The sequence below is a fragment of the Lepisosteus platostomus genome, chromosome 6 (genome assembly GCF_059453375.1).
Source record: "Lepisosteus platostomus isolate fLepPlt1 chromosome 6, fLepPlt1.hap1, whole genome shotgun sequence".
Classification (NCBI taxonomy): Eukaryota; Metazoa; Chordata; class Actinopteri; order Semionotiformes; family Lepisosteidae; genus Lepisosteus; species Lepisosteus platostomus.
Genome location: NC_142616.1, coordinates 9,584,288 through 9,636,331, shown reverse-complemented (window position 1 = coordinate 9,636,331; position 52,044 = coordinate 9,584,288). Strand labels below are relative to the sequence as shown.

At 45.5% G+C, this 52,044-nt stretch overlaps 3 protein-coding genes across 3 annotated transcripts; all 3 read left to right on the top strand.

Annotated features, from left to right (window-relative positions):
• The first annotated feature begins 5,718 nt into the window (after positions 1-5,718).
• Positions 5,719-20,903, top strand: LOC148660086 (uncharacterized). The gene is made up of 12 exons (XM_088634106.1): positions 5,719-5,882; positions 7,788-7,871; positions 8,801-9,001; positions 11,920-12,015; positions 12,371-12,509; positions 13,875-13,934; positions 14,447-14,616; positions 15,265-15,453; positions 16,063-16,155; positions 16,510-16,651; positions 17,221-17,316; positions 19,951-20,903. The coding sequence occupies exons 2-12, from the start codon at positions 7,788-7,790 to the stop codon at positions 19,992-19,994; spliced, it is 1,314 nt and encodes a 437-aa protein (XP_088490232.1). The 5' UTR covers positions 5,719-5,882; the 3' UTR covers positions 19,995-20,903.
• Positions 20,904-21,906: 1,003 nt separating this feature from the next.
• Positions 21,907-32,943, top strand: LOC148660085 (ferric reductase 1-like). The gene is made up of 15 exons (XM_088634105.1): positions 21,907-22,041; positions 22,874-23,095; positions 24,115-24,251; positions 24,694-24,791; positions 25,758-25,863; positions 26,489-26,693; positions 27,517-27,605; positions 28,073-28,196; positions 28,598-28,669; positions 28,916-29,013; positions 29,545-29,742; positions 30,265-30,357; positions 31,019-31,160; positions 32,054-32,155; positions 32,656-32,943. Exons 2-15 carry the CDS (start codon positions 22,876-22,878, stop codon positions 32,700-32,702), a joined length of 1,731 nt encoding a protein of 576 aa, XP_088490231.1. The 5' UTR covers positions 21,907-22,041; positions 22,874-22,875; the 3' UTR covers positions 32,703-32,943.
• A 6,580-nt stretch (positions 32,944-39,523) lies between these two features.
• On the top strand, positions 39,524-50,042 carry LOC148660084 (ferric reductase 1-like). Its single transcript, XM_088634107.1, has 7 exons — positions 39,524-39,682; positions 41,408-41,491; positions 41,775-41,978; positions 43,039-43,137; positions 44,087-44,225; positions 45,715-45,810; positions 49,285-50,042. Exons 2-7 carry the CDS (start codon positions 41,408-41,410, stop codon positions 49,326-49,328), a joined length of 666 nt encoding a protein of 221 aa, XP_088490233.1. The 5' UTR covers positions 39,524-39,682; the 3' UTR covers positions 49,329-50,042.
• Positions 50,043-52,044: the final 2,002 nt, after the last annotated feature.

Below are 52,044 nucleotides of genomic sequence, written 5' to 3'. Positions count from 1 at the left end.
CAGATAGGCGCCAATGGATGACCATTGATCATGATAGCCAGGCTTAGCTAAGTGCATCCCCCTTTGGGAGCTGTCCTTATCAAAAGAAAACATCTTGCATGAATGGTTTCTCTGTGGCTGCACCACAGAGATGAACAGAGAAATGGGGCCTCATTTGGGAAGCTCAGAAACACTTAATTCTGCATTATTATTAAGCCTCACCGCTACAACACACACACTCGTCCACAGAGCACGTCTCCCTCACACACACACACACTCGTCCACAGAGCACATCGTCACCCTCACACACACACACTCGTCCACAGAGCAACATTCCCTCTTTCAGTTTTAATGGCCTGTGTGTGCATAAAAATTCAAGTCGTGCACATTTTTTCCCCAGTCACAAAAACTTGTGTGCACTAAATTGATAATGCCGATGTTACTCTCAACAACAACAAAAAAACTTTCCAAGGCCTGGCGGATGAAGGCAGAGCACAGCAGGTGGAGGGGAGGGAAAACTGGCCAGGCGGCTGTGTCCGCTGTACCGCGCGGGAGGAAAACGGGCCTGCGTCACACCGCAGGTCCCCACGCACGACCTCGGAGTCTCACCAAACCAGGCGGAGTGTCTGTTTGGTGGCAGAAAGTTCACGCCCTGATGTAGAAATTAATCTGAGGTCCTGCTGCGATGAAGGTTTAGTGCTTTTTAACGAACGGATGCCAAAAACAGCAACAATGGCTACAGAATGGAGTGCGAGGTGAGACTCCAGATTATCTGTGATCACTGGGGCTGGCGCGCCTGATATTGAAAAAGAGAGCAGGCGAGCCAGAGATCTGCTATCTTCATCCCAGATACGATAGGATACAGTACAACCTTACAGTCCGATTTCTCCTAAATTTGTTTTGAATCCAAGCAGCTGTGTTTTACAGGCGCATACAGGACATATGATACATCTATGATTATTCACACGGGTATACATGGCCTCTATGTATATGCATGTGCTCTACGTACACATGTATACACACAGTATAGACATCAATATGCACATGCGAATGCACATACTGTAAATGGAAATCCATCCACCCATCCAACCACTTTATCCAGTACAGGGTCAGAGGGGAGCCAGAGCCTATCCCAGCAAGCCACAGGCTCAAGGCAGGGTGCACCGTGGACAGGACACCAGGCCATCGCAGGGCAAACTGACTCGGGGACGACTTTCCCTGTAACCAATCAACCCACACAATGATCTTTTGACTGCAGGAGGAGCCTGGAGAACCCATGATGAATATGCAATCTCCACACAGCTAGCTCCCCAGGTCTGGAATTGAACCCAGGACCCCAACACTGTGAGGCAACAATCCTAACCACTATTTCACTCAGTACGTCTACATGTACTGTACATGGGAGCAAGTTGGTACATGGTTTATTCTATGCTGAAAAGAGAAGATAGAAAACGCAGCATTGTGTTTCTCCACAGCAGAAATGCTGTTTCTTTTCTTCTCTTTTCAGTGCAGAATAAATGCATTACTTGTTCCTATACATAATCGTATACATATACATAAGTAGCTCAGGTGGGTGGATGCGTCAGCATGCGCAGGCTGCAAAGGAAGAAGTAATAGGTTTATTCCATACTGAAAAGAGAAGAAAGAAAACCATGTTTTCACAACAGGCTCCACGGCCGAAACGTTGTGTTTTCTTTCATCTCTTTTCAGCATGGAATAAGCCTATTACTTGTTCCTTTACACATACATATACATGTCACGGGTGTCTATAAATTCGTGGGGGAAAAAATGCCGTTCAAAAAATGAAAGCAGCGAAAGCAATTAGTGAGGGAAGATAGTACAGGGCAGGTGGCCATTCCACATTCACGACACTCTCGTTTACCCTGGGGTTGTGAATTAGTTAAATCTGAATTCCTCAATCACACCCTCTGATCGTTAGGGTTAATTGTCATTTTCCTGCGCACAGTCACAGCGATACCTGCGCTATTACGAGACGTCACTTTCATTTCGGGCCGTACAGCGAGTAACCAGCTGATGTGGTCGGACATTCACAGCGGGTGTCGCTCAGGACTCACCCTGCTTTGACATGTCCAGTATTTCTGATTTCTCAGATGTTACTCCGGTTTTCCAAGTGCTCTGAGAACTGGACTCGGAATAGGACAAGCGTTTGCTGTAAAGCAAGAGAGAACTTGTCAGTGAGTGCGTCTTATCTTTGATACTAACAGTACTAACACTAATACTAATAATTAGCTTTGATTTTCTGTATCGGCGCACCGAGCGAGTTTCAGAACAGCGCGTCAAAACTAAATTAAAAAACAATATATATAGATCAGGAAAGCTGAACCAAGACAAATCTCCACCCTTGGGAAAAACCAAGAGTTGTTTTTTTTTTTTAAGTGAATGCTTTCCATCTCCAACGTCTTTGCTCAGAAAGACTCGGGCTCCAGAGGGGCTGTTCTGAATGTTCTTTTAAACTGGGGGGACACGAATCAAATCGGGGGGCGGGGTATCTGGTTCAAAAGACGTTTCTTTCCTCCTCGTCAGTTGTCGCTGATTTTTTTTTTTGCTTATTTTTTTTGCCAGATTGGTTCGCCTGCGTAGAATTCCTCGACCCCCCCGCCATTTAATACAACGGTAGCGTTGCCACCTTGTAGCCTCATCGTGCCAACAAACACACACACACACACACCAGGGCCAGGTTTCCCAGAAGCCAATTAACCTACTCTAGTCTTTGGATAGTGGGACGAAACCAAGCAATCAATCAATCATCAATCAATCAAAGTGAACTCGGAGGGGGGCGGGAAACATACAAACTCCACACAGACAGTACCCCAGATCAGCGATGAGCCCTGCCTGCCCACTCTGGGGGGAGGCAGCAACGTCAACACCAGAGAGAACTTGTGCAGGGTGAAGCTCAGAACAGGAACTGAGTGTGTGATTGTTTCCTGTTGGGGCATCAGAAAGCAGGAAGACAGCTCGCTTTTACAGGAAGTAGCAGAGATTACTGCCTCTGCCACTACCCCTTCTAACCATAGGAAGAAGAGGTTCAAGAGCACAGGTGAGGACAGCACGGTTGACCATTCCGACTGATATGGACCGAGTTGATGAGGGCGGGCTGCGCAGTGACGCTGGGGGTGCCCAGACGTCAGAGCCCAGGTCCAGGGGGTCACTGTGGTCCGGGGAAGACCCTCCTAACAAAGCTGGGTACGCCATTACTCCATTACCCAATGTCCTGGCTTACACCACAAGCACCTCAGATCAGTTAATGGACAGAAACAAGTGGCGAAGTCTGTGAAATGGAATGGGTAACACACTGAGTAAGGAATCAGAATGAGTGTTTTGAAGATAGACGGGAGAAAATTAGAAGGGGTAGCATTTTGTGATGTGCTGTTTTATGTGATGTAATGAAAGGTAGAGGTAATTATTGTTCTGTGTAATTGTTATTTTCTGAAGGTGAACGAAGTTTAATCATTCGAAAATAAAGGGTATTCATACTCCAAGAAATACAGCTATGAAATAATCCACAAATGTATAACTATATTTTTCAGGTGTATTTATTATGTATTATTATACACAAGAATAGGGGTGAAGGGGGAGCTGTCGTTTGTGGGTATATGTTTCCTGTTCTATAACACTATTATTTATTATATAAATCAGAATTATGGAAAAAAATTGGATGGCAATAAAAAACAAGAGAGATCAATAATTCAATCATACAGTAATTCACTTTATCATTACTCAGTAGCGGGCAGCACGGTAGCACAGTGGTGGAAGAGGGATGTGTGAGGCGAAGTCAGCCTCAGAATTAACAGCATAACGCTAGTGGGGGTGCGGGACCCCAGCTTCTTCCAGGAAACAGCTGGATGAGATCCTCCGGTCAGGACAGGAGGCTCTTCTTTACACAGAGGGTGGTGGGGGTGGGGAACAAGCTGCCCAGCCATGTTGGTAAAGCCGATACCCCAGCTTCTCTCCAGACACAGCTGGATGAGATCCTCCGGTCAGGACAGGAGGCTCTTCTTTACACAGAGGGTGGTGGGAGTGTGGAACAAGCAGCCTTTTTTTCAAGAAATAGCCAGGTGAGCGCAGTATATAAAAACAAGAGTTTTGAGTGTGGTGTAAGATGCAAACCAATTAAGTAAAACCCGTTCTCAAGAAGAAGGTTTTGAGCCTGGATTTGAAAGTGCGTAGGGAAGGTGACTCTCTGATATCCTTGGGGATAGAATTTCTTTGGATCTGGGGAACAACAAGAGAATGCCCGCGAACCCAAAGTACGTTTAGACTGCCATTCCAACAGTATTTGAAAAAGCAGTTTTATTGTCTTTAGCATTTGCACTCCTTACCGAACAAGATGGACCACAGCTCTCCTGATCCTTTGTTTACTTTGACTTTTCCTCTTAGCGCTAAACGGAAAAACGCCCGCTTCGGTCTCCCGTACGTCATGGACAAAAGCAGCGAAAAAATGTGTCTGTCTCGGGTCCAACTGAAAGTCTCTGACACAGAGACGACACCACAGGTGCTTCTCTGACTGGGACTCACTGCTGCACTGTGGCGATGGATGAATCCAGTAATATACCAGCACTTGACAAGACGTACAATATTCCTTCACACTTTGGACAGATTCTTTGTTTAGATCCTTCTCACTGCCTCTTCCAGTTCAGGATCGTGGTGGAGCCAGAGCCTGTTTCAGTAACAGCCGCAAGGTAGGGTACATCCTGGACAGGATGCAAGTCCATCACAGGACACACACAGACATACACTCACACCAGGGCCAATTTTCCCAGAAGCCAATTAAACCACAGAAACAGGTGGAGAACATGCAGACTCCACACAGACAGCACCCCGGGTCCGGAATTGAACCCAGGGCCCCAGCGCTGCAAGGCATCATTGCTAACCGTGCCGTCCTTCTTGGGTTGGATCACTAAATAATTTTGTTTTTTTCATTGTAGGACATCAGGGGAAAAAAAACAGGGGCATTAATTGTGATTTTCCAAAAAGAATGAAAACCGTTTCTTATTTTTCCCGCACAGCGCAGCTCCTGATCCTACAGTTTGTTTTGCCTTAGTTTGTTTGCTTTCCATCTTATTATACAGACGTCATAGAGTCAATAAAACAACCTTTGACCGATCTCGGGACAGAGACTAAATTTCCCTACGGTACGATAATGGGCAGTATTTCTCTGCATAAACTCAGAACGTCTCACGTTCAAGATCAGAGTGTTTGTGCCATGTGTCACAAGTACAGCCTTGTTCTCACAGTGTGCAGACAGGTGAAGACCGGTGTATGGATCAATAAACTGTCCAGTATATACCGTAAAAACAAAGTCCAATTTCCAATATACAACAGTAAATGACAGCCTGCTGTTTGCAGTACAAAAACCACAACATTCAGTCATCAGTGGTGATGACGAGTGGTTCATTGGTCAATTTGCATTTGGCTCTTGGTTTTCCATGACACTTATGATAGTTGTGATATCCAATACCTATCATGATAGCTATGGAAATAAAAACTGCTTCTGAACGTTTACTGTTTTCAGGTGTTATGTGCGGGCTGGCTTCATCACATCCCCCACACAGACTGCGCTCTGGAGAGAACTCCCCCACAGGAGAGAAAGTATATATAATGGTAAAGAACATTTTCCATTTGTAGTCAGGGAACAACTAAAGACTTTAAATTGACTGCGTAGGAACATAAACCGGCTATATGCACAAACACATAAAGGTCACATGAGTAAGCCTCAAAATGTATGAGCATCCTGGCTGGAAACCTCCCTCTTTTGTGTCACATGAAACACCTGGTACAAAAAGCCACAGCCTTTTCAGGAACCTGTCATTCTGCATCTGAACGGGAGAGAAGACACTGCGGCTCACTGGAGAGAAGCCCCACAGCTGACCTGCAGGAACAAGGCAAGACTCTGTCCGCTCTCTTGAGCTCGGGCTGACCCTGACTCCTCTTGCTTCTCTACCATCGCCTTCGCTTACAGCTGCGCTTCTGCACACTCAGCTTTTACAGCAGATATGTGCGTTTACTCGTAATCTATCTGACTTTGTATAGTTCAGGTGGGGAGCTGCGTCAGTATGCATAGGGCTGCAAAGGAACAAGTCATGGGTTTATTCCATGCTGAAAAAAAGAAGAAAGAAAACACAACGTTTCGGCTGTGGAGCCTTCTTCTGGTGTGAGGTCACACCTCACACGCTCACTCTTTCTTCTCTTTTCAGCGGGAATTTATATATACATGCAAAATATATATGCAGGTATATATTTACTTGTAAGGTGTATAATGTGTGAATGCTGTGAGAATGCTGACCAAGCTCACAGCCATCATGAACAACGCCTCTCATCCGCTTCATGGGACTGTTACTGGGCAGCGGAGCACTTTTGGCAACAGGCTGCTCCAGCTCCGGTGTTCAAGGGAACGTTTCCGCAGGTCTTTCCTCCCGGCGGCTGTCAGGGTGTATAACGCTGCCCTAGGCTAGGACTGTTAGCCCTTCATCTGCTAGTCTATGGACAGCATGTTTGCTCCATTGTACTTTTTGGACAATCAGTCTGTATAAACCTATGCACATTTTGTACATATTTTATTGTTATTGCACATATTGTGTGTTTTATAACTATTCTGATGTCTGTTTTTGCTTGTCTTGGGCTGGACTGCTGTAACACATCAATTTCCCTACGGGATTAATAACGTCTTATCTATCTATCTAATACATATTTATATGAATAGATTTACACTGTATTATATGTTTGTGGCAGTACAGTGGGATACCTTTAGTTCACAGGGAGGCCTGGTCTTCTAGCCATTTGTAGTCACCCCTCAGAGTTCTTGGGTCTTGGGTTCGATTCCAGTCTAGGGCACCGGTTGTGTGGTGTTTGCATGTTCTGTCCACGGTTGAGTTGGTCTCCTTCGGGTGCGGCTGTTTTCCTCCCACACTCGAACGGTCTCAGTGGATCGCAGCTCTTGATTGTCCCCTGTGGGTGTGGGTGTCCGCGTGTGCGTTTGTCCTGGGTGTGGCCCACCTCCAGCATATTGACTGAAGGTTAGATCGCGGCTCGCCGCCACCCTGTCCAGGGTTAGACGGTTATGTGTCGGAAAATAAACATAATGGATGTGTCGGGCTGTGGTTCTGTAATTGCTGATGTAGACAGAGGTTTTTCAGCATTAGAAGAAAGCTGGAATCTGACACACCTTCCCACCTCAAACAATAGCAAAATGGTAACCTACATAATAATCTTTTTCAACCAAAGGCTTCTACTCTATATTTATTCTGTATACTTATGAAACGTCATGAAACTGAATGAGTTTCCACTTATATTCTATGGGGAAAGCCTTAAAGCTTTCAAAAGCCACTCTGATCCAAAGGATTTTCAATGCCCGCGCCTTACCCTTTGGAGCGGTGTTTTGTAGTGCTGTAATGCTCCAGGCTTTGTGTAATTATACATCACTTCTTTGCAACAGTGCACTATAGGATACCATATGGTCCAGATCTATAGGGTATAACACTGTACTAGGTCCAGGTGGGGCTGCACATTGGTGGTGGAGGGGATCCCCATTACCTGTAAAGCGCTTTGAGTGGAGTGTCCAGAAAAGCGCTATATAAGTGTAAGCAATTATTATGATGATGATTATTATTATTACTATACTATAGGGTTGGGCCCTTTCATTCAGGATTATCCTTTAAATGGCCAGTGGAATTTAGCCAACGAGTCAATCTTGATACGTTCCTGGTGGATTTCTTTGGGATTCTGCTGTAGATGAACTACCGTGACTACGTCTGTGCACGTGGAACAATCCTATCCCTCTCCTCCTCCAGATGGATCAAAGACTCAGCGTTGCCCTCCTGCTCCTGGGCCTGACGGTTCTTGTGGATGGACAGACTGTGGCAGCTCCGTTCACGGTGAGAGGCCTCCACGCGCTTGCTGTCTCGCGGCCGTCGACAGGCAGAGCAGTCGTGAGACACAGTCTATTTCAGCAATAATAATTATAATAATAATTACTATAGCCGGCAGCTCTATCACCCTGCAGTTCACAGCTGGCAGCCCCACTGAAGCTCAGCAGGTGTGAGTCTGGTCAGTACCTGGATAGGAGACTCCTGGGAAAGCTAATGACCCGGTATAGTGGCAGGGCCACTATACAACAGGGGGCGCTGTCTTTCAGATGAGATGTTAAACCAATGTCCTGACTCTCTGTGGTCATTAAAGATCCCCGGGTATTTCTTGAGAAGAGCAGGGAGTTATCCCGGGGTCCGGACCAAATTTCCCTCCTTGGCCTTTACTGCGGCCTCCAGATTGTCCCCATGTATGACTGGCTTGCACTTGCCCTGCGATGGACTGGCACCCGTCCAGGGTGTGTCCTGCCTTGCGCTTGTTGTTGCTTGCTGGGCAGGCTCCGGATTCCTTCAACACCGTATGGTATAAAGCGATTTGGCAGATGACATGACAATCATAAGTATTATTATGCACAAGTACTCTCACCACACACCAGCTCTCAGTGGGAAGGGGAGCAGAGTGATGAAGCCAGTTCAGAGAGGGGGGTTATTAGGAGGCCATGACTGGTAAAGACCAGGGGGAATTTTGGCCAGGACACCAGGGTTACACCCCTACTCTTTTCGAGAGACACCCTGGGATTTTCAATGACCAGGGAGAGTCAGGACAGGGTGAGCGCCCCCTACTGGCCTCACTAACACCTCTTCCAACAGCAACCTTCCCAGAAGTCTCCCATCCAGGTACTGACCAGGCTCACACCTGCTGAGCTTCAGTGGGGCTCCCAGCTGTGAGTTGTGGCCGCTGATATAATTATTCTTTATTCCTGTCTCACTCTCCACAGGGAAACATCACCTGGAATGGCTGTGGAACTACTAAATTCTGCATTGGCGCTCCCACAGGCTGCGACCCGGCCTCCAGTGGAGACTGTCTCTTTGCGTCCACCGCCAGAGACCCAGTGGACAGCAGCGGTGTCTCTTTTGAGCTCCAGGGCACGTCCAGCGGCTACGTCGCCATCATCTTGGCTACAGGAGGTGTGAGCTCGGTACGTGTGTCCAGAGCTGACCCGTCAGCCATCTTGGCCAAGCGAGAGAACGTGGGCCTTTGGCCCTGTGTGGTTTTTGCGATGACACGGCTGTAACGGGGCTCACCAGGATGGTCTTAACGTTGGAGCGAGGACTGAGACGGATTCTTTGCCTCATAAGAACACTTTACCAGCCATATACAATTTCTTGCATTAGGAATTTGTCTTTTCTCAGACCCCAGCTTGCTCTCCATGAGACACACAGACAGGGAGAGAAGCTTAGGGTCAGAGCACAGGGGCAGCCATTTATACAGCACTCCTGGAGCAGCTTGGGGTGAAGCCATCATGGGATTTGAACCAGCAACCTTCTAGTCACAGACACAGCTCCTTAACCACAGAGCCACCACACCAAACCACCCGGGTATGGTCCTATCAAGTGATGATCAGCTCGGAAAAAAAGTCAGCTGTGCCACAGTCACGCTCATTTGCCCAGAACGTCATTCATTCCTATCCCGTCTCTCATCATCGCCCAACCCCAGGGCCCACAGATATTCTCTGTGCATTTCGGGATTTTAACATTACCCACCAATAATTGACTGCTACAAAACAAAGCAGAACTGTAGCATTAATGCATACTTCCTCTCATACTTCCCCACTGAACAATACATTTATTTTACTGGCAACTGAACCTGCCTATACTATCTCCCACGTACAGTAGATTAACATCCCTGTAAAGCAGGTGATCCATGTTTGCTAAGAATCTTCTGACAGCATCTGATAGCATCTGATAGTTACTTGGTCGTACAGTAACTAATAATAATTGCTTACACTTATACAGCACTTTTCTGGACACTCCACTCAAAGTGCTTTCCAGGTAATGGGGAATCCCACTACCACCACCAAATCTGCAGCCCCACTTGGATGATACAACAGCAGCCAAAGTGCGCCAGTCTGCTCACCACACATCAGCTAGCAGTGAGGAGGAGAATGGAGTGATGAAGCCATGCTCATAGATGGGGATTATTAGGAGACGCTAAACACTGTTCCACACCATCTTGAGCAGCTCCACCCTTCTGGATTCTGTGTTTAACGTGTCTGATATATATGTATCATCCCTATTGAGAAACACCAACTAACTGGAACAATGCAAGTTCAATGCAGGACTACCCAGCGTGCAGCCACTCCAATCCACTCTATCACAGAATTTTGCTGTGAGCAGATCCTCCATTATTTAATTAATAATGTAAACAGGATCAATCTTGGAACTTAGGCAATGTGTGTCTCAAAGTACTACAACGAAAAGAGAAGGATCTGGCCTCTTCCAGAACGCATCTAGCATGGAAAGGTACAGTAACATTGAAGATTTTAGTCCGAGATATAGGCTTGCCTGTCAAGATGTCATAAAAACTGGTTAAACACTACCAAAGTCATATTTTTAAGTTATGGTTTAAAATCCACATTTGTTTTACACGTTTAGCTCCTTGATGCGGTCACTGAAACAATCACTGATTGCTTCACTCAGTGACGAAGACGCTCACAATACAGACACTTCATACAAAACGCCCGGTGAGCCCGGGGAATTTATTCTGCAGCTGTCTGAACAGGAGGTCCGGAGAGCTTTCGGAAAGGTGGAGCCACGCAAGGCTGCCGGCCCCAAAGGCATCCCCCCCTGTGTTTAAAATGCACGTGGAGCACAGCTGGCCCCTGTCTTCACTGTAATATCTAACACGTCACTATCCCTGTCTACTGTCCCACTGTGCTTCAAGAGGAGTACTGTCGTGTCCCTGCCTAAAGCAGCCAAGGTGTCATGTCAGAATGCCTACCGCCCGGTGGCACTCACCTCAGTAGTCATGAAGTGCATGGAGAAACTGGTGATGGGACACATCAACAGTATTGTCCCAGACTCCCTGGACCCCCTGCAGTTTGCTTATAGGAATAATAGGTCAGTGGCCGATGCTGTCTCACTGGCCCACAGTCATCAGTCTTATCAGCAATAGTGATGAAACCAGCTACAGGAGTGAGGTACTGTAGCAGAGCCGGTGGAGTGGTGTCACAACAACAACCTCACACTTCACATCGGCAAAAAACAAAAGAGATTATTGTGGACTTCAGGAAGGCATCACAGACCCATCATCATTCACTGGGCTCTAGTCGAAACTGTCAGCACCTTCAGGTTCCTTCGCCTCCAGATCTCTGAGATGCTGAGCTGGCCAGAGAGCACTGCTGCCATCCTCACTAAAGCCCATCAGCGCCTTCACTTCCTGAGACAGTTAAGGAAGTGGGGGATGAGCAAGATAACACTCACCAATCTTTACCATAATCCGATTGAGAGTGTCCTACCCGGCGGTATTACGGTGTGGTATGGTGGAGCCACAGGACAGGACAGAAAAGCCATACAGAGGGTTGTGAGGTCTGCCCAGAAAATCACTGGGACCGAGCTACCCTCCATCGACCAGATAGATCTCAACCACTGTCACAACCAGGCTCGAACTATACTCCGGGACCCAATTCACCCGGGCCATGATCTGTTTTCACCCCTGGGTTCTGGTAGGGGGTATCGTAGTATTAGAACACTGACCAGTAGATTCAGAAACAGTGTCTTCCCCCAAGCAGTCCGCATCTTAAACAGCTCAAATAAGCACCTGCACTTTAAGGTACTGCACTGTCTGCACTATGTCCTGGCTTGGCTGTATTATAACATCTATTGTCTAAATGTATTGTTCATGTCTGTTTGTCATTTGTGCCTATTGTTTTCCCTACTGTAACTGAGTACAGCTGAACGAGTTAGTATTCCAATCCACTTGTTGTAAATGGCAAATCAAAAAATCTTGAACCTTGAATCTTGGAAGACTTAGTTCAGCTGGGCATTGCTGGGTTATCAGGAAGACCGTAGACAGGCTTGCTCAGTCCATCACCCGGAAATTGCCTTGTGTCCACAGGGAGACGCCTTTGAATGCACTCAGGGTGAAAATGGAACAGTTTTGTTCCTTCGTGCATACTACAATGGATCCAGCCTGAATCCAGAAAATGTCAGTGTAAGTATCTTTATCTGGTGGGTCTGTACCCACAAAGTGTTTGCGGTGTTGGGGGTTCAGGGGAGCTGGTTTGCGTCAGGTAGAAATGTTGAGACAGGAGGTTGGACTGGAATTATCAGGGAAGCTGTCTGTTCCACTGTCTTCATTATTTTTCTGTCATTGCGTGTCCCGGAAAATTCTCCTTTCAACAAAAATACACTATAAAAAGACACATTTGAAAGAAACTAAGTGAACTTTTTCATCTTAAGTAATTTTAAAGGCATGTTCATTTAAATGTACAGTCAGGATACCTGCAAAAGCCCTGCATTTTGACAAGCAGGTTAAAGCACTCTGTTAAAACTCCCTCTCATTCCAGAACACTGTTTACAACATCACTGGCTCTGCAAAAGACAACGTCATTAAGTGCACCTTCATTGTGAAAAATCTCACCACAACAAATGGCACAGCTACAATACTCTATAACATCTCTCTGGCTGTTGGGAATGTCACAAATGGTAATGTTTCTGTGATCGTGTGTCCCTCATGTTACGTGCTTGCTCTGTTTGTAAAGAACATCAATTTCAACGAACAGCAGACAACTCAGCCACTAGACATCATGACATGAATATCCAACTTCCGATCATTCCCAGACAGAAACAGTCAGAGAGAAACACCTAGCCTTTCTGTCCAATCCCCAGCATTAATGTGGTTGGGTAAATGAGTTGAGATAGGTTGTTGTTTAGTTGGAGTGAGATGAGTTGAGATAGGTTGAGCTGATATAGTTTGATTTTGGGTGAAGTTTGGATAGATAGGCTAGTGTTGGATCAGGATATGGTGTTGTGTTGGTGTGGTGCTAGCTTGGGTAAGGTTGAGTTTGGGAAGTCTGAGTTGAGTTGAGATAGGCTGGAGGGGTAAGTTGAGTTGGGGTAGGTTGGGTTGAGTTGAGATAGGCTGGAGGGGTAAGTTGAGTTGGGGTAGGTTGGATTGAGTTGAGATAGGCTGGAGGGGTAAGTTGAGTTGGGGTAGGTTGGATTGAGTTGAGATAGGCTGGAGGGGTAAGTTGAGTTGGGGTAGGTTGGGTTGAGTTGAGATAGGCTGGAGGGGTAAGTTGAGTTGGGGTAGGTTGGATTGAGTTGAGATAGGCTGGAGGGGTAAGTTGAGTTGGGGTAGGTTGGGTTGAGTTGAGATAGGCTGGAGGGGTAAGTTGAGTTGGGGTAGGTTGGGTTGAGTTGAGATAGGCTGGAGGGGTAAGTTGAGTTGGGGTAGGTTGGATTGAGTTGAGATAGGCTGGAGGGGTAAGTTGAGTTGGGGTAGGTTGGGTTGAGTTGAGATAGGCTGGTGGGGAGTTGGGGAAAGCTGAGTTGGGGTAGGCTGGGTTGAGCTGAGAAAGGTTGTCGTTGGGTCATGGTGAGCTAGGATGGCTTGCAAAATATATTATTGAGGCCACTGGACATCTGACAAGTCTGCCTTATGAACATTCCCAGACAAGAACAGTCTGTTGTCTCTGTTTGAGCTCTCTTGCCCAAACAGATGAAGAGCACATCCAACAGCATTTCCAAGAACAAATAACAAACGTCTATCCTGAACATGTTACTTGATGAGGCTAAACACTGATATCCTGTTGTAACAATCACTTTAACCATTAGTGTCTTATTAATCACATTCATCTAATGTCTTTGGAATTTCCAAACTGCCATGACAGATGTCTGTATGGCATTGATAAAACATGTAAACCACCATGAAGCAAAGTAACATGTCATATAGTTACTTAATGACCACAAAATGCGCGTAAAATCTTGCTTTGTGTCACCTCAATGTGTACAATGCTTGGTAGCAACAGTTAATAAAGACAAACTCATGCGTGTTTTGAAAAATTTCAGGACCATCTGTTAAATTCCAAAGCAGCAGTGCAGTGAATCTACTGTCAGTCACACCAAATGGTAAGAAACCACTTTGCACATCATCCCAGCTTTTAGGGGAAAAATAATGGCCCCTATTCCATAGCAGTTTAAGCCATTTCAGGTCTTGCTCATCATCAGCAGCAATGGAAAGAAGGAATAGAAAACAGACAGTCAATGGTACACATTCGTCTACAAAGATAAATTATTCAAAAGTTTCCTAAATGGCCATACAACATTACCAGTTAATACATTATCTATAATAGGACTTGGAAGGTGCACATGAAAGTCTCATCTCTTCAACTATAGAGAGCTTTAAATAAATCATACAAGCCTGCCACACCTTCTCAAAAAAAACTTGACTTTATTGCGAGTGAGTAACTCCAGTGCCAGGAGTTTCAGGATTATGGGGAGCTTTTAGAACATTTCAGGTTTAGCATTATGGAGAAGTCCAAATGTAGGCCCTAGATAGAGTACATCTAGCTCATTCCTTTATTTTGTATTTATTATTTGTACTTGGACAACAACACGCTAACAAACCAACAATTCTCTAGCTTCGACTCCAGCTTCGCCCACCTCTACAACGTCATCGAGCACAAGATCATCTTCCAACTCTACAATGTCATTTAGCACAACATCAACCAACTCTACAACACCATTGAACCCAACAGTGTCATCCAGCTCTAATTCAGCGGTTCCTTCTGCTACGATTGGAGCTCTCACAGTGAGTAAACTGTGATGCTATTTGCAGTAATTAAATCCATGCATTTTGTTACTCCAAACACACAGATAATTTACTAGTCAGATGAATTCAGTAAAGCACTCAGCTATCTAAATGAATACACAAACAGACTGCACTGATATTTTGGCACTGTCCCTCTCTAAAATACTGATAGAAAATGATAGTAAAAGACTCCATTTGGAATTGACTCAAACTGTGCACCATATATGAAGCACATGGTTACTCTTTATCATGTAGCACACATGTTGACACCTTAGAATAATGTAGAGAGCTCTTCAGCTCTAATTTAGATGGTTTAGAGTTGGCACACATAATGTGAAGATGTTCTATATATGTTCAAGGTCCAAGATTCATTTGCAATTTGATAAATCATTGTCTCTGGCCTCTTTCTTTCTTTACGTTATGGAATCTTTATTCACATCTGAACTATGACCTTTCTGACACGCTCAGACGGTGAGAAGGCTGTGGCAATCTGAATCACGAATCTGTTGGCTGCCTTTCAAATGAGGGATGTTATTAGAAATACCTGGGTGTGATTTAATACTTCAGGCATGTCTGTATGAAATGAGTCAAACCAAAGGAAAACAGAGAACATTCCGATAAAACAATGTCTGCTTTTGTCATCTGCAGGGATCTATCACCAGCGATCAGTGCGGAAAGACTAAAATCTGCAAGGCGGTTCCTAAAAACTGTAACCCGGCTGACACTGGAGACTGTCTTTTCATGTCTGGCAAGAGCACACTAGGCGGGGTCTTTCTTGAGCTCAGTGGACTCTCCAGCGGCTACATTGCTACCATTTTGTCCTCCGACAACATAACGGTGAGAGATCCGTGTGTCGTCAAGTGCCTTCTTCTGCCCTGCTTTAAATTGCCAGCTCCTTCCTTGCAATTCAAGTTAAATCCCATAATGCATTTTCAAAACCGCTCTGGGGCGCAGAATCGCTCGAGGCTTAAATCTGGAGCAGTCAATAGCAACACGTCATTCTGTCCACTAATCCACAAGCAACTTCCGTATCTCCCATCCATTGACCCACCCATCCATTTTCTACTCCGCTTTATCCAGTACAGTGTCACGGGGAGCCGGAGCCTATCCCAGCAAGCAACGGGCGCAAGTTGGGGTACACCCTGGACGGGATGCCAGTCCCTCATAGGGGAGACACAGGCAGAAACACAGACACGCACACACACTCCCACCAGGTCCAATTTCCCCAGAAGCCCATTAACCCACCAGCCTGTCTTTGGACTGTGGGAGGAACCCGGAGCACCCGGGGGAAACCCACACAAACACGGGGAGCATATACAACCTCCACACTGATAGGGCCGCAGGAATTGAGCCCAGGGCCCCAGCACTGCGAAGCAGCAATGCCACCCACTGTGTCTCCGTGCCTGTACCGGTGTGCCTTGCTCAGCGTCCGCCTTCTCTCCGCAGGGAGACGCCTACGTGTGCGCTCAGGCCCAGAACAAGACCTTGAGGTTCCTCCGCGCAGACTACAACAGATCCGCGCTGGTGGAAAAGAGCGCGGTAACTGTCTCCGTAGCAACACTGGGATGTTGTGAAAGGGCTCTGACCTCGGGCTGGAGTACTGGGGCGGAGGGGGACCCCAGCTCCTTGTGATTATCCAGCCGGACCCCTGGACTGGCCAGTGCCCCTGTAGGAGCAGGAACTCTGTCCTCAACCCTCTCTGGATGCAGCCGGCTCAGTATGAGACAGCAGCACTCGCCATGTTCAGTGAGGGGTTGAATTGAAAGAATAAATCTTAGTGACTAAATGGATCAATTTGCATAGTCTTGGTGCTAAAATCCATAGTGTCGGATAGTGACTCTTTATTCAGGTATGTTCTCCGTGTGTCATCTTACCTGATCTTCCTTATTCCAGAACGACATTGACACCATTAAAGGCTCTTTGAACGGCAGCATCCTCCAGTGCTCCTTCACTGCAAAAAACATCCTTAACAGCAGGAGCAAGGCGGCAGCGACACCATACTATGTTATCCTGGCTGTTGGGAATTTTACGAATGGTGAGTTATCAAACCGGTGGGAGGAAATTCAGTCTCGTTGTTATCAGGTCCAGGCAGATGAAAATCCAGCTTCAACCCAGCTCAGACCACTAAAGCGCGACTCTATCGTTTCTCCCAACAAACTCACAGATGAAAACGATGGGGTCGGACGTTTGAGCATTCTCATTTTTTGTTTCATTTTCCTTTCTCATGTCATCTTGAAAAGACTGCTCGCAGCCGAAATGGCAGGTCCTACAGTTATGGTCCAGTAGAGACCAGTAAAAACTTAACTGGGGGCATTGCGTTTCACAAACGGTTATGGGAATGTGGAACAAGCTACCTAGTTATGTTCGTGAAACTCTGGCTTCTTTTAAGAAATGGTTGAATGAGATTCTCCAGTCAGGAAAGAGTCTTTATACTGGTCTTTATGGTGGGGATGTGGAACACGTTACTCAATCATGATCCCATCAGGATGATATTCTCTGATCAGTCAGCTGATCATCGTCAAACCGATTAGATGGGCCAAATGCTCATTCTTAGCAGTGATATTTACTATATCAAGTGGTATTTACTGATCGTACAATTCACAGACACGCTGAGCGCGCCTGATGTCCGGCTCCGAACCGATAGCAAAGTGGACTTGGGGCTGTCCAGTGCCAGCGCTCCTGCCCTCACCGCAGTGAACGGTAAGACATCTCCCTGCTTTGTCAGGCTCATCAGGAGTCAATTTCTGGAATTCCATTCCCAGAAACCCGTTTCTGAGCGGCATGAGCCCCTTCAAAGGCTGTGATGCCCAGGACCATCAATTATCCAGTTCAGCATCACAGGGGTGCCAAAGCATGGCCCATCAAACAACGGGAGAAGGGCAGGGTACACCCTGGATGGGACACCAGTCCATCACAGGCAGACAGACACAAACAAAGGCACGCACACACTCACACCAGGGTCATTTTTCACAGCAGACAACAAACTTACCAGTATATCTTTTGTGAGATTGTGGGAGGAAACTGGAGCACCCAAAGGAAACCCGTGCAAACACGCAGAGCACCCCAAGAATTGAACCCAGGACCCCAGCACTATGAGGCAGCAATGCTACCCTCTGAGCCAACATGCTATCCTGCAAAGGACCAAGCACTATTAAAAAGCGTGAGCAGGGAGCTCCACCAGTGAGCGTTGGCTGCAAGAGAACAGGCAGTGGTTACTTCCCCACTGAACAACAGAAAGAGGAAACACACTGTTCCAGCTACTGAGGCTTCTTCAGGCTAGAAGGGGAGAGAAGGGTGAGAAAAGGGCACACAGGTGATAGAGAGTGCCCACAGGAATGGGCACACAGGTGAGAGAGAGAGTGCCCACAGTAAGAGGCAGGGAGTGAGAGAGAGTGTTCACGGGAATGGGCACACAGGTGTGAGAGAGTGTCTACAGGAATGGGTACACAGGTGTGAGAGAGAGTCCAAGGTAAGAGGCAGGGAGTGAGAGAGAGTGTCCACAGGCAGGGAGTGAGAGAGAGTGTCCAGAGGAAGGGAGTGAGAGGATCAGAAGGAGATGCAGCGAAAGCCAAAACAACCCTTAGAAAGTGTTGGGCTCACTTGAAACCTTGCTGGACCCTGAAGGAGATTGTCTGGCTGAGCACAGCTCACTGTTGGTGCTGTGTGAAGTTCGGGAGTGGAACAATGTTAAAGCTTAATGATTCGCCAAAAACGAATATCGCACCCTCATACCGTATGGTATGTCTTGCTCACGAACCTGGCACACAAACGTCCTTGACATGGATGTCGGAAGGGACGAACCGTGGAATGGCAGGAGAGTGAAAAGACCCTATGCGTAGCGACGAGACGGGGGTTAGCCCGGGCTCAGCTGTTCAGGAATGCCGTATAGAAACCTATGCCCCCAGGTGGCGGACGTGGGACAACCTAGTGCTAGGCGGGTTTCAGAACATCCGAACATCAATGTTGAGCGTGGGCAAATGAAAGACCCAGAAATATATAGCCCCAGAGAGAGAGAAACACCGGAAGGACAGCAAAGCACAGGAAACTAGGGACAGGACAGAGAAGGAGCGCCCTCTGCAGCCAGAGGGTATGACAGTCCTCTTCAGGTGTCAGTCTTCTGTGGAAACTGTGTTTCCAAAGACATTGAATTCAAAGCAGATGAGTTTTTTTTGGGATGATCGAAGGATCTTAATTTCTGGCACAACATTGACCTCCATGTTGCACCGTATAGGGCTGAGGGACAAGTTTCTTCGCACTGCATATTGTGGACTCACATCTGTTCTAAAATTAAACACTTTGAATTTCAAGTGTATTCCCCCACTGTAGGTAACATTTATCATCCAGAATGTGGGCTTCTGATATAACACAAGATATTCAAATGATCTGCAGCTGGTATAAGCTGCAAATCAGCTGATTGCAACCATGTGAGCTCGAGGAGCTGAAAGACAATGATTTTATTATCTTATACCTGAGTTTCTGAGTGCTTTGGGTTTCACTTGCAAATGAGCTTGAAAGTGAAAATGTTCTCGTCACTGAATAAAAATGCACAATATTCGTTCCTGATACCTTTCTTGGCATCTTTACAGTTTGTAGTTTCTGTTTACCTCTGGGTTTTTTTTAGTTTTGATACCTGTTTTGTGTTTTAATGGCTTATTTATTGTAGAAATATTGTTCCAGAGTTCTAACAGGACGCCCCTGGACACGAGATGATGCATATGGAGGGGTTTTTATCCCGTCAAGGAACATAATATTGAGCCAAGTGTCACGCCCTCTGCGGCCAGAGGGCGCTCCTTCTCTGTCCTGTCTCTTGTTTCTGGTGCTTTGCTGTCCTTCCAGTGTTTCTCTCTCTCTGGGGCTATATATTTCTGGATTGCATTTGCCTTCACTCAGCATTGACTTCTGGATATCCTGAGACCCGCCTAGCACCAGGTCGCCCCACATCCACTACCCGAGGACATAGGTCTCTTTATGGCATTTCCTGAACAGCTGAACGGCTAACTCCCCTCTCGCCGCTACGCATAGGGTCTTTTACGCTCTCCTGCCATTCCACGGTTCGTCCTTTCCGACATCCGTGACACCAAAATGGGCTGGAGTTGAACATTTTAACTGTACAGTGAATCCACCCCATGTGTTGCTGTGTATTAACACCCAGAATATGAGCTTTAGGCCAACACGGGTCTGTACAGACAAGATCAAATGCAGGTGAACTCACATGTTTATTCACCTGTAGATTGTGTTTTTTTTTGCTGGAACTGGTTAGTCTTGTCCTGAAATAACTACAGCTGCTCTCACACTCAGAAGGTAACGTCTCTCTGTTGCTTCTGCTCTCTGCAGGGATGCTGATCCTGGTGTCTGGGCTGATCTTTGGGATGTACTAGCGAGGACCAGATCAGACCTTCGAGCCTGGAATCTGGGAGTCTCTGGAGAGCCTGCCTAACAATTCGTGTTGAAAAGAATCTGCTTTAATGGGTGTTTTCTGCAATTCTGGTCGGCGTTCAAGATTTGCTGGGACCACCTTTGCAAACAATAAAGCTAAAATGACTGGTTTCACTACTGCATTAATAAATAGAATCTCTGTGGGGAGAAAAACAAAGAGGAGGATGAAGGAGCAAAGGAATTGAAATTCTGTCACTTTAAACGTAGTGCCTTTGCTACAGACTCCACTCTCCACAGACAATCCTTCCCTTCACTCCTGCCTGACTATCAGGCGTGACGCTCGCTCCTGAGACAGTCGTGACCCAGCGAGCTGTGAGCCCCTGATGCCGGAATTTGTGGCCGAACACATTTCTGCCGCTATGAAATGAGGTCTTGATGAATGTGGTCTGACCTAGCTTTCTTCCCTCGAACCCGGGACCTTTAGGCCGGATCTACCGCGGTCGTGGCTCTGGGGCTCTGGGGCTCGTACAAGTGCACAAGCGTACACGGTTCGAGACCTGATGAAGCCTCTTCACTCCAACTGGTGCTGTAGAATCCATAGTGAGAGGGGCTCTGGTTTAAGAAAGGTGGCCTGACGAATGATCTTGATCCCTGAAATGACCCCAAGCCATGACAAAACTTCAGATGTTTGTGTGGAGTGTGGGAAACAGATGAATTTCTATTTCCTGTAAATTGTAACTGTTGTAATATATGTATGTCCTTTTTTTAAAAAGGAAATACACCTAGGCCCAATGTGCGGTTCTGTTCTGTTCCTTTTATCAGCCAACCCACTTTAACGTCTTGCCAACACCTGCCCATCCTCAATAATCAGCTGTAAAAATGAACAATTAAAAAACATTTAATGGTAAAAATGGTCTTGTGCGTTCTGTGTTACCGTGGTATTGAATTCTGCTAGAAGAAAACACTTGATTTTATGTGCTTCTCAAAAAGGGACCTGTCATTGTGTCTGTTACTTCGTCACACATCCGATCTAACGTGTGGGTTTTAGCACCACTGGAACACAGCAGACACCCAACCATGACTGTGAAGACACTGGGCTTTCATTGATTGATTGATTGATTGATTGTTGGTTGGTTGGTTGAGTGAGGAAGTGACAGGCACTGGGCTTTGATTGATTGATTGACTGATTGATCGATCAATCGTTGGTTGGTTGGTTGAGTGAGGTAGTGACAGTGAAACGTGTACTGGCACTGGGCTTTGATTGATTGATTGATTGATTGATCGATCAATCGTTGGTTGGTTGGTTGAGTGAGGTAGTGACAGTGCAACGTGTACTGGCACTGGGCTTTGATTGATTGATTGATTGATCGATCCATCGTTGGTTGGTTGGTTGAGTGAGGTAGTGACAGTGCAACGTGGGCTAAGTGTGGCCACAGGGAAAACTTTGTGGTCAAGGGGACAGCATGCAAACTCCACACAGCAAGTGCTCCAAACCAAAATCAAGCTCAAGTGAGGCAACCACACTGTCAGGCTGTTGTACCAACTGCAGAAAATCAGCCCTATTTTAAATCATGAAACGTGCTCAAAAGAGACCAGACAAGTCCATTTACATGGATATCACATAACATCAGTTTAAATACCATTTTGGATCATTTGTCTTCTGATCTTACTTTTCCATCAGGGATTCATAAACATAAACCTAATTGGGGTTGATGGGGTTGATTGGGTTTGCTTGACAGGCATATTTAATCAAACAGAGACAATGGACAATATCCCTATTATTTTTCTTGCTCTCTGTGATGTAAAGTGCAGAGTGTGCTTTTTCCAAAGATCCATGCCTTTTGGCCATGACAGGCTTCTGTACCTGGCAGCCATCTTGGCTCAAGGCTCCTACTGAAATTAAAATAGAGCCAATATGGTTGCTAATTGACAATCAAATCATCAACAGGTGAAATTTGTTCAACTCAAACCACTAACGCTATAAAGCTCAGAAGCATAGCCACCATTTTTTATAGGAGGAAAACAGGTGTGAGACGAATGTCTTTGAAGGTAAATTTGTGACTGGTTTTCATGTCTTTGTTTGTGTAGTCCTCTCTGATGGCTGATGGGAAGGGATTTGTTTAGTTTTTGTGTTTGTTTTGTTATTGATGGGTAATTTGTGTAGTTTTTCAAAGAAAATGATGTTTATTAAATGAGGCCTGTCTGATTTACAAGATGAATTGAATGTGTTTTCTGGATTGGTCTTAAAATAGGCACAATTACCTGGTGCCTGTTTTTTTTTCCTTCAAAATGTCTGTCAAGACCTACTTAAACTGTAATGAGCTAGACGTTTTGGGTGTATGTGTCACATGGCATAGTTCTATAGTTATTTAAAATCATGAGTAGTATTTTGCTTAAAAGTGGTTTTTAGGATATGGTAGTATGGGGTGCCCTGATTGCACTGCACAAGGTGCAACTGGATGGTGTGTACCTGAGGGGCTTGGACTTGGGCTGGCAGTGTGGGTGTGCCTCAGTGGTCCTCGTCTCTGGAGCTGTGATGGCTGATACCCTTGGCTTTGATCAGGTTGGCACAGGAGTCCTGTGTCTATTTGCTGTGGTTCCTCAAAGAATGAGGATGAGCTAATGTGGAGAAGTGGTGTCTGGAACAAGTTATGTGATTGAAATGGATTCATTGGCTTCTTGCAAGGTGCTGGCTGAATGAGATTCAATAAACTAACAAACAGATCACAAGGCTTCTCCTTGCCTGTAACCCTTATGTGATGTCCTTTGTGTGAGCTCTGAGCTTCTGGTGTTCTACCTGCCTAGGGAAGTTTGCCCTTCCCTTTTGAGTTTAATCCTTCTGCCAGGAAGTGAACATAGAGAACACTTCCTTCCTTGACAGTGATGCCGAGCTTCATTGAGATGGATGCAGCAGTCTGTCTCGCACTCCTCCTGCTTGGGAGTTCTGTCCATTTGGGTGTGATGGGATTCAGCACTGGGTCGCCCCCATCTCTGTGTGATCCCATGAGGCTTTGGCACAACTCAACCTCCGCCCAGACCACAGCTGCGCCTTACACCGTGACGGCCTATCCAGCTACTTACAAGCCAGGAGATCAGATCACAGGTGAGGACAGGATGCATGTGGTGTCCTAGAGAACACCCTTCAAATGATCTATCCTGGCCATGCAGGATCTGTGGGGAATGCATTGAAGGAGTTGGGGAGCTAGCTTTACTGCTGATCTGTTTTGTCAGAGGGGTGGAGAGTTGGTAAGTGCAGTCTAATTGTTTTTCACTGCCTAAATAAGAGCTTCTGGATACTCCACTCAAAGCACTTTACAGGTAATGGGGAATCCCACCACCACCAGTGTGCAGCCCCACCTGGATGATGCTCTAGTGCTCTCAGTTGGGAGGAGAGCAGAGTGATGAAGCCAGTCCAGAGAGGGGAGGTTATTAGGAGGCCATGATTGGTAAAGACCAGGGGGAAACTTGGCCAGGAAGTAACACCCCTACTCTTTTCAAGAAACACCCTGGGATTTTTAATGACTACAGAGAGTCAGGACCTCGGTTTTAAGTCTCATCCAAGGAACACTATTGTTTATATAGTATAGTGTCCCCGTCACTGTACTGGGGCATTAACACTCTTACAGACTGCAGGGTGAGCGCCCCCTACTGCCCCCACTAACACCTCTTCCAGCAGCACCCTTAGCTTTCCCAGAAGTCTCCCATCCAGGTACTGACCAGACTCAACTGCACACCCTGCAGTTGTTCCAGGGTGATATTCCTGCTGGCTAGGTCCAAAATTCACTTAACTTTTCAATTGATCATTAAGTCATTTCAGACCTTTAGAAATGTAATGGCAAACTACAGTACAAAACCTGCTGGACTGTCACAGCTCATTCGTGTCTTTCCATCTGAGAAAAGCAATATCCCAACTGACAAAACAGTTTGGATTACATTGGCTAGTCCGATCAGTTTTATTATTGGTACTTCGAGGACTTACTTCAGTGGGTGGGATGGCCTGTCGAAAGGAGATGACAAACTGGGGGGGAGCACTTCTGAAGAATGTGTATGATGAGTTAATGGGGTGGGGGGGGGAATTTGTAATTGTTTTTGTGCTATGACCCTTTCTCTCCCTCTTGACAGTGAGTCTGCGTGGGAGTCCAGACAGTTTCCAGGGATTCCTCCTTCAGGCTCAGGAGGTCGGGGGAAACGATTCTGTTGGGTCCTTCACTGTGACCGATTCTGCAACCAGTCGGCTGATTGCTTGCGGTGGCATGATGGTAGGTTGTGTTCCAGACCAATCTCGGGACTCGAAAGCAGTTTGTCGTGTTTGTGGTTGTGGGGAAGCTGTTCTGGTTCCTTTGTGTTGATCTGCTGGCTGTTTGATGGGACTTTAAGTTCTTATCCATAGCTGTGCAAGGGATGGCATCCCATCCAAGGAAAGTAGCCAGAATTGGGTTTTCAGTCCCAGCTTTTCCCCATGACTCTTCTGGTAAAGGCTCTGATTTGCCATTATCCTTTCCAGGAAGAGTGGTTTTGTGTGGTTTCCAAGCTCGTGGCCCCACAGCTCGTGTCCCATCCTTCTCCCTCCTCCCACAGTAGGGTTGTAATATTTGGCGTCCTCTGCTCTCCAGCTGTCCTCCCAGTCCCACAGGGACATCTCTCTAGGGACTGCTGTGAAACGGTTACTCCTTTTTTAAGCACTTTTTTTCCCCCTCCCAGAATTCTACTGTGACTCAGGCAAACGACAGCATGAAAACCCTGGTTGTCGTCACCTGGACAGCACCCACCTCTGGCTCTCTTGGGGACATTGAATTCAGGTGAAGACTACTGCCCTCGTGTTGACTTCACAGGCGTTTCAGAGAGCTTCTTCCCTACTCGCCTTTAAAACAAGGGTTTCTTTGAGCTGTAGACGGGGGGGGAAGTACCTTTTGTTGTGAGGAAACACTTCACTGGAGGGGCAAGAGATGACTGAGCTTTTATAGAACTCGTAGCATCCAAAAGGATCAAACGGACTGCTAAAGATTTGTTATACAAGACTATATTGTATGTAAACTGACAGTATGGTTAATTTAGTTATCGGGTGGCTTACCTCTGGTTTAAGGTTGATCATTCTTTAACTTGAACTTGATTGGGAGCAGTTCAATTTCTATTGGGTTTTATCAAGTCTGTTATGCTTTAACAGGGTCTGAATTATGCGTGTTGGGTTACACACCTGTAATGCAAATGTTCCATATACATTAAATACTAAAAACTATAACCTTGAACATGGAGTGGGACACGAGTACATTCTCCTGCAAAACCTTCCACAGAATATAAACTGCTTAATCTCTTAAAAAAGCTTCCTCAGTTTCCATTTCTGAAATACCAGGTAAGAAGAATTGGCAATCTATAACTGAGTCTTATTGTTCATCTGTGTCACATGACCCAGTGCCAGACCTATCAAGTCTCCTTTCCATAGCCTCAATTGACCATTATTGTACTCTATATGCTTTCAGTATGAAAGAAGTCCTGTAAAAGCACTGATCCCTGTTCCATCACAGCTACAGTCTTGTCAATGCATATGTGCAGAGGACTGAGACTGAAATGTGTTCAGTCCCCAATGTACAGAAGTGTGCAGGCAGGCTTCAGGGATGCACTGTAAAAGGAAGAATGTTTCTGCTACTTGCCCTGTTAATGCTGTATGAAAATGGATCGGGTTCATTCTTCAGCAGTCTTTCCTGGAAATCCTAAACCTCCAGGGTTTTTCCTCCATCTTTTTTTTTTTTTTCTTCAACCTCTTCCAGGGCAACATTTGTGAAGGTGTTGGGCGTGTTTTGGGAAGATGTGAAAAGCTCGCCAGTTCGGGAAGAAGCGACTCTTGCTCCTTCAACCATATTTGGAACCCTAACTGTATGTAAAGGGAAGAGGGGGTGATTGTGGGGGATAGGTAATCGAGATCGGGTTTGCAGGTAGTTGACCTCGGGGGGGGGGGGGGGGAAATGGAGTCAGGCATGTATGTGCGTCTCCTCCCAAAGCCCTGCACATTTAAGTGTTCTCCAAAACATCAATTTCCTGCAGTAGAATAACACCAGATCCAGAGCACAGTCCAGCCACCTGGAAGCTGAACACAAGGCTACAATCTTGCAGAGAGCTTCCTGCAGACTAATAAAGTGGGCTGTGGTGATGCTTAAATTGAAGGCAGAAAAGACCACTCTCGGTTCAAGTGCATGTCTGGTGTCCTGGCTTCACGGCAGTTTTGGCTGTGGTAGTCTCATTAACCTAATGGTTTCAATAAGTTGGTTGAGTTGTTGGTCTAATAAATATAGACCCTTGTCTCCCTAAGTAAGGACAGGAAGTCTTAAATTTCCTGTTCACTATTCATGATTTTCTTGGAATATTGGAGTCTTTGGTGTGACAGTGTCTCCATGTTGAGGACTGAATATGGAGATGGGCATTGTCCGCTAGAATACCCTGTAGCTGCATAACCAGAACCGAGACGTGTTCATGCTCAAATGTCTTGTCCCTTGTTTTAAAGGCACCCATTACCAGGGACAGCTGTGGACGGACTAAATCCTGCTTTGAGCTTCCTTCAGGCTGTGACCCGGCCTCCGATGGAGACTGCCTCTTTGCGTCCGCCACAATGGACCCAGCAGGACGCGGCGGCGTCTTTATCGAGCTCCAAGGCAACTCCAGCGGTTACATCGCCATCATTGGGCTACCTGGCAACCTCAGCATGGCATGTGTTTCTACCCTGTTCAGCACTCACTTCCTGACTTTAATGACACCCTCAAAGCACTGAAAGCTAATTACAGGCTACATCTTTAAAATTCTTAATGCTGACTTAACTAGATTACTTACTATAAGAATTGCTTACACTTATATGGCACTTTTCTGTACACTCCACTCAAAGCAATTTTACAGCTCATGGGGAATCCCACTACTGCCGCCAATGTGCTGCCTCCACCTGGATGATGCAATGGCAGCCACCGTGCTGTAGTACACCCCTCACACCAGCTGTCAGTGAGGACAAAAACAGTGATGAAGCCAGTTTGTAGATGGGGGGGGGGGGTTTTACAGGAGGCCATAACCGGTAGATACCGGGGGAAATCAAGAAGAATGTGGTCTTGGTCTCATTACAGGAGTAAGCAATCTTTCACCATGGCTGAGCCTTGCTTCTGCTTGGGGTGAATTTGGGGAAGGAAAGATCAATGATGACTCAGTCCTGTAGGAAATTGGAAATGAACAATGTACCGCTACCCATTTATCAAAAGCATCATGTGGTAAAGATCTAGTTAGGTAGATAAGAAAAGGTGCTTAATTCCCAACTCAATGTTTTTCAATCTGCTTGGCTTTTATACCCCCCAAAACTTTCCTAGATGAAAGATTGAAGAATTATAGCAACTGCTTTGTAATATTTCTAAAAGTCTTGACTTTGTGTCCATTGTAGCAGGTGCATTTTAAAACCTCAGGAAGAACCTTGTCCTGTTCTTTCTTGTTAATCAAAGTCCCAACATAATGGTTCCTCCAGCTCCCTGCTCATTTTTGCCCCTCTGTTGTAGGGAGATGCCTTTCTGTGTGCCCAGCCTGAAAACGCCACCTTCTGGTTCATGCGTGCCACGTTTGATGGGTCCTCTCTGCAGGAGAAGGCTGAAGTAGGTCCCTGGGTTTCCACAGATCTAGAGCTCTAATCTAGAGGCACTTCCTGAAGATGATGCTAGGAGAAACTTAGGACCATCCAGATGGTCTTGATCAGTTTCATATGGGGAATAAGAGCCTCTCAATTATGTCAAGACACGACTTTACAAGTGTGGAACCCTGACATTTCCAGTTATGTTAGTCTGAGATGGCCAAGTATTACTTAATCCATTGAGCCAACCTCCAGTAACAAGAATGTACTGTAACAACTTAATTCAGTTTGTCCACTGGTGGAAAGATTTGATTCAAAGATGCTGACAAAGCACTGATCCGTTTAGAAACTGCATTGAACCCCCATATTTTGAAGAGAATCTCTCTGGTGTTTTGTCCGTATTGTGGATTAAATGTAGATTATATCCCTTGATCAGTCCTTGTTCTCCTAGAAGCAGAGGATCCACTGACCTTAACTGCTTTTGCTTTGCAGGTGGGTGTTGATACCATTAAAGGTTCTGTGGAAGATGACCTCATTAAGTGCTCCTTCATCGTGCGAGATCTCCTGGAACACAAAAGCGGAATTGTCTCTTTGGCTGTTGGGATGTTTGCAAATGGTGAGTTGTGAGCATTCTAGCTGATTCCACCCTCAAATGGGGACATTTGCCCCAGCTTGCCTGTTTAGTAGTTAGTGTAGGGGGCACAGTTCATGGATGAAGCTTGGAAAGGTATTGGAATCAAGTTGGCTCCTTTTTCTGGTTCTTAAAGGTAGTTCCATCAAGACTTAATGTGCATCTGACTCCTTTATAGATTCTGCCCCACAAAGTACACTGTGGTTTGCGATGGTTAAAACCATTGTGACCATTAAATTAAGTGCATCTCCTGCAGCATGCATGTTATGAGACTGGATGTGTTCTCTAATGGCTCTAATGGATGACTTTTTGTGTAGTAAGGGGAAAGGGGTTATTGCGCGACGTCTCAATCAGGCAGTGAAAGTTAATTTACTGTGAACTTGCAGGAACGCTTGGTGATCCCGACGTACAGCTCACCACGAATGTCACAGTGGATCTTCTGCAGTTCGCGTTTCATGGTAAGCCATCCCACTGCCGCCACCACTGTGAATTCCCATTCCATCGCAGTTTGGCACGTTTCTGATCCATTGCATAATGGGGATTGTGAAGAAATCCACCTGAACTACTGGTGGTTATGCTAAAGTTGTAGGGGATAGCTTTCTTTTTCTTTGGCCATATGTTAGTCATTGGGAACTAAAGTTTTTTTTTTTTTTTTTGTTGTCGACTCTTGCGATCGTACTTAAACCTGCTGTCGGTGTTAACAGAATTGACCAGCGTTCCGGTTTCCAGCACCTCGTCGGCTTTCTTCAGCACTACACCACCCTCAACTGCTGTTCATTCAACTACAATTGGCAACTTTACTGTAAGTTAACCCATTAGTAGCTGAAATGACTCGGATCTGTAGACTTCTAAAGTATTTGTGGTACTAGAAAACTAAGCAGTTAATTGTGCATTAACATTACACTTGGTGTACATTTCTTGGTCTATACATTTTACCTTTTTGGTCTTTTTAATTCCAGATCCTACTGTCTTACCAAGATGAATGATCAAGTGAATACTAGTACTGCACAACTTAAATAGCCAATCAAATATAATTCATCTGTTTGACCAGTTTTCCTTTAGTATGGGCTAGAGGTCCCATTCCCTCAACATCAAATGCTGCTTTGACCTTATTGTGAAACAATTCCAGTTCAACTCCTTTCTGCTATATAATAGAGACTTCTATTGGTGGGTTCAAATGAAGATTAGTTGCAGGTCATTGATCAATCACTAGTCAGCCATACCGAAGGGCTCTCCTTGCTCAATGAACCACATTGAGCATCTCTTCAGCACCATGACCTGTATGAGCATGAGACTGGGATCCCTTCAACCACTGATTGCTCTTCATTCCTAGGGGTCCATCACCAGTGATGGCTGCCAACAGACTAAGACCTGCCTGGCAGTGCCGAGAGGTTGTGATCCAGCCAATATGGGCAACTGTCTCTTTGTGTCCACTGCCTACCTTCCTGACCAAGCCGATGACATCTTCTTTGAGCTTCAGGGCCTGTCTGGGGGCTACATCGCTGCTATCTTATCTGCAGACAATCAGACGGTAAGAGCCCCTCCAGAGCTGGTCCTCTGCTGGCTGTCTTGGTATAGAGGGACTGCTGGATTATGGGTTACAAGGACTGTCCGATTTCTAAATGACCAAGATTTTGAAAAGGTCTGCATCCCATTATGGAAACTCGATGTCAAGAAATTGGATTTGGACCTTGGCATAAGGACTCCTATAAATCAATACTCTTTGATATAGAAAGGAGGTCTTTAGATTTTTATTAATTTCATTTGGTGTGGATCCAACTATCTCACTGAACCATCATTCTACAAACTATCATGTTTCAGGCCCTTCTAAAGAACTGCCTATGAAGCCAAATCTGTTCTGAAATTATTTTAATCTTAAATCAAAAAAAGCTCAACACAGTAAATGTCTTTTGAAAGATGTTTTTCACCTTCTACATTGCCTGTTAGTGTTGTAAATGGTTGAGTTATCCTTTTTGAGGGTTTCAGTGTTTCCAGGAGGAAAGCAATGTGGGGGAGTCTCATCAATGATGGGGGTTTTCCTGTGGCTCCGCAGGGAACTGCGTTTGTGTGCACTCGTGAGGAGAACTCCACGTTCGGGTTCCTCTGCGCCAGTTACAATGGGTCAGTCCTGACGGAGAAAAGCCAGGCAAGTCCCCAGCAATGAAGATCATATTTAATATCACCCTGATGGTGAAGGGTGGGGGACAACTTGTGTATTGGAAGCAATGCTGGAGGGAGCTGGTGCTCCAGAATATTAACCCTTGAGTGTTTTTTAGATCTAAAAATCATTCAAGATGCAATGTCAAGCCACACTGGTCAAGCATACACTAGTCCTCAAGTTTGCAGAAGTGCATCATGTTTGGCCAATGTTCAGGTTACATTGAAGCTAAGACCGGCACCAAATGCATTAGATCTGGAGTGTGCGCTCCCACATTTTAGGATGGTCTGTGTGAAATGTGGCAGAGATGGAATTCAATGTGCATTGTCAAGGACTTGCAGTGCCTTGACAATGAGCTCATTGCTCTGAATGAGCAGTAACTCAAGCGGGCACTACATTAAAGTGTGTCTCAAACTAAATGCAAGAGGCTCTATACCCAAAGGGTGGTGAGTGTGGGACACAATTTCCCCACCCCCCAACCCTGCTGTCATTGAAGCCAATACCCTGCTTTCTTTCATGAAAGGTCTGGATGATGTCCTGGGATCAATTATTTACTGACTACCCAATTACACAAACAGACTTGTGCCTTAAGATTACTCACAGTTGAAAGCCGTTCAGCCCATGACGAGCTTCCCCTCTGTCCTTCCAGAACAACATCGCGTCTGTTAAAGGCGCCGTGGACGAGGATGTCATTCAGTGCACCTTCATCGTGAAGAGCCTTGGCACTCGGCGGCGGCGGGCAGTTAATAGGGATTTCTTTATCCTCCTCGCTGTAGGGGATCACAGGGGAGGTGAGGTTTCATGTGTTCTTCTGTGGTCTGGAAGTACCTTAGGGAGCCCATATTCTAATGCATGCTATAACCTGAGCACTTGAAGAGCTTCAGTGTGGTTGTTTATGGGACACAATCCTAGACCTGGGAGGGCCGATGTCTTCCAATTTCTGTCCCGCCTGAGCTCTATGTAATTTAACTAGGCTCAAATGGTGTCCTATGGGGAACGGGACTTGTGTAGAAAAGCACTTTCACGAGTCGGCTCTGAAGGACACCAACCCTGGTTGATTTTTAGGAAGTTGGAACAAATCCAAAACAATTTTGGAGCCCCCTGTCCTAGATGAGGACCCTGACTCCTCTAGTAGTTTAAGAACGGTTTTAGTCAGGTAATGCGTGTGACAAGCATCTATCAGGTTCCATTCATTATTGGCATGATAAAGCAACGGCTGGAGTCCAACCACTCCTGGTTGTGTGAATGAGGGGAGACCTTCAAGCTTAATTTTAATTTGTTCTAAGCTTCTGACTGGGAAGCATGCTGGTGCAGTGGATGGCATTGCTGCCTCACAAGGCTGAACTTGGGTTTGCATTGGTTTTTGCTGAGTGCTCTGGTTTCCACCTAATACCCAAGGACTTGCTGGTAGGTGAATTTGGGTCTGGTGTGAGTGATTGCTGGCTCGCTTACTTGGTGTGCGAGATGGACTGATGGATCTGGGGGTGTATCTCCACCTTGTGCCCGGTGCTTGCTAGGATGGGCTCCACTTCTGCAACCCTGAACTGCCTAAAATGGTTAGTAAACTGATGGCTGTTTTAATGATAGGCTTGACAAAATGGGGGACACTGATTTTTAATTCACAACTGTGTGATTACATTTTGCTGGTAGCTTCTATGGTCTGTTTTGAGTTTGTTTTCCCCAGGGACACTTGATGTGCCAGATATCCGAGCTCGTAGCGCCGAGGCTGTGGATGTGCTGCGATTCCCTTCAGGAGCGAGCGGGCACTCCCTCACTATGGAACACGGTAAGCTCTTGCACCCTGCGTGGAGCTGAAGCAAAGAGTCCCTTTCCAGAGCCATGTCAGCCTTTCGGCCAATCCCATCTCGAGATCTTGGGGGGGGAATCCCAAGTTTGTTCAGTCTGTGAAGGTGGGGGAGGTGGTGGCCATCTTGCCTCCCTGCAGCCATCTCATCTTCCCAAGCTCAAGGGGCTCTTGAGGAAAGTCGGGAAGCGCTATGAAATGAGAACCTGCTTTTGGTTATGTGCCGCACATGGATCATATTACCTGCAGTCCAGAGTAGTGCAGCCTCCCTTTGCACGGTTCACTATAGACTGTTTATACTGGAATCTAATTTGTTCAAGCTGCGAGTTATGTTGGCAAATTTTAGAAGCTTTGGAATTGGAGTAACACAATTGTGAAGAGATTGGTGGGCATTGCCTGTTCCTTCTCATCTCCTACGTAGTCCTTGTGAGCTTTGATCGCAATGCTTTCTGTGAAACCCATAATTCGTCTGGTCCCTACAGGGGTGTTGATCCTGGTTGCATGGCTGACCACTGGGATGCTGTACTGAAGCTTATGCTTGGACTTTCGAGGGCCTGGACCAATCAAGGAGAATCTACAGCTGAATTAAGTGCATTTGCCAGAACTCCGTTTGCTGTGGGTTGATTTTTTTTTTTTTTTTTTTTGGGAAGAGTAATCTTCAAGTGGTCTTGAAGTATGCCACGAATGTTTTAAGTATGTTGCCATGGTTTGTTCCCATGCCTGAATTGTTCTAAAAGTTTAACTGTTATTAATAAACCACCTCAACATAATTTACTCTTGTTTGCCATGGGTAATGAAGATTCCTAGATGGGTAGGGGGGGAAACCAGATTCTCTGTGCTCTTTAAGAATTAGTTTCTTTATAGACTTGTATCTATAAGTGCAGTCTAGGTAAATCCCGAGTAGGGGTATTAGTTTGGATGTGCCCATGTCAAGGATCAGTGTTATGAATGATCCCAAAACCTAGTGTTGGGTAAAGTCTTCACCACCCTCCTCACACTGAATCTAGCCCCTTTAGACAAAAGCTGGGATACTCCTTTACTCGCATTAAACTGTACATGACCTGCAGTGTGGGGTTCTTGTTTGTACAGATGTCCAGGGCTGTGGCACACCCAGCTGGAGCAGGCAATACCTGCTGGCCCAAGGGGTACACAGTATTGCAGAATTGTCCATGAGCGGTCAAAGGACTGCATCCCATGTACAGGTGTGAATTGACAATTTGGGGGGGGGGGGGTTATCTTGATTTAAAATGTCACCTGTTCTCCAACAGGTTATATGCACACCAAACTCTTGCAAGATGTCCTATATGAAATGCCTTTTTAAGTTTTAGTACTGTCATGATTGAGGGTTTTTTTTACTCAACCCTTCACTGCTCAGCTGGGCATCATAAGTTACTAATCCTGATCCAAGAGAGGACACCCACACACCTGAGCTGTTAGCCAATTAAACCCTTGATTGGGTAAAGGAAGGGGTCATGATGTCTGTGCTGGTGGAATAGAGTGGCAGTAGATCTGAGCTCCAGAAAGTACAGTCCGTGTCCGTCTTCATGAACAGCCACAGAGCTTCCCTTTTGCGGATGCTAGAGGGTGCAAGATCTCTGCTTCTGGTTGTGCTGCACTAAAAGGGGAAAAAAACAAAAGCATAATTGGATCTTGTGGTTTAAGGGATGACGTCTCGCATTCCAGGTATCTTTTCTCATCTTGCAAAGATGAGCTGTACAGGCAAGGTGTGTTCCTGCTGAGCCTGAGATGCCTTGTTTCTATAACAATGTTGTTCCTAGCCTCAGCCATTGCCTCACCTAAAAAAGGGATGGGTGCTATGTAAATAGCACAACAGTACTGCATTCTTTGAAAAGTGTCAATAGGATAACATCCTGGTTGACATGGTGAGAAGTTTCTGAAGTAGTGGAGTCCTTGAATTGGCACAGTGACCACCATGATCTTCCAGAGGGCTTTTGGAAATCATGTCAAAGTGCTTAATTTTCAGAAGGCAGCTCTTGCAGGAAGTGTAATCATGGGTCCGGTTGCCAGTGGGAGGCCGAGAGCCAGTGTAGCTGTAGTGTTCAGTCGTGTGGCTCCAGAAGCTCACTCTTGACGAGAACCACACGGACAGGGGTGATGAGCTTACCTTCACCCCAGTCTGCCCCCAGCACGGCGGGTACAGTGTTTGGAATGCTAGTGAACCCTCTTCAGGCTTTGCTCCGTTCTGGTCCCGACTTGTTAAAATTCCTAACCAGCTGCTTGTAGCCTAATCTCTGACACTGGATATTTACCTTGTGTACCCATTTATACTACTGGCTATTCGGTGAGAAGACTTCAGGTTAAGCTTCTCCCTTGAGCATATAAATGGCTAGCTGTCTCACTAGGGATTTGAACCCTCAACCTCCTGCTTCCAAGTCCACTACTCTCCACCCAGTTGTCCTCATTTGGGAATTGAATGCAGGGCCTTCATGCTGTGACAGTGGATGAGCACAGTGTCACCAGTCCACCTGCTCAATTAACTTTCACTGTACTTCCCTGCTCTCATCAAAGAAATAAAGTACTGCACAAATAAGCCCCACAACCCCCTTAAGCTAGCACCCAGGTTCCTATGTGGAAATGGTGCTGAACTGTAGTCACTTTTGCACATTTTCTACCATTGGTAAGACCTCAACTTCCGCAACTGACTTTTTTTTTTTTCTAATGAAGTTTGCGCTACACACACAATACTGCACACAATGTATATATGTTTTAGCGGTAGGCCTTTTGTGCCAGCTTGATCTTGTTTTTATAATCGGGGTGTGCACAAACCCCCCCCCCCCCCATGAAAACAAAGTGCAAGAGGCTTCTCAAGCAGTCTGAGTGCTGTATAGGCCCAGGGCAGAGATCCTACCCCTGTCTCCACTGTGTACACTTTTGCTGACTATTCATGGTTGGAGAAAATCAAGGTGCCTCTGACGAGGGGAGGGGAATGAAATTCAGTTGATGCTGCTGGTGGTTTGGCATTTTACCAGCAGCCTGCCAGATTCCGGCGTGAGCTCTGTGTGAGTAACCCCTTGGTACACAGTGCCTTCTTTCCAGCGGTTACGGATCTCTCCCACAGCTTCACCCACATGCAAATCTCCTGAAAGAGGGACGGCTGGTATCTAGGAAGCCTCACGCAGCCCCTTTCCCCCAGGCACACTTTCCTGCTCCGGTTTCGTTCGTCACGGCCCTGTTTGTTGTATGCTGGCACGCGAGATGACGGTGCTGTTTGAGGAGCGAAGTACAGCACGCTCTTCCAGACAGAGTTGCAGTCGCTGCACGAGCGAATATAAAACCAGGCAGGAAAATGAAATCTCCTCTGGTTTAAGCTATTCCTCCTCTTCCAGCTGTTTTGTCCAGGACAGGGTTGTGGGGAGGCTGCATGGTGCCTATCCCAGCAAGCATTGGGCACAAGGCAGGGTTCAGCCTGGCTGGAACGCCAGCTCCCCCTCAGGGGGACACATAGATGTGCACACACACACTCACGCAGGGCTGATATTCCCCAAAAGCCAACGAACCCATTTTCCGAATTAAAGAGCGTGTTTTTGGAGTGTGAGAGGAAGCCCGTGTAAGTTCAATTCAATGAAATGTATTTTTATATAGTGCTGATCACAACAAGGTTGCCCCAAAGCGCTTAACAATGCCAGTAACCATACATTTTGTGAATACAGAACCGAAAAGACCAGAAGGCAATGGAGGAGTGGAACCAAAATCTCCTGAGTAAGGAGGAAAAAAAACCTCTAGGGGTCCAAGGTCAACTGACTGGCCAACCCCTTTGGGCATGCTAACATTATGCAATTAAAAAAAGAAATAAATGAATAAGAGTAATAATCCATCCATCATGTCTTCTGTATGTCAGATCTCTGTAGATCAGTAAATTCCTCCTAAACAATAGCTATATCCACGATGTCCCTCTTGGATCCATGGCAGCCTGGGTGCCATCTGGACATGTGGGGAGTAGAATACGATAGTCTGGTCAGAACAGATGTATCTGCCTGGTGGGCCAACACAGACGCACAATGGCATGGACAGCAGCACCAGCAGCCATGGTTGCAGCAGGCTATGCTGAAATTCGGGGGAGAACATGCAAACTCCACACAGCCCGCGAGGAATTGAAGCCAGGGCCCCAGTGCTACGAGCCGGCACGCTCACCACTGCGCTGCAGTGCTTACTTCCTCTCCTGCTTGTTTTTGTTCCGTGCCAGCTGGCAAAATAGGTCTCTTAAAATAAATCGGTGGGTCGGAGGTACGGTGGAGGCTATCAATTTCCCTTCGAGGATGGCGGCACAAAAAGAGTTTCCCCTCCAGCGGTCCAACTCGGCGTGTTAGGTATTTTAATGCGTTTGCTGGACTTTCGTAACGTGGATTTCAACACCTGGGGCGGACTCAAGGGGAAGAGCAGTGTAGGAATGTTATACATTTTATGAAAGCTAACAAACTGCTTGTCTTTTAGCTACCTAACTGCTTCTAACCCTGGGAAAGAGGAAGACGTACCAGGGGGCATCTATAGGTCAGTGGAAAAGTACAGCTCATGTCTTGAATGTAGTAAAAAGGGGAGTCGGATGTCGTGTTTTGCAAAAGTAAGCAATAACGAAAGTCTTAATAAGGAGTGGTTTTCCGCTACCCCAGCTGGACTAAAAAAAACTGGTGGTTCATTTTAGGGATTAGGTCATCTATGTTAAAAGTAGGAAGTTTGTCTGTTACTGTGTATAAAAAGCGCTAAGCAACGTCTATCAGAGAGACTGGCTTTTGCAAGCTGCTCTCCCGTGTGCACACCAATTAACAGCTCTTCTTTCACCATCACCCGAATTCTGTTATTTTAATGTTTTTTCAACAGTTGCTTGCTACATTTCCGGAGGAGGTCGGCACGTGTAGCCCACCCGTCGGAAGAACAGCACCTCTAAGTCCCATCCTTCCCTGTCGCACATGGTATGCATCCCCTGGCACAAGAGAGGGTGTTGGAGTGGCTCGGAGGATTATAGGACGTGATTTATTCGCAATAAAGCTTCCTCCATCCTCTCTGCAGAAGCGCCATTGAGAGCCCCTTGACCAGCTGGATCACTGTCTGGTTTGGGATTTGTAGCTCTTCAGAGCGCAAGACCCTGCAATGAATTGTGAAAACAGCTGGAAAGATCATCAGAGCCTCCCTCCCTTCCATTTCTGTCACCTGTCACAAACGCTGCTACACAGGGCCTCCGGTATAGTAGATGACCCCCTCCTATAAACTCTTTGCCCTTCTACCATCTGGAAAAGATGCCTGTATTTGCACCGTGCATCTTTCTTTTCTCCGACATTCTTCCCCTGTTGGTCCGTGTTGGTCTCTGTGTGGGCCCTGTCCAAGGTGAACCCTGCATTGCGCCTGTTGCTTGCTGGGGTGGGCTCCGGCTCCCCCGCGACACCCTGTACTGAGAATCGACGGATCGGTATCCAGTGAGATTTTGCATGAAGGACCCTGAGTCAACAGCGGTGTCTCCTTGCAGCTGAGGAAACTAAATCAAGACCTAGTCGGCGCTTTCGGTTTGCAAGCAGAACACATTCCAAAGACCTCAGCAGCAATCCTAACATCCAGTCAGTGGTTTTTCAAGGATTTTCTCCAAGCCAAGGTAAACAATCAGAGGCATTAGTCAATTGACCTAACTTGGGATGCATGGAGGAAGACCTTTAGCTTTCTTGTCCTCTCTATGCTATTCCATGGCGAAACCCCTCCAGCTGGATACAACAGATTACAATCTGACTGAGGACGTTGATCCACGGAGAAAGACCAAATCGTTACCGCTGGAATGGAATAGAGCAAGAGTCCAAGAGAACCTGCCAGGTTAGGGAGATCCACAGGGAGAAGAGTTAGGAACAGAACTCCAGGGAATAACAAAACATCAAACCGATGATCTGGTTGTACCTAAATGCCAGGATAGAGATTTGAGTGATGGCAGATTCTGTGCTAACAGGCAATTCTAACATCATTGAAAGGACAGCAACAGGGCCAGGTCTCCCACAGAGGAGTACCACAGGGGTCTGTATTAGGACTACAGTTGTGCCAGATTTACAATGGTTGTGTAGGTTCTGGCACTCTTAGTCCTTGAATTGCAAATTCTAGTCATTTCACTGACTAGTGAGCAGGAAAGGTCACTTCACGTCACAATTTTCGGGAACTCTCGACATCACAGCGACTATACAAAGTGCGCAATTTTGTGTTCAATTTGGAATTTGTAAAATATTGCAATACCATCAAATCATTTATTTTGTTACCACGATTTAATAACAGCTCTGAGAACTTGGGACTGCAGTACCTTTTTAATAACCTTAAATCTTTTCAAGAGTGCCACGGGATCTTTAGTGACCAATTAGGCTGGACCTCTGTGTAATGACTACAGTCTCCCCCATCACTAGGTTTGGAAATGTTAATTCACAGGGAAGAGCACAACCTACTGGTCCACCAACACTACCTGCAGCAGACTGGTGATCCTTAAAGGTTGCCCACAGAGGAGTACTACAGGGGTCTGTATTAGGAACCACAGCTCTTTTAGATTTAGAGCGATCAACTAGCATCTTGCACACCTTGCACACTTGCGCATCTTGCACACTTGCGTGACTGTGCTTTAAACGTGACTGTGCTTGAATAGGCCAGTTTCTAAGCCTTTTTAATCACGACCGAGGAAAACGAATTCCAAAATATCCAGTCCTCCAAGGTGTTGATGCTATAACCCATTGTGCACCAGTTCAGATAAAACAGCAAAACCTGAACCACAGAGTATATGTGGAAAGTATGAGTTAGAGCCCTTGTGAGCACTTGTGTCTGAGGTCTACTGTGCAGTAAGATCCACTGGGAAGACAGAAACCCTCATTAACTTTTGTGACCCACCAACTATACTGAGAGCAATGAAAGATGATCGTTGTTGGAGGCACATTGCAAAGCCTTTATGAGCAAACTCTTTGCAACTTGATCACAACATCACAGTTAGAACCCTCAAAGGATTTTACAGTGAGAGTCATTATGATTTGACAAAAGTGGACAAAACACATAACAAATAACATTTTAATGTTCAACTTTCTAACGAAAGGCTGCATTCATCATACATTCAGAGCCCATAAAAACATAGATGCTGGTCTGTTCCTGGAAATTTAATTTGCCTTGTTTGCACAATAAACAACTGTAATGGAGCAGGTCTTACAGTGTGGGAGATAAAAACACCTGCCTCCCATGCAAATCGACCCATGTAGAGATAAGAGTTCAATAACTGATGCATTGTACACTATACAGTACATTGCATTATATGTCCCTGAGACACTTAGTATCTTTAAATACACAGGTCTCATGAATGAACAAGGAAGAGAGATGTTCCATTAATTTAAAGGAAGATATCCCAAATTATTCCATATCATCGTTCCTCTTTTGTGTAACACCTGATACAAAAGGGCACAGCCTCAGGAACCTGTCATTCTGCATCTGGACGGGAGAGAAGACACTGCAGCTCACTGGAGAGAAGCCCCACAGCTGACCTGCAGGAACAAGGCAAGACTCTGTCCGCTCTCTTGAGCTCGGGCTGACCCTGACTCCTCTTGCTTCTCTACCATCGCCTTCGCTTACAGCTGTGCTTCTGCCAGTTAATATGTGTATTAACTGGAAATGCATGTATACAGAATATCCATATTTACACTGTAGTGCACTTTGTGCTTGTACAGCAAGACAATTTTAGTTTAAAATGATCCAAAATAAATGTTATGTAATCTAGCAGACTGTTGAACTACAATCCCAGCTTCCCTCATACTAAGGATCAATCAAGATGGACACATGACAGCAGTAAGAAAGCTATTCTGAAGCAGGTTCATTACTGCATTATTGAAGATGAGAAGGAACAGTACCCAAGTGGGAATCTGTTTGAATAAGAAACTCCAATCTAGTGTGAAAATATATTTGTCATTGGTTCGTTTTCAATTTTATGATTTCTAGTCACTTTCTAAAGAAAAACCTCTCAAGAATAAAAAAATCCTTTTTCTAAGCTCTGTGAATTTGTATGTATGCATAGCTACTGTGCTATATTTGTGAGCAAAGGATTTACAATAGGTTACTACACTGTACTACCATCGTGTAGTACAATATACTGTGTTCAAGGTCACTATTTACAGCATTCTACTACTAAAGTATACTACACTGTACTGTTTTAAACCTTACAATGTGTTACTACAGAATAAAGCACTCTACTGTAACTTGTGTCACTCTACTACTATAGTAAACTATGGGATACTATATCTGTAACTTACCATAGGCTACTATATCACTACAGAGCACTCCACTCTACTACTATAGTATATAGCACTGTACATTAGGCTGCTATATCACTATAGAGCACTGCACTCTACTACAATAGTATACTGCACTGTACCATAGGTTACTATATCACTACAGAGCACTGCACTCTACTATTATAGTGTACAGCACTGTACCATAGGCTGCTATATCACTATAGAGCACTGCACTCTACTACTATAGTGTACAGCACTGTACCATAGGTTACTATATCACTATAGAGTACTGCACTCTACTACTACAGTGTACAGCACCTTACCATAGGCTGCTATAGCACTATAGAGCATTGCACTCTGCTACAATAGTATAAAGCACTGTACCATAGGTTACTATATCACTATAGAGTATAGACCAAAGCATTCTACTATTATAGTGTACAGCACTGTACCATAGGCTGCTATATCACTATAGAGCACTGCAGTCTACTACTATAGTGTACAGCACTGGACCATAGGTTACTATATCACTATAGAGCACTAAAGTCTACTACTATAGTGTATAGCACTGAACCATAGACTGCTATATCTATGGTTATATCTATGGTTATATCATAACTGCTAGAACACTGCACTCTACTACTATAGTGTACAGCACTGTACCATAGGTTACTATATCACTATAGAGCACGGCACTCTACTACTATAGTGTACAGTTTAGTGTACCATAGGCTGCTACAGTATAACACTATAGAGCACGGCACTCTACTACTATAGTGTACAGCACTGTACCATAGGTTACCATATCACTATAGAGCACGGCACTCTACTACTATAGTGTACAGCACTGTACCATAGGCTGCTATATCACTATAGAGCACGGCACTCTACTACTATAGTGTACAGCACTGTACCATAGGCTGCTATATCACTATAGAGCACTGCACTCTACTACTACTGCACGTGGAACGATCCTATTCCTCTCCTCCTCCAGATGGATCAAAGACTCAGCGTCGCCCTCCTGCTCCTGGGCCTGACGGTTCTTGTGGACGGACAGACTGTGGCAGCTCCGTTCACGGTGAGAGGCCTCCACGCGCTCGCTGTCTCGCGGCCGTCGACAGGCAGAGCGGTCGTAAGACACGGACGGCGCGTCGCCCTGCTCTGAGGGAAACGCACCGTCAGGACCTGCTTGCTAGTCTCACAGGTCGCTGAGCCTCAGACCATTTTTAATAAACGAGTAGCATCAGATGAAAAAAGACTTCATCCCCCCAAACTGCCAAGTGCATTAAAGCTGTTCGTATGAGACCTGTGAGGTACAGCTTGAACTGTCTTGATTCATTTCTATTTCTCACTCTCCACAGGGAAACATCACCCGGAACGGCTGTGGAGCTACTAAATTCTGCATTGAGACTCCCACAGGCTGTGACCCGGCCTCCAGTGGAAACTGTCTCTTTGCGTCCGCCGCTAGAGACACAACGAGCACCACCGGCATCTCTTTTAATCTCCAGGGAAACTCGAGCGGCTACATCGCTGCCATCTTATCAACCGCCGACAACAACAGCACGGTACAGTATGCATTCAGTAACGCCACCAGAAAGGGAGCCGTCTTGGGAATCCTTGATGAACCCAGTGTCGTACTCTCTGGCCTTTTAGACAGTTCACAGCTAAATGACTGAATTCAGTTTTTTTGTTTCCCAACTAAATGTGGTGGCTTTAAATGTTGCTTCTTCCTGAAAACAAATGATAATTGATGTTGTTACTCATTTACCCTGCTTTCCTTTAAAAAAAATGTTTGAAATGTATTAACATATCAAGAAACAAGTTAAGACAGTTAAGCAGAATATAAAACAACACTCCTTCCGCAAGTAAGCTTGACAATAGACAGCAGCCTAATTAACATACTGCTCTCATGCTTCCTGTAGAGCTCCGATCCTGTCAGTACAGGGGTCTCCCGCCCTGGTCATGTTCAGCCCCAATCCAGTCAGTACAGGAGTCTCCAGCCCTGGTCCTGTAGATCTCGGATCCAGCCAGTACAGGAGTCTCCAGCCCTGGTCCTGTAGATCTCGGATCCAGCCAGTACAGGAGTCTCCAGCCCTGATCCTGTAGATCCCTGATCCTGTCAGTACAGGAGTCTCCAGCCCTGGTCCTGTCAGGAAGAGGTCTTTCCGGAAACTATGCAGACGACACAATCCAGGGTAGAGTGAGGAAACACTGGGAAAAAGGCATGTAGGATACGGGAATGAAAACAGGGGGGGAGTGTCCATGGAGTGCTGGTGGTCGGGGGAGGTGTGGCCGAGGCAAACAATCCAGGGATGAGTCAAAAGGGAAATCCAAAACAGAGCAAAAGTCCAAGGCCAGGCGATCCATCCGAGACAGACGATTAAACAACCAGACAAACAAGGAAGGGCTGGAGCAACCTTAGGAGGAGGGGTTTGCGAACGTGACAGGCCCTGTAGATCCCTGATCCAGTCAGTCTTATACCTCTTTGTTGTTGCCCTATAGATAACCTGTTTTTTTTTAAATTGTAAATATAACTCCTATAAGAAAATAATACATTTGTCACTCAGAGATTGTCTTATCGTCAGTGTGACAGTAGACATGCCTGCCTTTTCCTTGTGTCCACAGGGAGATGCCTTTGTGTGTGCTCAGAATGCTGGCGATACACTGTTCTATCACACAGTCTACTCGAGTAATGGATCCAGCCTGATACCAAACATTTTCAATGTAAGTGTCTTTATCTGGGGGAGGGGTCTGTACTGGAGGCAGTGCTGGGGGGTGCAGGACATTAAGGAATTCTTCTCTGTGACCTCTGAACCCTGAAGCCACAGGAGGGTGAACATCAAACAGACAAACTCTGAAACACTGACCTGTCACAGATTTTTACAAATCTGAAGACACCTAATTCAAAACAGGAGATGAGGGCCTGGAATGACTCAAACATCTTCTCCACTAGGCTTTAGAACAGCTTCTGCTCTATGGCAGTGTGCATCATAAACAGCTAACTGTGCAATGCCTCAGACCCCAATACACCTCTGCGCTATACATTTTTGATTTGGATAACAATGTATTTTTTGTTGCCTACCATAGATATGTTGTTGTCTGTCATGTATTTAGTGATTTTTATATTAGCTGTACCTACTATCACTACTTATTAAGTACTGTTATGTACTATCTTGTAATGTGCCATCTACGTTGTGTGGTGTTGCCTGGCATACTGTGTTGTGTGCTGTACTATGCATGAAATACGAATTCCAATGTGCATGCACTATACACTCGTAGAGTGCCACGCTATTGCTGTTCCACCAGTGGCCTCCTGGAGATACGCAATCGGGCAGGTGCCATAACAAATTAATTGTCAAGCAATGGTGTTCAGAAAAAGAAGAAAATCAAGATAAAGGTTAAGGGGAGTCAAACACTCACTTGAAAATGAACTGTTCAAAGAACTGTCAAAGAAAGTTTTTGATCTCTATCTCACGTTGATGGGCTATAGATCTAATTTTTGCTCTTTCATTTCTTGTTATAAATAGCTTGAAGGTTAGGAGGGGTTGGGCTGAGAAAGGTAGTGTTGGGGCAGGTTGGTATTGGGCTGGTGTGAGTTGAGTTGACGTTGGGTTGGGGTGCGCTGATGTTAAAACGCATAATCCTCATGACTATCATCTCTCTTTCATTCCAGAACACAGTTTACAACGTCACTGGCTCTGCAAACAATAACATAATTAGCTGCACCTTCGTTGCGAGAAATCTCACCATATCAAATGGCAAAGCTACAACACTCTATAACATCTCTCTGGCTGTTGGGGATTTTACAGACGGTAATGTTTCTGTGTGTTCCTCCTGTTACCTGCTAGCTCTGTTTGTAAGAGGTGAAAGATCATTCCCAGACAGGAACAGACTCTCACCTTCAGTCCCAGTCGAAGTTCTTAAACCTTATCTGACATGTACAGCTTAGTGCTGGGTGGGCTTGGGCTGAGCTGAGAGAAGTAAGTGTTGTGTGGGGGTGGGGACAGTTGGGGAAGGTTACATTGTTGTTTTGCTGGTGTAATTTGAATTAGGGTAGGTTGGTGTTAGTCAAGAGGGTGTTTTATTGGGATGGGTTGAGATGAGTTGGCGTAAGGTGGGTTGAGTTGAGATAAGCTGGTGTTAGGTTGTGTTGAGTTGAGTTGGGGGAAGCTGGGCTGAGTTGGGATAAGTTGATGTTAGGTTGGATTGGGTTGAGTTGAGTTGAGTTGGGGTAGGCTGGGTTAGGTTGAGGTAAATTGATGTTGGGTTGGGGTGGGTTGAGTTGGGATAGGCTGGGCTGAGCAGAGATAAGTTGGTGTTGGGTTTGGGTTGGCTGAGTTTGGGTAGGCTGGGTAAGGTTGAGATAAATTGATGTTGGATTGGGGTGGGCTGAGTTGGGATAAATTGATGTTAGGTTGGATTGGATTGAGTTGAGTTGAGTTTGGGATAGACTGGTTTGAGTTGAGATAACTCGGTGTTGGGTTGGGGTTGGTTGAGTTGAGATAGGCTGGTGTTGGGTTTGAGAGGGTTTAGTAGAGGTGGGCTATGAAAGGTGGGGCTACAAAAGATATTGTCGGTGCCACTACACATCACGTCTGCCTTGCGAAACCCATAGGAAGTAGTTGAGTCAGCATGTGTAGTCTGCAAAGGAACAAGTAAAGGTTTATTCCATGCTGAAAGGAAAATAAATTAAACACCACATTTTGGTTAGTCTTCTTCAGGTGCCTTCTTCACACCCGAAGAAGGCTCCACACCCAAAATTGTATTTCATTCCTTTTCCTTTCAATATGGGATAAACTTTCCCTGCTCCTTTGCATGTCTGGCTCATGGCCATTCCCAGACAAGAACACTGAGCTCTCCTGCCCAATCACATCCAACAACACAGGAGAAACACAGAGTTAACAGAGTTAACATAGAGGGACAGAGTAAAATAACAAGAAACAAAAGTATTTCCATTTGATTTTCTTTCACTAAACTGTTACAATGTCAGGGGAAAAATATAGTTATATATAGTTAGAAATATAGTTATTTAATCACCACACAATGTACAGGATGCCAAGTCTTGCTTGGTGTCTCCTCAGTGAGTGCAGTACTTGGTAGCAACAGTGTGAGCCCCAAACTCATGCTTGTTTCGTAATATTTCAGGATCATTATTTAAGCCAGAAGTACAATCATTCTCCAACCACACGGGTCCAAATAACCGCAGGTAGTTTCATGACTCGGCAGAGTCACTTTTCAACCAGCCCCCTTTTCAAGGGCAGACAGCAGCAGCTGAGGTGGGGTGTGTTTCACTATTCACAGGCACACTGCGCGCGCCCGATGTCCGGCTCCAAACTCAGAGAACATTGGTGCTGTCCCTGTACAGCACAAGCGCTCCTGCCCTCACTGCGGTGGACGGTAAGACATCTCCCTGCTTTGGCAGGATCATCAGGAGTCCATTCCTGGAATTCATTCCCCGACACTCATTTCAGAGCAGCCCGAGCCTCTTCAAAGGCTGTGATGCCCAGGACCCCATCCATTCATTTTCTAACCCACGTGATCCAGCCAGGGTCATGCAAGGGATCAGAGTTGTTGTGCCAAACAAAGGGCATCAGCAGCGAGTTTGTGTGTTGAGAGTCGTCTTTATTTCATATGCATATGGGAGTCTTGTTCTGGTACGCAAGACTCCAAAGACAATGCCTACAGTGCTCTTTTACACAGCGAACCAAACAATACAAGATACAATCCCACATGAATCTCTGCTTGCATCGTGGCTTTATATGGTCATTCATTCAAAGCTGACCAGTACCTATATTTTCTTTACTGCTGGATTGCGTGACAAGCAGCCCCGTCTGCTTGTAAACTGAATATACCATTTGTTCCAGGAGAGGTCACTCGGTCAATTTCCTGAGAACTATGCCAGCTATGCCTAAAGATGCAGTGTGACTATATTATCTTTTGAGACAAGACATCCTGAGATGGAGTTAGTAAAATATAAGAACAGAAATACATAACCAACAAGATATAATACAAACTTTTAGTCAAAACGTTTAGTTCATTCCCTCAGAGTCTATCCCATCAGGCAATGGGTGCAAGGCAGGGTACACCAGTCAATTAAAGGGCACAGACAGATACAGACAATAGTACACTCACACCAGGGCCAGTACCCACCAGCAAGGCTTTAGGTGGTAGGACGAAACCGAGAAGACACACAAACTCCACCTAGGTAGCAACCCAGGTTGTTAATAGTGAAGGAAGATGGTACAGGGCAGGTGACCATTCCACATTCAAGACACTCTCGTTTACCCTGAGGCTGTTCAGGCAGAATGTGCCTGTTTAGTTGGGAGATTAAGTTAAATCTGAATTCCTCAATCACACCCTCTGATTGTTAGGGTTAATTGTCATATTCACGCACACAGTCACAACGATACCTGTGGTGAGCCTATTGCGAGACATCACTTTCATTTGGGGCCATACAGCGAGTTACCAGCTGATGTGGTGGGAAAGTTCGTGGGTAGTGTTAGGTCACCTGCAGTCAGACACGGGAGAACATACAGACTCCACCCAGATAGCACCCCAGGGCCAGGGCTGTGAGACAGCAATGCTCACCAATCCACTTCCATACCATCTTGCAAAACACTGATCACAGTTAAAAAGCGTGAGCAGGGAGCTGCACCAGTGTGCATGAGCTGCAAGGGAACAGGCAGTGATTACTTCCACACTGAACAACAGAAAGAGGAAACACACTGTTCCAGCTACTGAGGCTTCTTCAGGTCTGAGGGGGAGAGAAGATAACATAAGATTTTTATTGTCTCCTGGGGGAAATTTTTTCAGGACACACAGCACTCCTGGCCATTTAAATAGAATGCAAACAAAAAAAGAAAGGAGATACCAAAAAAAGGAAAAAAAAGAAGAAGAAAAGAAAAACATTGCACATTAGTCTATCACACAAACTAAGAAAAACATTGCACATCACTCTTCTGCACATGTATAACACATAACAACGTGGAACATTTATAACACATCACAAAACATATTGCACTCGAGGGGGTTGTAAGAGTCAAAATTGTGTTTATCCTTGACATTTGACATCGACAGCTCTAATGGATAGTGGAACAAAGAGATTTGAAACAAACCGGCTGTGGAAACATGTCATCCAATCGGTAGAAATAGCTGTCATCCAGAGAATTCTCACCACCTTCACCCCTCTCTATAATATGCACACTGTACAAACTGGTAAAGTGCAAGAAAACTGTGAAAGCACACCTTTGAACCATGGGGCGGAGCGGTGGCTCTGTGGCTCAGGAGCTGTGCCTGTGGCTGGAAGGTTGCTGGTTCAAATCCTGCAGCTGGTAGAGGAATCCTACTCCACTGGGCTCCTGAGCAAGGCCCTTCACCCCAGCTGCTCCAGGGGTGCTGTACAAGGGCTGACCCTGTGCTCTGACCCCAAGCTTCTCTCCCTGTCTGTGTGTCTCATGGAGAGCAAGCTGGGGTCTGCGAAAAGACAAATTCCTAATGCAAGAAATTGTAAAGGGTTAATAAAGTGGTGTTATAATTATTATTAGGCACACCTGAAGAAGGCTCCACGGCCGAAACGTTGTGTTCTCTTTTTTCTTTTTTTCAGCATGGAATAAACCTATTACTTGTTCCTTTGCAGCCCAACGCATGCTGACGCAGCTACCCACCTGAACTTATTATTATTATTATTATTATTATTATTATTATTATTATTATTATTATTATTATTATTTTAAACATTAAAAGACACCTCTCTAGGACTGGCAGTAGTGAAATGCAACAGTAAAAATAGTTCATATTTTATTCCTTTTATCATTTTTTATTATTTGATTTTATTTTTTGCAAGGCTAAGAAAACCATTCCATGTCCCAAACCTTCATACCAATCCATGCAGATATTTTTATATTTGTTCAATGACTGTGAAATTTTCATTCAAGCTTAGTATTTAAGGTGCATTTTGTGGACCTGTGCGCCGAGATTAGAGCACACTCAATTTCCTGTGTATCCCCCCACTGTAGGTTCCATTTATCATCCAGAATGTTGGTTTCAGGTAAACAAGAGACATTCAAACACTGAGCAGCACATCTACAGCTGGAGCAGTGGCACTGTGGCTGAGGATCTGTGCCTGTGGCTGGAAGGTTGCTGGTTCAAATCCTGCAGCCAGTAGAGGAATCCTACTCTGCTGGGCCCCTGAGGAAGGTCCTTAACCCCAGCTGCTCCAGGGGTGCTGTATAAATGGCTGACCCTGTGCTCTGACCCCCAGCTTCTCTCCCTGTCTCCCAAGCTGGGGTCTGTGAAAAGACAAATTCATAATAGAAATTGTATATGGCCAATAAAGTGATCTTATCTTATAACCATACCGGAGACATTTCATAGATGCTTGCACAGAGTGTTGAACTTTGGTTCCTAATGCAAGAAATTGTATATGACCAATAAAGTGATAAAAAAGGGGCTAAAAGATAATTTCATTTATTTTGCTTGGTTGTAATGCCTGTGTTGTATTTTGTTGGTTTATTTTTGTAGAAATATTCTTTAAGAGTTCTGACAGGACCCCCTTTGAGAAACAAGATGGTGTACCGTATCTTGGGGGGGCTTTATCCTGTTAAGGAATGTAGCAAGTAATGAGCCGAGGTGCTCTGTACTGCCTGGAGCTGAACATTTAGACTGTGCAGTGGAACAACCTCATGTGTTATTGTATATTAACACACGGCACATGTGATTCCGTGCAAGATCAAATGCAGGTGAACTCACATGTTTATTCACCTGTAGACTGTGTTTTTTTTTTGCTGGAACTGGTTAGTCTTGTCCTGAAATAACTACAGCTGCTCTCACACTCAGAAGGTAACGTCTCTCTGTTGCTTCTGCTCTCTGCAGGGATGCTGATCCTGCTGTCTGGGCTGATCTTTGGGATGTACTAGCGAGGACCAGATCAGACCTTCGAGCCTGTGGGGGTGCTTTGTACAATTCTAGTCAGCGTTTACCTTTGAAAAAAAAACACCTTTACTGAATTAACTGAATTCCCTAATGGAATACAGCTCAGGAGAGGAGAATACATGATTAGAGAAATGGAAATTTAGTCACTGAATTTGGTATGGACTCCACTCTCTGATGCACCTGTTCCCAATCCTGATTAGTTTTGTTCCAGCAGAGCCCTCAGCTACACAATGTAACCCTTCATTGACAATACTAATACTTATACTGATACCGATACTGATACTAACACTAATACTGACACTGACACTGATACTGATACTGATACTAATACTAATACTAATAACACTAATACCAATACCAATATCAACACCAACACTAAATGGAGTTTATAACAAAAGTTCGGGAGGGATGACAACAACCAAGCTCAATCGGACTCAGCTATCAGTAATTAGCAATCGCTCCTGACAATCCATTCCTCTCCCAAACGCTGTAAACACCTATGAGATACATGTTATTTATGTTATGTTATTACATGTTACTGTTATTGCTATTGTGTAACTGTCTTTTGTCTTATCTTCTGTCCTATTTATATACTGCACCTGAGTGACTAATGAGAAACACTTTTCATTATGCTATTATACTATGCACCTGTGTAAGTTTAATGACAATAAAGTTGAATTGAATTGAATTGAATGAGATCCCTATCTCTCTGTATCTCTCTCTTGCACGTCTCTTGCATCCCACCTCCACCTCTGCAGCTGCCCCTTGGCCACCCTGCTTGGAGGTCCTGGTCTCCTTGTCCCCTGGCCGGGAGGTCCGCCCTCAGCCAAGCGGCTTAAGCCACAATTTCGCTCCATGACGCTTGATTCTTGCGTGGTGTTCTTCCTCGTGAATCGGCCTTTAGTTCCAACAACGGCGGGATTTGTCGCCCTTTAGTTTGGAGGAGGAGGAGTGAAGAGGAGATGGCGAGGGGACCCCCACTATCGCCTAGCAGGACAAAGGGGCGAAAGGGAATAAGGGGACCCCTCTTATATAGGGCAACACAGTCAGGGTCAAGGGTGAGGGGGTAGCGGTGCAGTCCAACACCGAGAGTGTGGGGGTAGGGGGACGATACAGTATGATTACCCGTTAACTAGCAAGTCCTTTATTCCTTTCGTCCTGTGTTGTGACATTGCTTCAAGAGCCGAATTACAGTATACCCCTCCTCAGTCCAGGAAGAAGGATAACCCCTGGTTAAAACACGAGCGCCTGCCGCGAGCTGCCGTCTCCACGGATTGTTTACAGTCTGGCAGCCCTGTAATTTATCGGTCAGGCCAATAAAGTTCTTTGACTTGGAATCCGGGTGCCTTGTGTTTTGTTCAGCCTCTTCAAACTTTAGGAGTGACAGATGCGCATTTGGGCAGATAAGAATAAGGGCAGATAAGGCTGTTGTTAAGGTGCTTGATATGGAAGTTACGATTGTCATCCAAAATGTAGCTGATAAACTTACACCCCCGGTGTTTAGGCGAAAGTGAAAAGAATTTTTGACGAAGTTATTTTGCATTTCGACTTTTCAAACACTGAGACCGAAGGGTTTAATCAAAGAACTGGATTTACAGGTTGTGTTGTAACCGTGTCAGTTTACAACAGGGGTGGGGAACCTTTTTTCTGCCAAGGGCCATTTGGATATTTATAACATCATTCGCGGGCCATACAAAATTATCAATTTAAAAATTAGCCTGCTATATTTGGTCAAACATTTAATTAACTCACCCCTAATGTGATGGCTGGAACTGCCTCTCTTTGGTGAGGCGTGTGATGTTAGCTGGTATTGATGATGTTGCTACTCGCAACTGCTTTTCCAGGTTTGCGTCGGTCAGTCTGGAGCCCAGTCGATCAAACAGCCACTTGCTATCATTGAGTTCCCTGACAGGCTTTCCCTTCACCTCCATGAACTGCTTGACTTCATCCCGCAGTTCGTAAAACACAGCGTGTTAACACTTTCGCGACGTGTCCACTCCCAGCCTGCCTGGCACTGACTGCCCTCTGAGTCATAGCGATACAGGCAGACGGGCCGCGGGCAGCCGGCGAGAAGCATGCGTGTCTGTCCAGTCATGTACTTTTATGTGTCCTGTCTGTCCCGTAATGGACGTTCCTAGCTTGTCCCTCAAAATTTACGTTATTATTATGATTCACTTAATATAAATTTATGTTGCTATGAAAAAAGCTCCTAGATTTATTGAATTCCAAGTCCCGCCCGCGTAGGGCTGGGGGCGATATGGCCAAAAACATTATCACGATAAAACATTTCATATCAGTTGATATCGATAATTATCACGATAAATGTCAAATCATTATTTCTTTCAAGTTTAAAGGCAGATTTTTTTCTCCTGAGTGAAAGTTGAAGAAACCAGACAGTTAATTGGTGAACTAAACAACTATTTATTTTAAGAACACATCACTTGCCAAACAGCAGAAACATTAAACAAATCTGTAAGCTGCCCGGTCTGCAACACGCACGCGCACTCGCGCAGTATTTAGTGCGCATGCACGTATCATGCGTAAAGCATGAACATTGGTCGCACTTTTGTTAAAATTATATAGAGGAAAATTATATTGCGATAATTATCGTTATCGAATTATCGCCGGGCTCTACGCCTGCGGTTGCCTTGGCAGGGCCAGACCAAATGATTTCGCAGGCCGGACATTCCCCACCCCCGG

Bases quoted from the DNA above. Each gene is read 5' to 3' on its own strand.
- LOC148660085 (XM_088634105.1), top strand. From the start codon at position 22,876: ATGCCGAGCTTCATTGAGATGGATGCAGCAGTCTGTCTCGCACTCCTC. The intron at 27,606-28,072 runs GTAGGTCCCTGG...TTTGCTTTGCAG, and splicing joins CTCTGCAGGAGAAGGCTGAA to GTGGGTGTTGATACCATTAA. The intron at 29,014-29,544 runs GTAAGTTAACCC...CTTCATTCCTAG, and splicing joins CTACAATTGGCAACTTTACT to GGGTCCATCACCAGTGATGG.
- LOC148660084 (XM_088634107.1), top strand. From the start codon at position 41,408: ATGGATCAAAGACTCAGCGTCGCCCTCCTGCTCCTGGGCCTGACGGTT. The intron at 41,492-41,774 runs GTGAGAGGCCTC...CACTCTCCACAG, and splicing joins CTGTGGCAGCTCCGTTCACG to GGAAACATCACCCGGAACGG. The intron at 44,226-45,714 runs GTAATGTTTCTG...CACTATTCACAG, and splicing joins TGTTGGGGATTTTACAGACG to GCACACTGCGCGCGCCCGAT.
- LOC148660086 (XM_088634106.1), top strand. From the start codon at position 7,788: ATGGATCAAAGACTCAGCGTTGCCCTCCTGCTCCTGGGCCTGACGGTT. The intron at 13,935-14,446 runs GTAAGAAACCAC...ACAATTCTCTAG, and splicing joins ACTGTCAGTCACACCAAATG to CTTCGACTCCAGCTTCGCCC. The intron at 17,317-19,950 runs GTAAGACATCTC...TGCTCTCTGCAG, and splicing joins TGCCCTCACCGCAGTGAACG to GGATGCTGATCCTGGTGTCT.